General features: G+C 45.5%; 1 protein-coding gene across 1 annotated transcript; it reads left to right on the forward strand.

Moving 5' to 3' along the window:
• The first annotated feature begins 14859 nt into the window (after positions 1 to 14859).
• LOC104072784 (protein Wnt-3a) lies at positions 14860 to 54655 on the forward strand. Its single transcript, XM_009572355.1, has 3 exons — positions 14860 to 15326; positions 50257 to 50522; positions 53664 to 54655. The coding sequence occupies exons 1-3, from the start codon at positions 15200 to 15202 to the stop codon at positions 54141 to 54143; spliced, it is 873 nt and encodes a 290-aa protein (XP_009570650.1). The 5' UTR covers positions 14860 to 15199; the 3' UTR covers positions 54144 to 54655.
• The last annotated feature ends 17272 nt before the right edge of the window (positions 54656 to 71927 follow it).

Below are 71927 nucleotides of genomic sequence, written 5' to 3' on the forward strand. Positions count from 1 at the left end.
ATTGTGGAGGACTTACTGTCCTCCCCTTCTTGCTTCCTGTTCTAGACAGGATTCAGGTCTCACTGATTTCAGTGGAGTCAAAATTAGCACCTGCAAAGCCCACGTCTGGAAAGCCATATTCCTTTTGCACTGTGGTCTATGATTGCCACCGCTGCCACAAGTGATTGGCTTCAGCAGAGCTAGCAGCTCTTACCAGCGAAGGTGGTTAGCACATCCCCAGGGGAACTGGTAAATTCCCCACCTCTGGATATCTTTGGATCAAGACTGGGTACCTTTCTGAAGGAGGTGATTCAGCAATGGCCAATGGTATAGAGGAGATGAGCTAATGGGTGGCCTAGCTTGGAAAGTATATACGTTGATGAATCAGTAAGATTACAATGCTGTTGAAGAGAAACTAGGCAGAATTCCTAGACTTTTGTGATTGCCTCTCACCAGTTCCCCTGCCCCAGTTGAGGAAAGCTATCTCACAAGGAGGCAAGTGAAGGGAATGGTGCCGAATCTTCAGTTCAGAATTTTGTGTCCCAGTGAGAGTCCTCCTGTCCTGGCTTGGGCTACAGTGGAAATTCCTGGATTTGGGTCTCTGTTCCTGTATTTGTTATACTTCCCATGGAGGGGCTTCCTACCCAACTGCAACCCCCCCTTCTTCTCTCAGCAAGTCTCTCTGGAGCTCCTCCAGAACCAGGTCTTTGTTTGGCCAAAGGGTTTGGTACAGGTGAATACAAACCTCCTGTTTATCACCTGACCACACGATCCTGAGCTCAAGGTGGGATTCATCTCACTAAACACCTACAGTGTCAGTAATTCACATCTGAGGTATAACTCTTTTATACCCAGGAGACCAGCACATGACTTAACTTCATATTGAAACAGATATCTAAACTAGGTCAAATTACTTGTGTCCTAATTGTGCCCTTTTCTTTCCATTGGACACATGGGAAACGTAGGATGGCTAGCTCAGGTCTATGCTGTAGCCTTCTACAGGGTATTGAGCTGAATCCCCCCCAGCTGAGCGGGCTACATCAAGGCACCCAGTTCTACCGTAGATTCCTGGCGGTACCCAAGACACCCAGTGGGGCTGGCAGCTACCACACAGGTCCTACAGAAGAAGACCCGTGCCCTTTTGGTGCGGCAGCTGGGAGCCAGGTAGGATCCCCAAGTGTAGCTGGAAGGGTGTGAGGTGCTCATGTGCAGTCAACCAAACTGACCCTCCCATGTCTGGAAATACCTCCCCAGGTTTTGGAAATTTGACACAACTAGTTCTGAGCTTCTGGTTTCCAAATATTGTTAGTCAGTATTAGTAGGAAAAAAAAGATGTAAGAAAGAGTTCTTTGAGGGCACTCAATGTTTCTGGTCGATGCTTGGGTGCACTAGAGCAGAGAAATTTTAAATGGTGCCTCCACGGACAGGGATGTGTCAATAGGTGTGTCTCTGCGTGGGTACGTGCAGAAAGGGAAGGGAACAGAAGGCAGAAAACATCTGATGGTGGCATTAAGGGTAAACATGTTCTTGTGTTCATGGTTTTCCTTTCATTGCCCTTTTCAGCCTTGCAGTTAAGGAATAGACTCTTCCTTCCAAAGAAAGCTTTCTCTTTGCCCTCCTAGCTGGTCATAAATGGGCTAATGTTCTGTAGATGAAGTGCTCAGAAACCTTTAAAACCCTGGCATCTTCATGCTGTCAAATCCCCAGGCGTTCCTGCTTTGTGTAAAATAGCTGATCCCTTCTTATTCCTGCTAAGCTCTGAACCTCAATGATAATTTGTGAAACTGAGTTCCATTAATTAATTAGTTGAGCATTGTACACAAGAATTTATTGAAAATAGTAAAACCCAGAGCAGGGCCTTCTAAGGTAGTAGTTGTAACATCTGTATACCACTTAATATGTTGATCCTGTAAAAATCCTTGAAAACTGAACTTTCTCTTTTTCAGGCAATATGGACAGTTGGAAATTCCTTTATTTCTTAATCACAAAAACTTGTTAAAATTCTGACTGATTTCTTCAGTTAAATATTTCTGACCAGTCAAAATATCTCCTTTAGATTTCTACTTTTCAATGTTCTAATGCATGCAGGACTATAGTAAAAAATCACAATGCTATAAGTTGTTTCAATGTGGAAAATAAGCTACTTGTACTGCAACAAAACATTTCCTTTTTTAAAAGTAAAAAATAAACCTTAGCAGGTTAAACCCAACAATGGCACAGGTTTAATGTTCTGTATACCACTTGTGCATCACAGAAGAAAATTGCAAAAACACACAAAAAGCTTTGGGGGCTTAGGCTTTTGAGGATTTCAGCACAATCGCTTCCAGAGCTTAAGGTTTTGATTCGGTACTAATAGAAAAGAAATGCAAGGGAGTATTCCTGCAGACTTTCTGTCTCTGTCCCTGCTACGATAGGCACCACTAGATATTTAGGATCTAGGAGCATGGGAAAGCCATGCAATCTGCTTCATTGCTCCCGCCGCTCTTTGGTGAGATGGAGCTGCTTCTGTTGCATGAATGAGAGCAGCTTGCCGGCAAGCAGCGAGCTCCTGCTGCAGAGGGCTGCGAGGTCCCTGTGGCTAGTCAGGCTCCTTAGACCCCAGCAAAGTCCACAGGTTCCACAGGAGATCCATGGGTCGATTTGATTTTCTCCAGTGGATCTTCCTTCCCACAGCCTCACATTGTCACTGTTCAGATCTCCTGTGAAACCTAATTATTAACATTGCATAATCCCCCAGATACATCAGTGCATCAGTTCTGCAGGTAACGAAGAGAAATCCAAACTGGAAGGAATCCATCTGCTAGGCTGAGTGACCCTGCAGCTTTATTATTATTATTACGAAGAGGAGGGCTAGTCTCTGGTTTCTAAAGTAAACACAGGAGGTATCTTGGCAGAGGAACGTGCAGCAGAAAGCTGGGATTGCTTTCCCAAATTCTTGGCCGCGTCCCTCGCTGCATGTCAAAGCTGGTATCTTTGCCTAATAGTGATCACCCCTCCGCAAACTGATCACTATCTGGCAGCCTGTCTGCATTTCCCCAGCCACTTTCAGAAAGAAATCATTAAGGCTCCGATGCTGCGCAGAGAGGTCTGCAGGTGCGGCTCCTGGCTGCAGCCACCCTGTGAGGGTCCTTCTGCGGGAGGCTCCTTGCCCCGAGCGCTGAGGGGTCATTTACCCTCACCGACCAGGGAAAACGAGCCCATTTCTATGGTTATTTGCTCTTCACCCAGCATCTTTTTTCATCCTCCAAGTCAGAGATTTGGGTTAGTTTCTCCTGCTCCAAGGACAACTCCCTACCCACTTTCTTTCCTCCAAATCCTACCCCTCCTACACGCTTCCTCTCTCACCCGAGTTTCTTCCCCGTTCATCAGCCTGACCACCGCCAGCCCTCCTTCAGCCAAGCACTGAGTCACCAATGGCACTGAGAAGTTACTAGGCTGGAGAACAGTTATGTTTTTCTGAAAAACATCAAGGCACCGCATCTGCTGAGTCATTTGGAGAAGAAACACTTCAAGCCACGGCTCCTGGTGTGTGAACACCGAACTCCAGCAAGTTTAGGGAGAGGAGCCTGGAGAAGAAAGCTTGGTCCTTCTCTGCATTGTCTGGTGATGCAGACATGGTGCCGGGATTCTCCAGCTGTGTTGCAGGAAATCAGAGCGGGTCTGTTGCTCGATCACTCGAAAGACTGGAAGAGCAAGAGACTGGAATCACCTTTTTTCAACCAGACCCTTGGAGTGGGTGACCTGTTACTTAAGATTCCACAGAAGATGGCTAAGAAAAGCAAGCTGGTTGTGAATAGATTCCCATTACATATACATAGGGCTTCCTATCTCAAAAACACGTTATAAAACCTCGACTTAACGCCAGGTCATTGCCATAGATGTAGGAAGTTGAGGGGCTTTGCTTGGCAGTCCAAGAAAATTAAGCTGCCTTATGGCTGAAATATCCCTACCTGTTCCATTCACACCAGAATAAATTTTGCGCTGAAGAAGACCCAATACATCCATTTCAGTAGACAGGAGGTACCCGCAAACAATGGTAAAAGTCAGTGCTGTAAAGCAAATTAAATCTTTCTCTTCTTTCTCTGCATGAGATTTTATTGCTGCTGTTATTCTTTCTGTTGTGAGAGATGATCTTTGAGAGAGAATTTTTCCCTCTCTCAAAGTGTATACAAATGCCAGGACATACACTGGCATTTTTCCTGTACCTTTGAGCGACTCATCAGTCTGTACCTCCTTAATTTTACTGAGATCTAGCTGAAACATGTCAAGGAGCCATGAGGATTTTTTCCCATGCAAAGTAGTTTCTTTGCAAAAAAAAAAAAAAAAATCCAGTTGTTCTGTTGCAGCAGAAATTGCCATTTCATTTTAAAAAATAGTTTTATAAGCAGCAGAAATAGTCTGAGCTTTTGTCTCACGGCAGTCTTGCAAGAGTTCAGCTATAAATAAGAGTTGCCTTCCCTTTGGTTGTTCCTCATGGCCTTCCTCCATGTGGATTCTCTGTCATCTAATAACAGGTCATCTTTTGCTGCAGCCCTTCTAAAACAGAGGGAAGGAGAAGTTAAGGAGGTCTCTGCCCTCTGCTGCTTTCCATTTTTTTCTAAAAAGAAAAATATAGACCTGAAAAGCTTCAGTGTATTTTTGGAGGAAAGTTTTTCTTCCCTGACCGACTCTCATGTTCCTTTCCCATACCTGTTTGGATCAAGATCCAGATAAATATTCTCTTTAGTCCTAAGTCTGTCCTATGTACAGAAATGGTCCTCAAAGAGGGTGTAAGATGTATTCATATCTATGTGTGACTTTGGAACAGTTGATTCAGTATTGATCAGTCCTTGAGCCTTTCAGAAGGATTGAATGAGATGAGTCTTGTGACATTTCAGACCAAAGGAGGAGCAGATTCTGTGATGAATGGATGATATGAAAGGAAGCACAATCATAATTTATTGCAAAGTACTTAAATGGTATTTTGATGGATAGTGCAACTAGATGAAAAGCTCTTTCGGGTTTGGGATCATTTTCTTTTTTTTTCAGTTCAGTAGTTCAAAATGGAAACATCTTTTTCACGGTTGGAAAATCAAGCATTTGATCAGAATTATTTTTTCACAGAAATCAAAATATTTCACTTAAGTTTTGAGGTTCTGAGTATTTTAAGATAAACATAAAAGATTTTTACATAAAGCAAAATTGTATGCAAAACCACCCTCCATAAAACTGTATTTTTCCAATGGTCAGAAAAATTAAACTTACTGTGCTTGGCAAATGTGGCAAATTACATAGATATGTGAAAAATAGAAGATTTCAGGGTGGGGTTTTTTTAATATATGTGTTTTTATGGGAAATAGATTCATGTAGAAAAAAAAAAAGGTGCCCAGTCCTAACTGGTAGTTTCAGTAGACTAGATAAACTAGTGTAGGAGTTTGCTCTTCCTCAGATGATCAGGGTTTGGACACAGTGACAATGAGAAACGGCAAAATTCCTGATGCAACTGGAGCTGTGCTCTGGGTCTAAAAAGGAAACAGTCCCTGAGATTGCTCAATCAAAACCTCTAATTTGGTATCGATAATTAAAAAAAAAGCACACACAAGTGTAACAGAAAGTTCCTTACTGACTGTCTTGGTGCAATAAAAGCCCTTAAACACATGCTCAGTTTTAAATATGTGCTTAAGTCCCATTGATTACAGTGTTAACTTGAAGCACAGACTGAAGTGCTTTTCTAAATCAAGGCTTCCTGCATTTTCCTTAACAGTATTTTATGACCAGAACGAAAAGTAGCTGTAGGATTCATTAGAGGGAGAAGGGAAAAGAAAAAAGAGAGAGTGCAAAAGGAAGGAAAAACAAAGAGGAGGAAACTTTATGGCTCCGTAAACAGCTGTAAGCAATGTCTCTGGTCGGGTCAGACCGGTCTGAGTTGACAAGGCAGTGTCTCCAATTATATAGCATGCTGTAGCCTGTAAAAATGAAATCAATTTGTTATTTTTCTGGGAGAACATTATAGCGTGAGTTCACACATTTGGTGAGCCTGATGACTCAGTGAAAGCCAAAGAAGGAACTCGCAGACGTGTGTGTGTGTGCGCACAACTGAGTGAGGGTATGTGTGTGTGTTTAGCATGACCAAATGCATATTCAAAATACGTTCTCGGAGGAAAGGGTGAGAAATATAAGTAACTCACTGCATTAGAACAGTGGACAGTGAAAATCGTGTTGTTCTTATAGGGTTACCTAAACACCACAGTGACGGAGCTTTCCATCCATGGTTCTCGTTTCAAAATTGGCTTCATCATTAAGGAGTTTCAGGATAAAATTCCCCCAAGCACTTAAGCACTTAAGCAATTTAGAAGTCCAAATCCAATCTTCGCAAGGATCTGAGGTCTTTGAGCCCAGTCCTCCAAGGTATTTAGCACTGACATAGCCCAGAACAGACCTCAGTTCAGGGGGATGAGCATTAATGAGAGGTTTGAAACCACTATGTGTAATTTATATTGCTGATCATTTAAAAAAGGCTCAAGTTGGGATGCTTTGGGGGTGGGGGGGAACTAGGAGGGTTAAGACTAGCCACACTCCTAATTATTATTGAAATTCATAGTAGGAGTCTAAATATCTTTAAATACTGTAGGCATTTTTCATTGCCTAATATGTTGCCTTCTCTTTTCCTTCCATTCCCCTAATTTAGCACACCTGACCCAGGAAATGTGATCTATTTTCATCTAAAACTTGATTCCAATGCCCAAGGTATATAAGCATTATACTGGGTAGAAGGAGGCAGGTTCTCTCGCAGGCCAGCCAGTCATTGCATCGCAAACACACATACATACATACTTTCCATTTGTCATGAAACCCTGATAGGGGTTAGGCTGGGAGAAGTCAGAAGTAAGGCAGCAAAGGTGTTTACATGAAACTTTAAATTGCTCTTCTTTCATTTGCAAGTAACTGTTGTTCCTCGTCCCAGGTAAATTTATCCATCAGCAATATCATTAGATGAGTTCATTATAACCACGAGATTTACAGCTCTCATAAGCTGCAGTGTAGGTGGCAGATTAAAATGTTAAGGCTTATATATCTCTAATACCCTGCACTGTGATCCTGGCAAGTCTTATAAGATAAATGGAGCTGGATGGAGGCAGATCTCAGCAGGAGACCTCCAGGGAAAAGCCCCAGATGTAGGATCTGGTATGGAAAAAATATCAGGGTCACTGTGTCCTGGAGCCAGGCTTGAAAACATGGTTTGAGGGGCCATTATTCTGCTGGATGGGTTGTTTTTCAGATGACATGTATAACAGAGGAGTTAATTGCCTAGGGTAATTAAAGAGTTCCTGAGACTTTTTGCAAGGAACCAGGTTGTTAATACTCGTATTCTCTCCTCTTCTATTCTGTTCTGTAGATCCTAAGGGAAGACAAAGTCAAAGAAACATCTCTTGCACTTAGAGTGGAAGGTGCTGAGTGTTGTGGTGTGCCTTAGTTCCTGTGGGAATTCACTGTCCTGGCCAAACCTCAACTCAGATAATTATACTCTGCTTTCTTAGCATCCACTCGAAGTTGCCATTGAGTATGTTATTTTCCAAATCCAGACCCAAGCTACCATTGGGTGTTATAAATAAGCTGCCATGGTCAACATTAGAGATAGCTGCCGTCTATCTCTCAGCAAAGACTTTCCTTGGTGTCCTCTTACCAGCCCTCCAGGTTTCTGAAATTCAGCAAAAAAGGGTGAGATTCCTGGTTCCTACCTTTAACTTGCTAAAAACAAGGTGTCTAGTTTATGCTCATCACTTTTCCACAGCCAGTGCCGCCTCCTAGGCATCTCCAGTGATTCAGCCCACCTATCTGAGGCATCTATCTTAGGATGGGCTGAATTGCCCTCTGGAGATGCTGATCTTGCTCCATGGACTCTAGTAGACAGCTAACTTGGCCGAGATGCCTAACTTTTAAATGGTCAAAGTCAGGTGAGATGAGTCCCACGCTTAGAGATCCTCTGATGAAAGGTACTAGAGAAATACAATGCTGCATCAGCATCACCATCATTATTATTAATGCAGGGCAAGGGTGAGGGAATTATTCATGGGAGAAAAGTTACCTCCATGCCTGCGTGTTTGCAGGATCGGACCCAGCCGCAAAATTATGAACATACTTTCTGGGCTAGGAGAAAAAAAGAATTTAAATATAGCTCTTGTGCTCTACTTTAGGATGAAAGAAGAGATATCTAGCAAAAGAAGCGGAAAGAACAGTTAAACCAGTAGGTTTCAGTCTTTTTTTTTTTCCAGACTGGAAGAAAAAGATTCTGGAAGGACAGACACCTGCACAGTGAATTTGATCAGCCTAACAACAGGCTTAGATTTCTTAGTTCTTTTGTGAACCTCTTAGGAATAGTCTGTCGATAGCTCAGAGACCAAAAGTTGAAGACCCCACTACAATCAATGTTACAGACACTCATAATTTCTGAATTAAAATATGTCATTTCTGTAATTAGTGTTAGACTGCTTAGGCCTAGGTTTGATTATTACTGGGCAATACGCAACCAAAAAAAAACCCCTCAAACAATCACGAAAAAATATTTTTCATGATAATCAGTTACTTGATTCATGTCTTCTACAGCTAAACCTATTGCTTTGTTGATCTATGTTAAGGTGGTTTTCAAATTTTCAACTAAAACATTAATTAAAAATTTCATTATTGTCCTCATTTTATAATTGCTTGGGTTTGGTATAGTTCTAATGTCATAGAAGAAAATCACTTCCATCCAGGAGGGACATTAGTTAGCAGAATGATTTCCTTTTCCATTTAAAATGATGGGCTTTGGCAACTTCCATTTCCTTCCTTTCCATTCTAAAATTTCTCCAGGTTTTCTTTTCATTTTCTTAGGAAAACAGAAAAATAATCACAACGTATGCTAGATACTGGTGTTTTTCTGTGAAAAAGTATGCCATTAAGTGAATGTAGATTTATTAATTTTTCTGCCTGTCCACCCACCTGACCTCTGGGCTGGTGGTTCAAGTCTCTACAGAAGAGTTTCATGGAGACTGGGAACTGATGTATGCTATCAGAGTGTAAAAGACACAGTAGGCTCAACTACACCTCCTGTGTCTGGTCCCTAGCTCTGGGCTATCCTTCCCAGCTGCCAGTTGTCCATGTTAGGCGGGCACCTTAGTTCTTCTGTCATGTATGCCAGCCCTGTGTGGTGAGGGTTTGTGAGAGCTGAATCAAGGCTGATTTACAGATCCTATCCCATGAGCCTCTCGAACATTAAGGTGCCATTGGCCATTCATGGCAGCCTCCATTTTTTTAGAAACTTCACAGCCTCCTACTTGCTGACTTCTCCCCAGCCTCAGATACATGAAGTTCATGCTGGTTGACCTTAGCAGCCCATGGGGGATTATGGTTAGGGCACCACAGAGGGCCTAATTGGGATGCTGTAGGATGGAGTAAGGGCTGCCCACTCATCACTTGCTAGCAGCTTGCCTGTGAGCCCTTCTGGCCTAAGTACCAGGAGATGTGAGAGAGAGGGAGCCAAAATGAGTGAGAAAGGAAAAGAGAGCGAGGTGAACCTCTGGAAATGTGAACGGATTATGAGAAGGGATTTGGAGGAAGGGTGACATCCTGCTGTTAGGGATCTCATGCAAATGGAGCAGTGTGGAAGAAAACCTAGGGCATCTGCAAGCAAACATAAATTCCCCCTATTATAAGCAGATGGACATCCTTTGACTGGACTTCTTCAGCAGGGCTGGCTGCCACCTTACATCTGGGTAAGACAAAAGGAGCAAAGTCACTGCTATTGCTCAGTTCTCAATATTCAGTGGGGACTTAAGTGCTCTCGGGGTCTTATTCTGGTTCATTAGACAAGTTACACTCTTGCTGTACAACATTATTAAATGCAGTTATTTTACCTGTGGCGGGGACCCCAGAAGGACGTCCGCTGAGGAAGCTCTCAGCAGCACTTGGAGCCAGCAAAAGGCCTCTCCAAGATGAGTAGCAGAATAGAGGTTCTATAGAGTTCAAGAATAACAAATTTCAGGAAGAAGCAAGTAGGTGTACACGTCTCTATACGCTGCTACTGATGTGTCAAGGACTTTTGACAGCCATACTGAGAAGGTAGTGACCTTGAAAAGTCAGTAGAGTGGTGCTGTACAGCAAGGTCATCCAGAACTGAAGCCTTCTCTTCTTCTGAAAAAGCTATGAGCAGATATTTCCTGCATATTTCTTCCTCATAAACTGGCTGGGGTGTCCATTCCAAGAGGGAGGGTACATGTAATTTATTAAGAAGGTGGCCAGGTACTTATTTACAATGGCTCTGCTGAAGGAGCAGATAGATTGAGATAAGGGAAATGAAGAGCTCTCTAGGTGTGTTGGCAAAGAAAAATGCTCACTGAAGGTTGAATTAAACACTTCAGGGCATGCAAGGCTTAAAGATAAGCCAAGAACTTTGGCTGTGGACATACAGAGTAGTGTTTTCATGGCTCCTCCTGAGCTAATGGGAAGAAAAGGCTAATTGGTTTGAAAAGAACAGCTATTTGACCCTTTCCCTTGGTTCAAACTTGAGCAGTACCTGTTCTGGGGATGAGTGTGTGTGTAACCTTGAGTGCTTCATGAATTCTCCAGTGGAAAAGAAGAGGTTGGTGTCAATGCATCCAGGAAGTGTTGGTGCTTAAGAAATTTGATGATGCCTGGTTAGACCACAATAGATGACACTTGGCTCATTTCTCGACACCACATTTTCAGAATTACCCACATGCAGAAGACAGTTTAGAAGCAGATTGCAGGAGAGTGGAAAAATGCAAAAGACAGGTTTAATCAATGGAAACAGTGAGAAAAATGAATGATGGGAGCTACTAGAGAGTTGAGCAACACTGAAATAAGATTCTGATCTTTATAGACTTTCTCAATCTTTTCTAAAGGTTTTGTTTGTTGGGTTGTTGGTTTTTTGGGGGGAGGGTTGGAAGGTTCATAAGGTTCATACTTCATGATCAATAAAAATGACAGGAAGCTGAAAGAACTTGGTTCTCCTAAAGATAAATTGACTTTAGAGAGAGGGAGAAAGTGTTTACACCTGGAAGCTGGAAGCAGAGACCAAAAGAGGGTGCTCTGATAGATGTTACCACACTCCAGAGTCTGCAAGTGAGCTAGGAAGAGGACTGTGCCTAGCTATGTTTAACAGCAGAGGCACTGTTCATAGAGAGATGTTTTGAGATTCCACCCTGTATCTTCAGCTGAAAGTCAAGTGACTACAGACTCCTCCATGAAATGCCAAATTTGCATTACACTGTCTCAGTGCCTGATGACGCCTTGAGAACAAGACTCTTGCTGGAGATTGTCTTTTGCAGATTAAACTTTCCAGACTGTAACATAGATCAAAGCAAGGTGTGACTGTTTCCCTACTGTATTGAGAAGGGAGCAGTGTGAAAAGCAATTAAAAGTATTTCTACATGTTTTTATTTTTTTTATCTTAGATGATCTTCCCAGCAACGGAAACGAATAGTTGAGGGCACCAACCTATAAACTCCTCTTCCTATGACTGGTATTTTCACTCTACCACTCTACCACTCTACCACCAAACCACCAAAAACCATAGAGACAGGCATGAGTTTGGCTGTTCACATAATAAAAGGTTATGAGACTGGAATCCTAAAGCTTCATCCAGGTCCTATTGAAATAGCTCAAGAAAGTCCTCCTGGCTTCACAACATGATGGATGGAGCCTACAGCAGGTTGATTCTATCTCAGTGGATACTTTATCTTTGGTGGGAACTGGATGGGGCACTTTTGAAAGCTTTGGGAAGGATTCTGGTGACTTTAGTTATGTGGGAACAAACTCTACAGATGTTTCCACCAAAGTTAACTTTAGACACTGGAAAGCGTTCACATCCTGGACTCCTTGTATAGTCAGTGGCTGAACTATTCTCTAAGGATGAGTCAGAACAACTAAGTTAGTGCTCTTCTCTGGAGGCTTCGATGAAGGCATCTATCTCTCCCCATTGTTTACAGAGATAAGACCATCCAGCTCCTGAGCCTAAAGTTGGCATCTGTGAATACCTCCTAACTCTCAGTCCTCAGGGGATTGAATGGGTTGAGATTTGGAGATGTGGCACCCTAAGACTCCGCATTCCCAACAAGGCTACAGAGGCAACACACTCAACAAGTCCTCTGAAGCCTGAAACAGTGTTTTAGAAGGTGTCTTTAGTCCAGAAACTGTGATCTGGTGTTTTGTATATAACTTAACAATAAAACAAAAATGTACACAGTGCAGTCAAAGTGAAAACACCCTTTGGCTTGGCATGGGCTCCATTTCACAGGTGCTTTTCTGCCACTAGTTGTTCCCTGAATTAATCTAAAGCTCAAGAAAACCCACATCAAGCCACTTAGATAGGGAAAACAAGTTAACTGGGTCCTTTCCTTGGTCTTCTCCTGTGGGTTCCTGCAGGCTCGTGCAGAAACTTGCCTCCTTCCTACAGCTGAGCTCTTTGCATGGGCTTCAACACAGCACTTAGCTTTCCTGGGTGGGACTTTTTCAAGGAACTTAGCCATCCCAATTGTTAGGTATCATGGCATGATTCATCTGGAGACTTTTACAGTTCAGACATATCCCACTCAACCAGTCACCCAGGCTGTCTTGATAGTCTAGCCAATATAGTCAATGGAGGCAAGGCCATGATTCACCTCATCCCAAAGCAGACATCTAAAATGGGCAAATGAATCGTGCCCTACAAGTGCCTGTTTCTCTCCACTGACTGATTACAAAAGCAGGCTGGGGTGAGCAGATCAACTAGAGATGTCCATGTTGCAGACATCAGAAAGTAGGTGACATGAACACAGTTCCTGGTCAATGTGAGCTGCCTGCCTCCCTCTTTTAAAGCAATGGAAAGAGAGAGGCTCTTCTGGAGGGCAGTTCATGCTACTTATCCTCCCTCCCTGGGGTAGGATGAATTGCCCTTTAATACGAGGTGAGATTAATCTTCTCCCAAAGTGCAGCTGAAGTGGAAAGAGGCACTTAAGTTTAGGAAATCAGCTGAAAACTCTTTGCTTTCCCAGGCACCTTCTACCTTGCTCATCTAAATTTCATTTACTGGGCAATGTCTTGGAGGGCACATTCTTGGCTGAGCTGATTATCTTGGTTCTAGACTCCTACGAAGAGTCATTTGGAATCCAGAAATGGATGTCCCTATGTCTCACTTACCTGGAAAGGATTGATTTGTAAAGCCTAGTCTACGCACACTTAGTAAAGCCACTGAGTTCAGCCTAAAATCCCCTGGTACCTGACCATCTGAATGTCCATCTTCTTTTCACTTCTTCCCCTCTTGACCAGGTACCCACCAGGAAAGGAGCTAATTGACTGCAAGTACCCTTCTCCCATAAAAAGGACAGACATTTTAAAACAATTTTTGTCCTAGCCTAGGGAAGTGCTAAAGTCAAGCTAATTTTCTTCTGAACTCCAGCAATGATAGAATTCTTGTACTTTTTTTTCTAGTGAGAGCAAAAGAGAGTTAAGGCATAGTCCCTGACTGCCCTGTTGATAATTCAAACACACCAGGCTGTTCCCAAATGAAAACCACATAGCAAAAATGAACGTAAACAGAAATACACACTGCCCAGGCAGGTTTCTCTTTGTCATTAATTCTGAGCAGAAAAGTCAATCAAGAGATTTAATTAGAAGAAAAGGAAATTATACTCTAAAAATCCCTTCAGTTTTAGTAATCAAGGTTATTATTAGAAGCACCAGTAAAAACACTTTAAAAATCTATATAATTAGCTACATATCTGCTGATCTCTCTGCATAGCTGACTTGTTTGTCTCTAAGGCTTCCACCAACATAATGGTTCATGGACACTCCTTTCAACAGACTTCCATTTGACTGAGCACAGAATTTGCACTCAAGTTTTGTTGGTGGGGTTTTTTTTTAATTTCACTCTCCTCACTTTAACCAAAGCAATTTACAGATTGATGATCAAAGCAGGCTCTCCGTATCATTGTGACAGTATAGCAAAGCTGGCATTGTTTTGTCAAAATACAGCCCTACTTCTGAAAATTTCCGAATTGAAACTGGTGTGAAAGTCAAGTGAAAATGTGCTAAACTAATATCCAGAAGGACACTGGCAGACATTTTAATAATTTTTTTTTAAAACACTTCAACCTGATTAGAAAGCCCCAGTATAAAGCTTTGCAAAGCATATGCTGGGATTAAGCAGTTGTAGAAATACTTTGCTAAAGTGTCTTTTCTAGATGATACTTTCAGGGATGTTACCAATATGCCAACCTTGCATGCACCTATGCATGAATGTTTCTAGTACCATGAGTACCATTGATCACATGGGGCAATAACATTGACATTGGATGCATATTAAGCCATAGGAGAGTTTTTCCCCAGGTTGCTTCTATTCCAGCAGGGCTATATTTCCATCCCCTTTCCTCTACAGTACAGGAAATTTAACTGCTTACGAAAGCATCATGGAGTAGTGACTTTAAGTAGCTCTCCTGCAGCATTTAGCTCGGAGTTGAGTTTTCTAGGTTTTCTCAAGGTCCAAACTGCTTGAGTCTTTAGGCTCAGTTTCAGTGCACAGAAGTTACCTGCTAAGGTTCAAATATATAGGGGACACTGCTGAACTGTATGATGGTTGTCAATTTTTGGTGTTCCCCTTCCAAAGACTTGGAGCGTGGTTTCTTCTACTGTTGGTGTTATTACTTTATGTAGCTCTGAAAGTGCTTTTCACTCTCTAATCCCTGGGCTTCCTCAGCTGCCAAAATTTCCTATAAAACCTACCTGCTCTTTTACAGGTGTACTTGGCTTTCAAAGAAAGAAATACGGTTTTGACCCTCTGGTTGCAAAGGAAACTAATTGTATGAGCTGAGCATCTTTGGGAAGAAGCAGCACAATGATGGATTAAGGCTTTGAGATGATGAAGAAAAGGGAAAGAAGATATTAGAGTTGCTTGCCTAGTTGGGCCTGTAGGGAACTTCAGGAGAGAGATGATGTTGTTTTGGGGCGGGATGACAGTGGAAAGGACGTTTTCTGGAGAGGGGAATGCAGAGGAACTGAAGATGTTGATTTTCTGTCCCCATTCTTGTGAAACAAGTACAAAGGTGAAAGCCAGCCTGACAGCATCTCTTTTTCCTTGGGTTTTTTTTCCAGGTCCTTGGCAATTGGTCACCAGTATTCCTCCCTGGGGACTCAACCCATCCTCTGCGGGAGCATCCCAGGACTGGTACCCAAGCAGCTACGCTTCTGTCGGAACTATGTGGAGATCATGCCCAGCGTAGCAGAAGGGGTGAAGATTGGGATCCAGGAGTGCCAACACCAATTTCGAGGGAGAAGGTGGAACTGCACGACCGTCAATGACAGCTTAGCCATCTTTGGGCCCGTGCTAGATAAAGGTAAGTGCAGTGCTACGGGTTTGACAACAGGAACATCCATGATGGAGTAGCAGCAGAGATCTTGAGAAATCTACTGTGAACTCATTTGCTTGTGATAATGTGCCATGTAAAATGGGCTGCTGGAGACAGGACTTGAGCTTGATAAAGGAGACATTTGACACAGGCAGGGAAAATTTTGTTGGCCCAGGACCTCATCCAAGCAGTTCAAACTTGACCCAGAAGGTCTTTTGTAGAGACAAGAAGATAATTAAGCCTTGTCATAGGGATAGCAAGTAAATCTGTGCCTCCCCAGTGTAAGGAGGGTGGTTACTTACCACCGCCATTGTACAGTCAACATCCAGTCACAGGTAACCACTATTTCTACCTTAAATCTCTACTGGAATTGTATAAGTGACCCAGAGAACCGGGAAGTGCCCCATTCAGCAGTGCACAGAGAGTAGGGTCATCTCTGACCCTGCTCAGAGCAGGAGGTTGGACCAGAGACCTCCCAGGGTACCTTTCAACATGAATTATCCTATAATCCTGTGCCCCTTGGGAGGAACACAAAGGATTATTGTGTTTTCAGTGGTCAAGCTGGATGTCTGGCTCCTTTTCTGAGCCCATGGCATTTCATGCCACATTTTCAGCTCTCTCGATGATTGCAGAAGGGAAATGATGGGTTGTTGGGGATGGTTCCTAGGGGCTGGACTTATGAGATACCATCAGTTTTGATACCGTAATGGGATACAATGAAGATCAAAGGCATGAGGAAATCACCATCAATTAATGGTTCTGTTTTCACTAGTTACGAACGTGGCAAATTAAGACAGGGTGGTAATTCAAGCCACTAATTCTGACACAGCACCCATTGATATAAGTGGGAGCTCTTATTTGCCCTAAGTTGTTGAATGCAGTGGGATTTAAGCACTTGGCTAACTCTGAGTATCTGGTCTTTTCCCCTATAAGTTGGCAGGAGCCTATTTTAGCCCGTAAGAACTGTTTTATCCTTCTTTGCCTTTGCAGCATGCCTTTTAAAATCCAGCATGCTCCTGCTGGTCTCAGTAAGTCTGGGTCAAGTCTGCCTTTCCCTTTAGCACAGAGGGGTTCACCCAAGAGGCAGACTCACTTTACATTTGATTCCTGCCCAGATGGTAAGTCCGGGTGCCCTGTGCAGAGCTGTGCAGGAATATGGCTGCTTTCTCTTAGGAGAGTACCAGCAGAAGAGGCTTGGGAATTCTTTCTTTCTTCTTTCCTTCCTTCCTTCCTTTCTCTCTTTCTTCCTTCCTTCCTTCCATTCTTTCTTTTTTCGTTTTGCAAAAGAGAAACAGTTACAGGTTCCTGACAGTCTGAGAGTTGGAATTACTTTGTCTAGAATAGTGGAATAGCACCATTTGAGCTCATATGAGGAGAAGAGGGAGCATCTGAGATAGTTTCAGGGAATTTCTTGAGTTGGTGTACATAGCTGACCTACAGCCACGTTGGGGCCCGTTCTTCCAGTGCTTGCCATCTGGAGATAGGGGGTTGGTTTGTTTTTCCCCTGCTGCATTACTTAGAAGAGACCTGGGCATTTCCTCTTGCGTGAATTTTGAAAAATAGGGCAGCCAAGAGAGAGCAAAGCCTTGATTTGTATCATGGCAGGCCCTCCACCAGCCAGAACAGGGACTTTACATGCACCTAGCAGGAGAAGGGGTGGTTTCAGCTGGTGGGGTTATCCCGTTAGAGCTGGGGAGCTGAGGCACTGTATTAATGCTGGTGTCACTATTTGGGTTTAGCAGTGAGAGATCACCCCAAAATAATTACACCTGTAAGATCTGCAGTGTGGTGCACTTAAGCCCGTATCAAAGTATCATACCACAATATTTTGCATGCAATTAAAACACCAGTTCTGGGTACATCAGTCCTGGGTGACTATAGCAGTTGAATTAGGCCAGCACAGCCAAACTGAATATTTTTCCCATAGGCCCAATCCCAGCGTGATTTACCCAAGAGCATTCACTGGGCACAGGCAGTAAGTGAAGCAGATAACCCAATGCCCTTGCCTCGCCACAAGGCTGGATGTCCTTAAGGACACATGGAGCACCTTGCGCTCCCAGATGCTCTCGAACTAGACACTCCACATCTCCTCTAGCAATTATACCAGGTGCATGAGGAAAGTGATCCTCACCTCCTTGCCGACCAAAGAAGCCCCAATCCCACAAGCTGCCAAATGCTCTTATCTCACAACGGAGTCGACATGAAGGGTCTGTCCCTGCTTGAGACTGCAGGCTTTCGGTAGCCGGGCTCAGGGAGGGAAAGAAGGCTGGGACGATTTCATAACTGAAGAATGTTGTTCCTTGAGGGAGAATCAAACCACCCTTCAGTTTTGCTTCACCTACAGCAGGAGGGGGGAGAAAAAAAACAGCTCAGTCGCATTCTTGTGCGGCAGATCCCCCAGGGTAGGAACATATTTGAGCTCCTACCCAGAAAGAGAGAAGGAGAAAAGGAGAGAAAGAAAGCAAGCAAGCAAAACTCTACTTTGCAGCTTGAATTTTAAGTCACCCAAGATCTAACTGCAGCTTATCATCTGAGTCAATAGGGACCCCGTCCTCCTTCAGCACAAACCAGCACAGTCACTAAAGCAACTCCCTTTTGCCTTACACGACTATCTGCAACTCTTTCATTGAAAAGGACCGATTTTAATGCCTTCAGGAAATACTTTCTAGGCCCCGATCTCACTGAGGCTGCCTCACTGTCTGGGCTGCCCTTGCTGCTTTGGTATCTCATTGCTAATTCAGGGCTAGGCTTGAGCTGTGATTCAGCGGTGCCAAACTGTCACCAGACTCTGGTCCCATTAAGAGCCATATTCCGATATCTCGTCTAAAACTGGACTCTTTTTCCCCATCAGCTTGTTTATGAAAAGAAATCCCAATTGTTTTAGCTACAACTATATTTATGTAGGGTTTTTTTTTTACATTTCCATAGCCAGGCCTAATGAATCAAATATTAAACAGCAATGGTATTCATGAGCCCAGCTACAAGGGAATAGTGATGTTCAGTGGATCCAGACCTGCTGCTATTTGGAGGCAATACTTGACAGACTTGACCCTATGTCCCTCTAGCTCTTCATATGTCACTCAGGACATACGAAGAACAGAAGTCCCCCATCCCATCCAGCTATTCAATTACTCAGTTTTACCTGTCATTAACTATGGAATAAATGTTCCTTATTCAAAAGGAACAGAGTCACCTTCCTCACTGTGCTGTGTCACCTGCATGGGGAATGATTCAGGCATTAACAGGAGGTGAGATTGCGGGGCTGTTGGAAGAGGGTTTTCTCCTCCTTTGTGGTCTTGAGAGCATATGAGCAGCTGGGCAGCTCCATGGAGAAACATTCAGATAGGTGCCACTGTTGGATGTTTCTTCCAAAGGGCTAGGAAATAGGTGGCTCAGGTACCCTAAACTATTGGGAATGCAAAGAACAGGATGCCTATATAGGAAAAAAAGAAAGTGAGCCTGATCTCTTCCCCTCTACCTAAACCTGCCTATCTGTCTATCAGTCATATATAACAGGCTACAGTTAATGTAATTTCTAGTTTCCCAGAAGTTCAAATCTCAAGTTCAAACCTCTAGTAGGACAGTGGAAAGAACTCCTCACTTGAACTTTTCTAACAGAGTAATTTCTAGAGGAAAAAAATTGTTCTCATTTGTTTCTTTGGGACTGATACGGTTACTTCACCTGCATCGTGTGAAGAAGTGGGACAGAACATGGCCATAGCCACACGAGCTTAAGTGATCACCTTAGCCACAGCTCATGCCCAGCCACTTCCTGGAGAGGTCTGGCAGTTTGTAAGGCAGTTGCCATATCTTTTGGTTTCCCAAGGACAAGATTTTTGAGTTGCCTTTAAAAATATACTGGATAAAACTTTGGAGGATGTAGTAGAGGGACATGCCATCACTGGCAACAGAAAATGAACTGTGCAACCTAACAGGCATTTTCCATCTCAGACTTAAGTGGCATTTAGTAGGAATTGTGTCTTTCGCCCTGTTTTTAATATTTATGGACTGAAGATGCTGTTCATGTTTAAGTTGTGGTGCATTTTCTAGTCTCTCAACACCATGTGAACTCTCTTTGAAACTCCTCTGGGCAGAAATATGAACTGATCTCAAGAGAAGTAATACAATAAAAACTTATCATGGGCCTGTCACTTTAAAGGACCTCAGCACATAATTAAGTCAAAATAAAAGTTTCCTCCCTCTCCTCCCCCCATTCAATAAAAGTAAATTACCTCAAACTATTTAAGCCCCCGGTTCGTTTAAATTTAAAAAGGGAGCCCTTGTCTATCTATTTCTTTCACTCACTCCTACCTCCTTCTGCTAAAGACTGGCTGGGGCTTTAAACCTGCCAGCTGGACTGAGAAATGGTTAATAGTTATTGTGGAGGAGCAGCTTTTAATGAACTATTGAAGAATGATACATTGATGGAGTAATGGGAGTTTAAGTCGCTCTGTAATGAAACAGGTTCTCAGCGCGGACCCATTGTGGTGTAAATACGGCACGTCTCTCCCACTGTTTGGTCAGGACTAAATAGCAGAGGCCAGAGGGGGGTCAGCTTATGGGGTCTCCGCTTTAGTTAATCAATCTGATTGGATTAGGGTCACTGCGATCCCTAATAATGTCAAAGGTTACGCCAAACTGGATTAAATGCTTTGTTGGAGAGGGCTCAGATTCTTTCAGCTTTCGCCGACGGGGCTTGTTTATTAGAGTTTAACACTCGTGCAACCTTGGGAAGCCACGCCGTCCCTTTTTGTACGTCGGGGCGTTTGCTGGCGTGCGAGGGGGTTTGAACGAGCCGGGGCGGGTGCGCGCGCGTCCTGTTGCTTTGTCAAGTGTCTGCGCCCGTCGGATGTGCCCTCTGAGGACATATATCAAATTCCCCACTGGACAAATGAGAGCCTAATGGGTGATGCAGAGGCTCAGAGGCATAAATTCATTCCGGAAATAATTGTTGGCCGTCGACCCTGCTAGAAGGCAAATGACGAGAGCCACAAAAGCGGTGGAGTGACCCTCTGTTCGTGCCCCCCTGGGTTAACCCCGTTCCTGTCCAGCAAAGAGATGTTCTTTTTGATACAGCTCCTGTTTGTGCAGTTACCAGGATGAGCATGCAATGAAGTACAGAGTATTTGAGACCACTGGATTGCTTCATTATCAAACCGGGTAGAAGTCTTGCCTTCCAGCACTTCCAACTCAAATCAAGGTGGAATGGGATGGGATGGGATGGGGTGGTATCTACCTGTCATCTTATCCAGGGAGACCATGAAGCCTAAAGAATTACTATTGCCTTCGCTCATGATGTTCCTGTCAGATGACACTGTCCTATAGACATGGCAGAGTGTCCTTCAGAAAATGATACCAAACAATCTCTTTGAAGGCCACTTGGCAATGGAAAGGGACAGCAATAATAGTGTGTTATTGGTAGAGATATGAGATCTCTGGATCTCAGATGCCTGTTTCCTTCCCGCAGTAGAGCGCACACTGCATGTTTACAGCCTGCCAAGACTGTCAGATTACCCAAGCAGACTTCTTGCATGATGCAGACTGGAGAATTTCACCTCAAGACTTCTGGAATGAAACCAAAATCTGGATTTGACTATGATATCTGTTCCCAAAGGACACCTTGCCTTGACATACCAGCAAGAAATAGACAATCTATCTACCTCCCCTTTTACAGGTCTCCTCATTTCTAATGCGACATGGCTCCGGTGTTTACAATCAGCCACTATATCTTTCTTTGCTAGATTCAGAATCACTCTTCTAGAACAGAGCATTTTCTTTGCTAATTACACTTTATAAAAAGTTAAAATTGAGGCCTGCAGAAGAGCAGTGGGTCAGCAAAAGTTTGGGTCCGTGATGTCAGACGGCGAGACAGGTCGAGGGGGTTCCATTTGATGCTGGGGTCCTCTGGGGCATGATTCATCTGATGTATTCTAGACAGTTAGGATTAAATTATTCACACTCTGAAGTTTCTACATCTCTCCATCAATCACTGAGGGAATCCAGGGAGACCGGCTCTTGATGAGAAGACTCCTGCTCCCAGGGACCACATGAAGGGCAGAGCAAGCATTTGTCTAGCTCATGAGAGATGTGGGATTCAAGTCACATCCAGTTTCATATGGGATGCTGAGCACTGTTACCTTTGCAGCTAGTCTAATTTTGGACTCTAGACCTTTTGGGGATAAGCCCCATGTCTTGTCTCTCTCAAGAAAGCCAAAACAGCTGTGTTCATGGGTTGACTTTTTTGTCCCTATTACTATTGTGGGTGAGAAAGCTTACCTTTTCTCTAGCAAAATCCACATGAGTTTTTCCCCGGGTTTAGCAAGAACGGAACAAGACTTTTAAAATCAGTTATAGTACCTCGGAGACACAAGTCTCCTCTGTATTTTTTTCTTGCTGTGTCGTAACAATATCGCTCCACAGGCTCTCTGATAGGCCTGATCTCATCTACCAAAGTTAGATGTCAAAGTCTGAGCTAGTCACCCCAGGCTTCCTTTGTAGTCAGTGGAGAGCAATCGGCATCTCCAGAGAGCAATTCATCTGACCTATCTTAGACACCTATCTCAGGATAACATGAATCATACCAAGATGTTTATTTCTCTCCATTGACTATAGAGGGAGCCTAGGGCTACAGGCTCAGACTTCCATGTGTACTTCTTCGAGGCCCAGTTCGGGGGCAAATAGTTCCCACCCCCCATCTTTCTCCTGTTCGAAAGCAGTCCTGACATCCAGGCTCTGTTGGAGAGGCCATTTTACTAATGTAAGAACATAGCACTGAAAAGGATCTCCTGGACTGCCGAATACAGTCCTTGCTATTTCAGGCATAATACCATCTCATAATGTCTTGCATGATTTAAAATTAATGTGTTTAGCAGACCTCATCATATTTTCCTGATGGCATTCTGGCATCTCAGTTGTCTCTGTGCCAAATGCTTCCCCCCCTTTCCCTGCTCTAGATCAGACTTCTCCACTTCTGCAATAAAGTAAGGCATGAGCAGAAAGCCACAAGATACTGATCCATCCAGGAGGTTAGTTACATGTAGGAGGTACTCTCTGCTCTCTCATGAAACTCTTCCCAAGAGGATCTGATTTCCAACCACACCCCGTCTACCTCTCCGCTAATGGCAATTTGGGCAGCTGCCCTGGTATCAACAACGGAGATCTACAAACTCTACCCTGTAACTATGGGGAAGGAAACTGGAAGGATCAGGATTGAAAATGTGACTATGCAAGCTCCACTCAGCCGTCAAGATGCATAAATACTGTAGGCCAGACATTTGCCAATGCTGCTGAGAAAAAGACTGGCAGATCCTGGCTCAAGACAGAAGCATCAGTTGTGTTTAGTGTCAGTGTAAATTGAGCTCGGAGCTGGGGATTACCGCAGGGGATTAGACAGTCATAAGTGCCAATATATCGCTGCACTGCCTGAGTCCATGTTCCAGCCCACAGGTACAGAACAGCCCATATTCATGGTTGCAGCATTTCTGAACTGGCTTTTAAGTAGCTAGCTCGGTACAGGCAGCAGCACTGGAGAGGAAATGCAGTTTGGGGAGGTCTAGATGAGCTGTAGCCACATCTCTGGTTTGTTGCCCACATCAGTACTGGGAGATTAGCAGCTTCCACTGAGCCTTGGCAAGATCTGCAAGTTGCAATGGCAGCAAACAGAGATGCTGAGGAAACTTGCCAACGTGTTAGTCCCTCAGCCTTTAGGAGCAGGATACCAATAAGGTGGTAGAGGAGCTCCTTCTCTTACTGCTGGAGCTGTTGGTAGGGCCAGGTCACCATCAGAAGGGGTCACTTCAGCCTCTTGTGACTTCGGAGGTGTTCAAGGCCGAGCACTGGGCAGCCCTGTGGCTGTAGGGCCAGTAGGGTTGCACTCAGAAGACAAAGGCTAGCATCACATCTGGCTGCATCTGCTTCTCCATCCCCAATGCAACTGGAGGTTGCACGTGGCCTGGGTTTGGTGGGCTCAAGTGTAGCCTGGGTTTCTTAGCGAGAGGCCCTGACCTCATCACCTCTCCACCTGCAAAGGGATCCCGGGATAAAGATCTGGCTCTCGTGCATCTGTACAGTTCTTTGGAGATGAGACAGCCCATGTAAACAGCTGTAAACAGCCAACACCCAGACGCAGGCTGCAGACCTGCAGTGATGGTGAAAAGGAAATGGCAGCAACGCCAGGAGCCGATCCTCTTTGCTTTCTGTGCTCCCTCTACCTCCCACTGCACCAACCCTCATCTGTCAGCCCTGACATGGAGATTTTTCTGGCGACTAAAACATTAGACGGGGGATCAGGGAGGGGAGAAGGAACAAGACAGCCCGTGGCTACAAAACCGGTGGCGTCTCTCCCGGCGGCGGGAGGCACTGGAAACTTCTGCCTCGGGCAGCGTGCACAATGCGACGGGCTGGCAGGGAGCGGGCTGCGCGGAGTTATAGATTTATTTCCTTCCCCCTCCCCTCCCCTTCCTCCCCTTTCCCTGCTGGGTACATTGCATTCCCCAACTGGGCTCAGGCTGGTTGCAACAAGGAGCTCCCTCTGCCGCATCCCAGAGTGCCAAGTCCAAGCGTGGGAGCTAGTCCTAGACAAAAGGGAACAGTAGAGGGAGCTGATTAGCATCCCTTTGTCCCGGGAGAATCCCGGCCCCAAATGGGCCCTCGGCACACAACAGGCGGCACAAACACACACACACGCATGGACGGGAGCCAGGGAGGGAAACGGGGACGGCGGAGCCTTGGTCGCCTTTATCCAAGCCCTGGGGGGAAGGGGGACGCGGTGGGTTTCACCCCTAGGCATCGCTGTGGGATGGGTCCTGAACCGGGGTGCACCGTCCGCAAGGGTGGTTTTCGCTGGTTGAGGAGCTAGACATGCGTCTGCCCGCGCTCCTATGTACCAAACAACCAAAACAAGCAAAGTCTTCTGACAAAGAGGAATCCAAGCTCGTGAATGTGGCTTTTCTTCCCTGTGAGATGTGTTATGAGCTGGCAGTGCTGAATAGATGCACGGATTTTAAGGCCAGAAGGGGCTGTGGGATCATCTGGTTGGATTCCTGTATAAGAAACAGAGAATTTCTTCCTATTCCTCCCCAAGCAGATATGACAGGGCAGCAAGAGGAAAAACAGGGCGTATAAAGACGCCCTGCATGGTTCCTTCTGCACTGTGGGCTTGCACGGCAGGGGAACGGGGCTGTCTCCTGCAGGGCAGACAGGGCAGACAAACGAGGCACTTTTCACAAGAGAGAGATTAGCGTGCTCCCTGCTAAGGTCTGCTGCAGGAGGAAACGTGCACCTTGACGGATCGACTTCTCTCGTACCCTGCTCCCTCAGGCCCATCTTTCAGGGAGCACCTCCTTCAAAGGAAGGACTCATCATCCAGGAAGATCCATAGGATTAACAAAGAGGAAGGGGTCAACCACCAGGAGAGGGAATGGTTCAAAAGGATTGTTATGACTGTGTTTGGATTTCTGTTGTGCATGTGAACGATGTGCTCATAGGAATGATTAGGGAACAGTTGACTTAAGACTGAGTAGCGAGGACAAAGCAGGACTAAGAGGAAAGCAGACTTTTGGGGGCTCCAAAGTCTTGGGAGATGCAAAGTCACAGAATCAGAGAGCTTCATGGGAGGTGAAGTAAGTAGGGAATGCCACCACTCCAGGATAGACAGGGGTGCAGCACAGAATTGGCTTGTTTTTTTTAAAAAACAGCATGAGATGGGTGAAGCCAAGGTAGCTGAGGACTGTGTGAAGTAGACGCCAAGACATGAAGCAGGGAAGTGTATGGGGTACCATCTCCTGCTCACCTTCAATGTGCTCCCATGGGTCACTCAGATGCTTCTGGAGAGCGTTGCCTACAGCAGATTACTGTAAGATGGGTCCATAAAAGAGGGCTATAGAAATGATACAGTATGGATATGCTTTAGGGAAGGACTTGAAGGAAACTGTCAAGGCTTTGTTTTGGTTTGGGCAGGCTTTTTTAGGAAGTAAAAAGGTGGCATTATGAACCTCAGGGAGGCTCTGAAGCCTTGGCTGTAGGTGACCCTAAAACCTGATGGTTTTAGCACAGACAGAAAGCCAGAGAGCCCACCAGGTCCTGGGAAACACAGAGCTGACCACATGGCTTGAGGTGGAACTCAAGAGTGGGTGGAGCAATGAAGAGTGTCTTTCACTTTTTATTTCATCTTTACTCACCTTACCCTTCCTAGAGAAGAAAAACAGTTTACAAAGCATGTTATTCAGCTGGCCTCTCCAGACCCAGCCTGGACCAGTGACGGGGAGCAAGGCAGAAAAGAGAGGTTCTGGTCTGGCTCTGCTTTTGGCTGTGATGGAGACAGTGGAGCAGGTCCTCCTTTCTCTGCATCTCCACTTCCCACGGAGCGCACCACAGAAATGACTGGATACTTCAAAGAGAATGATACCAAAGTAGGTCATATGTAGGGCCCTGCAGCTCTTGCAACATAATTTAGGTAGTTTTATTGGCCTACTTATGACTGTTGCTCTCAAGTTTGATCGACGGGGCAGTAATGCTTCATGGAACGCTTCCTGGTAGGCTGCAGTTTGTTGACTAAGCATCTGGCACAATTTCCTCTCCATTATTTCCAGGTGCTAAATCACATTAAATGATAGCTAATAATTATGGTTTATCCTTTCCTAATCATGCTACTTTCCCAGGGAAGCTGTTGCCACAGGGATGTTGTGGGAGTGTGAATGGGTGGGGAGGGCACAAGGAGATATTTCTGTTCACCCGGAGCCATAAAAAAGTTGGAGACCCCTTAGGCTAGGCACGCAGGATCCAGCCTAGGAGATATTATATCTTGTCAAAAATGTATTTATTTATTTTCTGGGCCAGTTTTCCATCAGAAAAGGCAGCTGCATCAAAATGGAGATGTTTGCAGGACCCTCTCAATTTAAAGGCAAAAATGCAGAGCTTTGGCTTTCTTGGGTTTTTTTGCACATTTCAGATAGTTTCATTTGAGTTCTTAAAAAGAAGCCATTTTACTTCTTTTTATTTTGAACGTGATCTTATGTCAAAATAGAAAGTCATTAAACTATCAAAGAAGCACACTGCTGGACCTTTAATATTTTATAGAATATTGGAGTGTTTTGATATTATTGGAGCTGAATGATTTTATCTTGTCAAGCAAAAAAATTCTGACATTAACAAGATAAAATACTTCAACAGCCAAAAATATCTTTTTTTCCCAGTCTCTTATCACATGGAAAAATTCAGACTCTCATATTTTCCATCTGATTTTCAACTCTTAAAAATAAAACAAAACAGAATTTCCCATAATATCGTAATTTGATTTTTTGGCCCTCATTACTAGCCTTAGGCATGACATACTCTCCAAACTCCTCCATCCTGACAGGCTGCCTAAATCCAGATTAACTGAGAGCGAAGTTATTAGCAGTGCTCTCCTAAGGACCCCTCTAAATTCATAAAGCAGCCTTACAGCTCTATAAAATGAGGGCTGTAACAGATAGGCCCCAAATCCATGACTTATCCTCCCCTGTTATAAACACGGAGTTCTATCATGAAGATGCTCCAACAGGAAATTGCACAGATTCTTCTTAGAGAAGAAACAAAAGGTGGAAAAGTATTTTAGTGCTGTTGGTTTTGGGGGAGAAAGATGTTTCTGTTCATACAACATTTTCAGGCTGCTTTTCTAACTGCATTTTGGATATAGATTCCTTGACAGATTAATTTGAAGACATAGATGTATCCTGAGAGAGGTAGATGGGAGCTCTGTGGAGCATGGCCAGTCTATGTTAGATGTTCAGTCTGTGTCCAGCACAGCGGCACTCTGGTGAGATTTGTAATTGAAATATCATCTGTGCCCAGCATCTAAAATGAAGAATATTCTCTGTATTTAGCTCACCTGAGCACAGTGTCTTCTCAATCAAAAGTTAATGTGCATATCACTTGCACCTGAACACGTCAGAGATGACCTAGGGAGCTTCTGAAGGCAAGACCCTGGCAAATAATAGGTTTTGTAAAGTTCTGCTTTATTAATTGTAACCCTGGTCCAAACACATCCCCATATCATTGATCCCTGCGGACTAGGAAAGAGTTGAAGGGGATACAAATGTCTTATCATAAAATACTTTATACTTCCATTGAGCAAGACAATGGAGTCTTGCCTTCTTGTGTTGGTTCTCAAGAGGCCAGATGGACACTGAAGTTTTTGAACTTCTCAGCCAGCAGAAAAGCACCATCTTGGTTTTCAGTTCCATGTTTCCAATGTTAGTCTGAAGGCTTCAGGAACTATATCAAATAATCAATAATCAATATGTAAGAATAATCAAATATAAGAATTAAAAACTCTCCCTAAGACCTCCTCACTTCAACCAAAGCCAACCACTAACCTTCAGAATATTCCTGTCCCATCAGTCATTAATATACTTTTGTTCATTATTCATGTTAAGGTTACTGTGACTTCCCTGAAATCTTTAACTCAACTTGACATAAAGCCAGCGTTTTTTCAAAAAGAACAGAGAAAGAAAAGTGAAAAAGGTGTTTGTTTTGTGGATTTTTTTTTTAAAGGTATCCAAACATATCTCCATGTTTAACCTGTCTTTTCATGTAGATACTTTATAAATGGATGATACTCTGCTTGAATAGCTATGCTTACCATTCAAACTCTGGCACAGGCCTCATACACTAGTGCTGGCTACAAAATAATAGTCATTCAAAGTCTGCAGAGTAGGACAGATGCAATTTAAAAATATATGTATCAGCATTACAGCTCTACTGGAAAAGAGGCTGTAATCACCGGTGTTGCAACCCAGTGAGGTCACTGCGTCAAGCACTCTGAACTATTAACTACACATATTTGCCTATTTTATGGGGTTGACCACTAATGGGGTTGACCAAAAGCTGGAAGTATGTTGGGCTTTTCTTTCTAGGGCTGAGTCTTCTGATATTTAGGAGGCTGTGGAGCTGACTGCTAGTTTGTTAATCCAGGGCTGCACTTTCTCTTGTGCAGCTTACGCCTGCTGATGTTTTAGACTTTTCTTTGGTTCCATCAACCCTGCCAGAAAAAGGGTGTTCTTAATTCAGACCAGGCAACTGAGCCAGGTAGTCTGGCTTAAAATAACAGAAGAGCTAAACTTGGAACTGATTGGGATCAGACACCTTGGGATGAACCCCAGTGCGGGATGGTGGATCTTCTTCACTCTATGAGCTACACGTGGTGTACATCAGAAAGTCCAGGGTAGTGGTGTACCAGGACTACCTCAGAAGATGACGGTGGCTCCTCTGGAGCTGGCCTGGGCAAGCAAGCCACATCCCAGAGTAATACAGCCCAGCGATACTGGGCTTCTTGCCCCCACGCAACATAGCCCTACTGCTAACCACATGCCATAGCCAGGGTAAAGAACCATATGCAAAACATTGGAGAGCCACATGTGATTCAGGAGCTGCTGGGAAGCCACTCCTGCCCTAACAGCTTGAACTTAAGCTACTCACCCAAGCTAATACCCAAACCCGCCTTGAACTTAAGCTACTCATCTGAACTAATACATAAACTGCCTTGCCTTAAAAACTGTTTTAACCTGACTTAGCCAACTGAGGTTAACCAGCCCGGGTGAAGTATGTGTCTTCTTTGTGTAGGGCTTACTGGCTGGGAGTTCTTCATTTCTGTGCTTGATCTCTAAGCAGCTCTGTGAGACTGCGGGAATCTGCAGATCATGGACATTTAGATTCTTAAATTAAATGTATTTACTCAACGGGACTTTGAGCTTCAGAGACTGACATGTTGCACTTGGCATTAAAATAAGGGTAAACACAGGTCCTAAAATTCGAAGAATCCCTGCCAGTTCCTCACCAAAATCTCTCCTCTCTAAATGAGACCACATCTCCAGGCTGAAGTGGAAACCCATTCTCAGCTCTGTTTTGTTCAGTTCCTGAGCTCTCTGCAGGCTTCCACCAATCCCCAAAATTAGCACCAAAGTTAATGGTGATGCCCATAGTGCTTATGCTTATCCAGAATAGAAGACCAAACATGCAGGTTAGAAGAAAAGCATACCAAAATCTTCACCATAGCCAAGAAACATAGCAGAAAAATCACACATATTCAAGAAAGCCAAGAGGATGGCAAGGCCCAGGAGTGATTTATGGGCAGGACATAACATTTCTTACCAGCAATAGCATTGCTCCATTGCAGGATGGGATTGGGCAGTGTATGGGTGACCTAACTTCAGCAGCTCCAACTGGCTGACTGCCTTTCACACCAGGAGGTCCAGCACTGTCCATAACACCTGAGCCCAATCGCTGGTCACCGGTGACATACCCAGCGTGGGAGCCGTGGCTGAATTTCTGAAGAGTAATGCTCAGCTCAAGGGCAACAACGTGGTCTCCAGGAATAAGCCAGGAACCAAACCTGATTTCCTATAGCCCACTGACAGCTTTCCACCCTCCCCAGTTTATACCCATTGTCAGCACATGCAAAGTCTCCATATCCTATTGCCAGTTGCTTAATCCATTCCTTCCCGCCCCACCGTCAATACAATAATACCCCACTGAGGAGACCCACCCACCAGGAAATCCTCCCTTAACACCCTGTAAAGGAGCAGCCAGATTTATCTCTGCCGCTGTTCTGGAAAACTAAATGAGGACTCATCTGTTCTAATCCCCTCTTAGGTTTCAAGATGAGGCCTGCGTTCACATATTAGCATATCTAACAGCTCCTACGTGTGCATTGCAAGGCTACTGCTCCATGGAGGTAAATCACGTACCAGCACATACTTCAGGTACCCTACTATCTCCCTCTGAAGACGTAAATACTGAGCCTTTGCAACAACCTCGTAACAATGCCTGAAATGAAGACTAGGGTTAAATGGGCTTGGAGATCTCCATAAAGAGCAAATCTCATGACTCATCCACAGCCTCCTGCTAGAGAGTTTGGGGACCACTCCTTACATGTGTGCCCAGGCGGCCAAGAAGGCCAATGGCATCCCGGCCTGTATCAGAACTAGTGTGGCCAGCAGGAGGAGGGAGGTGATCGTGCCCCTGTACTCAGCCCTGCTGAGGCCGCACCTCGAATCCTGTGTTCAGTTTTGGGCCCCTCACTCCAAGAAGGACACTGAGGTGCTGGAGCGTGTCCAGAGAAGGGCAACGAAGCTGGGGAAGGGCCTGGAGCACAAGTCTGATGAGGAGCGGCTGAGGGAACTGGGGCTGTTTAGCCTGGAGAAGAGGAGGCTGAGGGGAGACCTCATCGCGCTCTACAACTCCCTGAAAGGAGGTTGTAGCGAGGTGGGGGTTGGTCTCTTCTCCCAAGTAACAAGCGATAGGATGAGAGGAAATGGCCTCAAGTTGCGCCAGGGGAGGTTTAGATTGGACATTAGGAAAAACTTCTTCACTGAAAGAGTGGTCAGGCCTTGGAACAGGCTGCCCAGGGAAGTGGTGGAGTCACCATCCCTGGAAGTATGTAAAAGACGTGTAGATGAGGTGCTTAGGGACATGGTTTAGTGGGCATGGTGGTGTTGGGTTGACGGTTGGACTGGATGATCTCAGAGGTCTTTTCCAACCTTAATGATTCTATGATTCTATGATTCTATGTGATGTACAGCATTTCCATCGGCCTCACTTTTGGCATGGCAGCTGTTTCTTCCTTGGTGTGGATAGGAAACAGGCACTCCAGTTTGAGGAAAATTCTGAGATTTCTACAGCTTCTTTGGGCTTGCACTGGAATGACAGTGAGGCCTTTCAAGACTTTCACAAGCCTGTAGGTAGATGTCAGCCGTGGAGCAGCTGAAGGTTTGGGGTGAAGGTGTCAGCTTGGGATGTGGGTGACTGAACATTTTGGTTGTTGCTGTTCTTGAGGCTTTGCTGCTTCATGCTGAAAGTCTTAAGTTTGTTAGCTCTGACAGTGCTAGGGAGCACAAGTTTTCATGGCTTGTGGCGGACAGCAGGAGGCTGGGAAGGGGTAGGGAGGCCAAGGACCACCATCAGCACTGACTGGTGTGGCATCCCGTTGTGAGTCACACAAGACTTTTGTGTCCTCACTGTTATACCACCCACTGTGCACTGCGCACAACACAGCCAGCCTTGTTGTGGGGAGTTGTCCTGGGGAGACTTTTGAACTGAACCACTATTACACAGTTACCTGAAATTGCTGGAGACTGGACTTTCTGACCAAGGTTGTGAATCAGGTCTGGATGATGCTAAACTGAAGACTGGGTGGTTTCATCTCAGCCTTTTCCCAAGACCCAAACCAAGTTGGTCCTCTTAGGATAAACAAATTCAAATGTTTGCTGTGGTTTTTTGGGCCATGGCTTCCATCTAACTCCTTCATTTTGGTAGTCCCTGCCTATCTGGAAGCGGGAAATACTAATATATCCACTAAGCTCCTGAATGACGTTGTCCACTGAGAGACTTGTTGGGCCATGTAATATGCAAGCCCAAGAGTTTTTACTCCCAGCTAACTTGGGAGAAGCATCTATTTGGAGGGATGCATTTTCAGGCCCATAACCGTCAGAAACTTCGTTGTGCCAGCGCAAATCCCAATTCCCCTTTCCATACTGAGTCCTGCAAGCCTTTTGCTGGCAAGTCTGGAACTGCACTGAAGACCTGAGCCATTTGCATGATTAAAGGTTGAAGGACCAAGCTGATTAGAAAGATTCAGCAAATTCTCCAATCAGAGCATTAGCACAGATCCACTAGGTGAGGAGCTGGCTCTGGGTACGTAGTTGGCTTCTGCTCAGAGTAACTTCCACTGGTTTCCACCGAGAGCTGGAAGTTCTCAGCTTCTCTCAGGATTGATCTCTGCACCTGCAGAGCAAATGCCTGTAAATATTGTTGTGGTTTTGGTGGCTTTTTCTTTATAATATCAAAACCTGCTGCTTTGATTAGAGATGGGGGGAAAAATCTGACAGTATTTTCTGGCATTTAGTCCCTAATTGGCATATTCCCTTTGGGTATTTAAAAAAAAAATATTAAATTGGCCCAGATATTTTTTTTATGAATAACACTTTAATTAAATTTTTACATATTAAATGTACATCAATCGAAATAGTTAGACAAATAGCATGAGTGTTAGTCATGTATAAGCAAAGGGATGAATCAGTCGAAGACTGAATATGTTACAACAGCCTCTCCCTCCGAGGGCACATGTGAGATGCTGAAAGGCAAGGGAAATTACCATGAGAGATGGAAGCGAGTGAGAAGAAGGAGCACAGAAAAAAAGGCCAGGAGAAAGGCGAGGTACCCAGTGGGATTAATAACGTAAGGGGCTCCCTCGCTTACGCGGGCGTGAGTCATGGAGTCAAGGGACCTGAGCTCCATTCCACTCATCTGCTACGCAACTTCACAGCGTTACTTTGTTTTCCTCTCTTCCTTGCACTTCCGTCTCCTCCTTTGGTTTGCCCAGGTTAATTTGACACTTTCTTCTCCACGTCCACCTCAGTGGCAGCCGGGAGACTGGGGCTAGACTGTAAGGTCTAACGGTAAGGGTAGTGAAGCACGAGGTTGGATTGCCTGGGGAAGGGGTGGGAGCTCCGACCTGGGAGGTTTTCGAGAACAGGTTAGACAAACATCTGTCAGGGATAGCTTAGGCAGAGTGGATCCTGCCTTTGGGCAGAAGGGTGCGAGGTCCAAGTTTGATATCTATGATTTTAAGGTTTTCTGGAGCAGGGGCTGAGCCTGCCAGTGCATCTAGAGATACGAGGTTGGATTGCCTGGGGAAGGGGTGGGAGCTCCGACCTGGGAGGTTTTCGAGAACAGGTTAGACAAACATCTGTCAGGGATAGCTTAGGCAGAGTGGATCCTGCCTTTGGGCAGAAGGGTGCGAGGTCCAAGTTTGATATCTATGATTTTAAGGTTTTCTGGAGCAGGGGCTGAGCCTGCCAGTGCATCTAGAGATCAGTTTCATGCAAACTAACAAGAAGTGAGATGTCTCATTAGAAAAAGTAAGCTTTTTGGAGGAAAAAATACTCCTATACCAAGATGCACCCCTAATTACGCTAGCTTCACTCTTCTGCCACTTCCACTGAATTAGATAACGGTTATTCTGATTTACACCAGGCCAAGAGGAGAATCAGGCCCCATGTTGTTCTGCTGATAGCCAAAATATATTTTTTTACTTTACCCAATTTATTCAGTAACTGATTTTCAAAGACATTTCCTAAGGGTTCTTGGTTGTTCTTTTTTTCTTTTCTGCACTTCACATATCATCTATCCCCACTCGTTACATAGGGCAGCAGCAGCGTTGGCACCGAGGGAGCTTACATTTAACAGAAAGAGAGGAATCTTCAGCAGCGCCCATCCCAAGAGACTGCAGGATGCGTAGCTTTGATTTTGTTGCTTTAAGATAGGCAGGGATGAAAGCGATGTGCACTGTCAGTAAACCCTAAAGGTACTGGGTTCCTCCAGCAGTTTGGCAAATGCCTTCCACTCCCACTAAAGTCACCGAAGACAGAGTAGGCAGAACAGGTCATCACCCTTCCTCCCCCCCAAATTAATATGCTGGATAAGGAGCCGTGAGTTGTTCCCACCAACTCTGGAGTGCACACACCCACAGCCGTGGGGTGTGGATGCTCTTTAAGAACCTGTAGCAGAACAGCAGATGCAAAATCAGGAATAACATCATGTCCAGTCGTCCAATATGAAGGCAGGGCTGACATAAGAGCAAACAGGCATTTGGTGAATTAAAAGCAGCAAGAAGGAGAAGTATAAGCTGGAATTGCAAGGTTTTTTTCCAATCAGGTTGGCAAAGCTCTGGAAAAGCCTCACAACGTGAAAGAGAAGAAGCAAAAATACTGTAATGACATAGAGCCTGAGGAAGGGAATGCTTCATCAAAGGAAATGTTATCATTCGGCTTAAAATGGGTGAACCCAAAGACAGAGATCGAAGCTGAATCAAAACCCACAGCACCTGCCTCTTCTTCCCACTCGCTCACAGCCCCTGTCTCTCTTCAGAGAGACTCTAGTCCCTACCTGGAGGTTATTCACATTCTGGGTGCCCATCGTTTTCCTTGCCTGGGAGGGTAAAACCCATGTGCAGCTCAGACTGGAAGAGATCATCTCCATAGGAGAGAGCATCTCTGCACACTTCCAGCTCCGCTCGCCACGAAGGCTGACGAGTGTATGGCACGGGGCTGGGCGAGAAACCTGCATCTCTGTAATTAGGTAGGTGGGCGTTATTCGAGCTTAAGAAACCTGGGCAAAATAAGGTAAGCATAAGATTAATGAAATTGGCTTGTCTTATGAATATAAATGATGACCGGTTGAGAAAGTTGTCTGGAGGTGTTTGGTATCCTTCGCTTCTACAGCAGTTTGGTTTTTTTTTTTTGAGGTCAAGGAGCTATCTTACGCTGCAACAACTGTGCTGCAGTTCTGATTATTGGAGGGATCATGTAGCAGCAGGAAAACTGAGTCTTGACAACATCTATCCACAATTTTGAAATTGTTTTGGGGTCACTGGTTCAAAAATCTGCGTGGCTCAGTGATTTCTCAGAAGAGAAATCATCATGTCTGAGAGCTTCTTGGTGGGCATCAGAAAACCCAGACCATTCTCCTAATGCAGGCTGGATGTTCCAGTTGAAGACAGCTCACTCCTTGAACTGGTTCCTCATCCCTGCAGTAAGAGCACGTGGCGCTTGCCCACACCGCAGGATGAGAACTGCATGTCAGCGCTTCACCAGTGTGGGCACAGGCATGTGGGTGGACAGTTGCCCATGACAAGTAGCCCATTCTCATTGGCGGGGGCAAGGTAGACACTGTTTGTGTGTGTGAGAGCTTCTCTGTTTTAAATCACAAGTAGATACAAGTTATGGCTATTTTATTGTTGATATTATTATTATTAAACCCCTATCTATGATTTGACGGTGAAGCTGATAGAAAACTTCATTTATCTCATTTCTGTGGTCTTATATTCACCAAGAACTCAACCTCTTTGCCTTATTCTGGGTGTGACAGATTGCCAGGTGGACTCCTAGCCAAGTATTCACCTTGCATGTTTTTGCTCAGCTTCTCAAATCAAACTGATAACATTTTCAGTTCAGCAGAATGACAGGTTAACTCTTTGTGGCAGCTAAAATGAATGGTTATTAGGACATACATGCAGCAGAAGGTGAGGTCTACTTTGAAAGCATTGTGGTGCAGATCCTTTTCTTCAATTTTTAAGTACTAGGACTCATTTCTCCATGTCTGGGACCAATAGAAGGCTGATCACCAGTTCACAGACTTGTCTTATCCATAGTGTCTTATCCATGGATGGGTTCTGACCTTATTTTCCACTTTTGCTGTTGTGACTATTCTGATTGTGTCTTCCTAGGATTGAAAGATTTAAAGGAATGCTTCTTAGAACATGACTGTTGGTCATAAGAGTTTCTGCAAAGGCTTGGCCATAAAAGGTCTATTCATGACAAAGTTCAGGGTCTGCACCCACTTGGCCAGCAGATGTGTTTATGGCTATTTCCTTCAGAAAAGGGTGGTGTAGTTCAGTTCATAGAATCATAGAATCATAGAATCATAGAATCATTAAGGTTGGAAAAGACCTCTGAGATCATCCAGTCCAACCGTCAACCCAACACCACCATGCCCACTAAACCATGTCCCTAAGCGCCTCATCTACATGTCTTTTAAATACTTCCAGGGATGGGGACTCCACCCCTTCCCTGGGCAGCCTGTTCCAAGGCCTGACCACTCTTTCAGTCAAGAAGTTTTTCCTAATGTCCAGTCTAAACCTCCCCTGGCGCAACTTGAGGCCTTTTCCTCTCGTCCTATCGCTGGTTACTTGGGAGAAGAGACCAACCCCCACCTCGCTACAACCTCCTTTCAGGTAGTTGTAGAGCGCGATGAGGTCTCCCCTCAGCCTCCTCTTCTCCAGGCTAAACAGCCCCAGTTCCCTCAGCCGCCCCTCATCAGACTTGTGCTCCAGGCCCTTCACCAGCTTCGTTGCCCTTCTCTGGACACGCTCCAGCACCTCAGTGTCCTTCTTGTAGTGTGGGGCCCAAAACTGAACACAGTTCCTGAGGTTACTGTTTTGGTTGGGTGAGCCAGTAGATTTCTTAGTTTGCCCACCCTTAGAAGATACACTCCTTGCTGTAGTGTCCTCACATGCACTCCCTCCGTGATGGACAAGTACAGAACTGAATACATCTTTAGACAAGTGTTCAATATATTTAGCTCCCTTTTCCGCTTGCAAATTATACAAGAGCTTCAACTATAATCAGAATATCTGTCATTCCAAAGCTTATCTGCTGACTTATAATTGCTTGTAAATCATCCATTCTGTGTCTGGGGCTTTGCTATTTTCTTATTCCTCTCTGTCTAAATAGATCTGCAATCCCCATTGCTTTAGCAGCTTGCTGCGTCCTCAAGTGCTTGGGATTAGAAAGCAGGAAGATAATGATTGCTCTCCATTTCACAGGTGGGCAGCTGGGGCAGAGGCAGGGCAGATGAGCTTCTCAAAAGTCATGCTGTTTAGGACTGAGCCCCTTGTCCCTCATTAACCACAGATCCAGCCTCCAAACCATGCTTCCTCTCATGAGCTATTTATAAAAAGTGGCTTTTGTGCTTTGGGAGCTGCATAAAACTTTTCTGCCTCCTCAACCGGGTGAAACTGAAACCCACAGGGAAAAAAAAAAAAAAAAAAGGTTGCCAAAGCCTGCTGCAGGGGGGTGAGCAGTTCCCTGCAGTTCCCCCAGCACCCAAAACCCCCTCCCTTCTCCAAATTGAGCCTGTAAAGCAAAAACTTCTGCAAGCCAAAAAAATTGCTTAATTGCCTCAAATTGATTCCATGGTTTTATTAAGATATTTGCCCAGCTCTATTATGGTTAATTATTTGTATTACAGTAGACTCTGAGGCCCCAAGCAGAGATCAGGGCCCCATTGTGCTAAATACTGTACAAGCACATAATAACAAAATCACTCCTTGCCCCAGATAGCTTACAATTACGTGGACAGCTGCAGTGGAAACATACCACAGCTCGTGTGAACACCTTTTAGGAGAGGCTAAGGTGGATTTCAAAAGCCAAAAGGGTCCCTCGTGAGACCCTGGGCTGCTTTCATGGTGGATGCTGCCTGCAGCCCCGCTCTTCTTGCTGAGCTCCGGTGGGAAAAAATCAAGGGAGAATATTGACATATAAGCAACAGAGGAACCCCGCACCCGGCGCAAGGCTTCATGATGGGAAGGGGGGGAAATAGAGAAGAGGAAAGAAAAGTGGGGAAAACAAAATAGGTTCCTGTGCTGCTTTCCCCTTCACCTCTCGTTTGTGCTTGGAAGCTCGGCTGCAGGAGGTTCATGAGGGAGCTCATTTCCCAGGGGATTTCCAGCCTCATTTTGCAGATGCAAAGTGTTCCTCTGTTTAGGTAAACGTTAAGATCAGCACCCGGCTTTCAGCTAGCCTTGCAGAGACCCCACACCTGCCGCCGCTGCCTTCCTCCACTTCCCAGCCCGGGCGAGGAAGAGGAGCAAAAATGCAAAAGGGGAACCGCTTCTCCTTCCCTCTCCTCCCACCCCACTCCACAGCCAAACCTCTGTGGCTGCATCTCGCCCGTGCGTGGGAGATCTTGCTTATCGAGAGGTCAGCACTGGGGGAGCTTTTCCACCCCTGCAAGCGAGTGGAAAGAGTTTTGAGACCTTGACGCCTTGCTGGAGGTGATGCTCGGGGCTGGGAGCGTGGCAGGTTTTGGATGAACGGTCAGCTGCTGATTCAACCGAAGGTCTTGCTTGTACCCCGGGCACTGTTGAGCTCTGGGTGACCCTTTGGGGATGCTCAGGAGGTGCCTTGCAGAGAGACCACGCATCTCTGCATTGCCCACCTCTGTCTTGTGCTTTGCAACCCAGGGTTGAGAGGACGTGAAAGGCAGCAAACTGTAGCCCAAAGCCAGGGGGAAAATCCAATTGTTTCCAAACACTAAACTCAGGACTCAAGCGGAGCAGGAACCTCTGGAGATAATGCAATGTCTGTGTGTGTGTGTCTGTGTGTCTGTGTGTAAAACGGCCTTGCAGAATCCCCCAGCTTTAGCAGGGCTTTGAAAAAGATCTGGGTGGTGATTCAAAATCCAGGTTATGACCTGTGACCTTTGGATGAGAAATTGTTGCCATTTAGGATGTGTTAGGAGGTCCATCCTTTTCATCAAATGCGTGTTTCTTCTTGCTGCGGGAGGCAATCACACCGGTATATCATTAACTCGCAGAAAAGGAGGCTGTAAAAGAAGTTGATGGGGGACCTTAGCCCACACCCTGCTGGGGTCTGCTCAGAGCACAATATCCCAGCGACCATGAGATTAAGCTAAAGAGAAAAGTGAAAATGCTTTTCACGATTCACACGCCCTTTAGATTGTTTTATTAAACCATTTGAATAGGGATTTCCCTTTCGGCCGACAACGGGGCCCGGCCAATGCATAGTTCTAGGTTGCTATGACTTAGTTGGTGCTGGCTAATCACAAGTGAGGGCAAATTTCATATAAAATATCTCGGGCTATTGTCAACCTAATGCAGCGTGACAGTGCCAGCACAAAGGGGGATTCATTCACCCCAGCAGGTAATAAGGACGATTTGCCATACCAACCAGGCAGTCTCGAGGGGGGCTGTCAAATACGATCAGAGCAGCGAAATGGAGCCTCACATTCCATTCTCAGGTGGGCGAAGGCGATCCTTTTGTTCGACCATGTTGCTTCTGATAACAGAATACAATTTTGTGGGGTTTTTTTTTTCTTCCCCGTATGCTATTGACCAGCGTGGCTGTTTTACATAGCGGTCTTTGGGGCTTGCTTTTTTTTTCAAGGCCAGAAGGGACCCCAATGATCCTTTAACCTGGAACGCGCCCCAGAGGATTTCACCCCAGTCCTTCCCCGCTCCTTTTCCGCCTTCCCCTTTCATTAAGGACTCGGTCCTGCCACAATGAGCGCGCTGTATCTCTGCTAATGACCCCCAATTGGCACACAGCTTCCTTTTGTCTAGAGCCTCCCAGGGACATTGGCCGTTGGGGAGTCGAGGGGTCGGGGTAATTTGGGGCGGTTCGAAGGACCGAGAGGACCGTGCCGTTTCAGGACTTGAGATGGCGAGCAAATATTCAGAAGAAGGCATTTACGGGATGGTGGGAGGGGGGGGATCAGACGCCGGGTGTTTCACACATGACCAAGCCAACAGAAAGACAGATAAAACGTGCTTGCATTAAGCCGGGTAGGTAGGGAGACATACATGGTAATGATTAGATAGACAGAGAGATAGGGCGATAGAGAGAGAGATAGAGGGATGTTTGCTTTGCAGGTATCAGACTTGGGTTACTGATACCAGACCATCCTGCTGATTTGCCTATCTTGGGGGTCTGGTTACCTGCGATCACCTGGGGTTATTTTGACAGTAGCTAATTAGCGAGAGCATTCCAGCCCTCGACCCACCCTCGGCTCACACGAGGGCTCGGAGGGCGGCAGGGAGCACCGGCCCCGCTCCCAGCACCGCACGAGGCTCCTGGGCTGCTCCGGCATCTGACAATCTGGCTCTACCTGTTTCAGGTAGAGCCTGAAAGGTTTGGAAGCACGAGCACCGCGCTGGAGGTTGCAGCTCTGTTGTGCTGGGTGCAACGATAACCATAAGCAACCAGCAGAAAAAAAGTAAAAAAAAAAAGAAAAAGAAAAAAAAAACACTGTTCAGATGTTTTAAAGGAACTTGGCCTTTAGGATTTTACAACTGTGTTAATCCAACCTCCTTCAATCCAACATTCCCTCTTATCTGTATCGCCTTCATGTTCCCTGGCAGGAATTGCCCATTTAATAATTTCCCTCCAATGATCTGAATCACAGCTAATCTGATCAAATGTCTTTTTAGGGCCTTTCATCTTCCCAGGGATGTGTTGACACTAGCATGCTGGTTCAGAGGAAACAAGAACTCAATCAGAACTTCGTTCAAAACACAGATGGGACCCAAACCTAACCTTTCCTTTAAGATATGCAAAAGTGTGGTTAGCTTCTTGTTATTATGCTTTGCATTTGCATAAGCCTTTGCATTTTGGGGCCTGATTTTTAAAAGGATAAAAAAGTCAAACAAACCCCGGAGCTGGATTTTGATGAGAAACAGTGCAGAATCAGCTGGGCATGGAGTTGGCATGGCTTTCTGTGAAGAAGGGCATAGGCTGTGGCATCACGCAGAGCCCGGCGTGGATCTGCGGGGCAGCTGCTGGCTGGCATCACTTGCTGCAGTGTGGGTGCTCCGAAGCTGCATTTCTCCCACCGCTGCACCTGCTCTTGGAGCCACCCTCACCCCATTTCAGGCTTAGACCTGAAAGCCTCGATTACCTGCAGCCCGCTGTTTTTGCAAAGCTGTTTTTGCAAAGCGGGCTTCCCCAGACTTGGAGATAAACCCACTTGGGAAATGCTGCTAAAGACTAAGGGACCTGAGACAAGCCCACACGCCGGACAACGGTGTCTGGGTTTCACTGGTATATGGCTTGAAATCATTCAGGTCAGTCTGTAAATCTACCCTGAGACTGTGGTCTTACAAACAGATCTTCGAGGAATGGGCTTAGTGAGCCTTCTGCATCATTTAGGCTCTGCTATTGTCCAAAGGATCCCATGCAATCATGCTCTTCTGGGCAAGATTGAAGGGGGTTTATATAGCTCTGGACGCATCTTCTCTGTGCAATGCAGAGCTGCTCTGGGAAGTCCTGGAGCTGCTGCCAAGACCTATAATGGCTATAAGCCCAGATGAGGTGCTGATAAGAAAGTAGCCATGTCCACACAGCTCTGCACAGAGGCTGCTCGAGGTACTGATGTTCTCACAGAAGGCCCTACGGAAAAAGAGTGATCCAAACATAAGCATCACTCCGAGGGTAATAAGGCATCACGCAGTACTGGGTGAGGAGAAAAGTCCTCCTTTTTGCCCCTCTCCTCTGTAATGTTGTAGGCTGAAAGGATGCACAAAGCTCAGGCTATAGAGTGTAAGTTGAGCTTTCTGCCTCTGTCCTGTATGGACAGTATGCCAGATGTGGTCTGTGGTGTCGGTCAATAGTGATCACCGTTTGAATGAATTTATGAGTGGTTTTTTATGTGCCCTGATATATGAATTTTTGTCAATTTTTGCAAACAGAGAAACTGAGGCAGCATTTTGGAGTCGCTCGTGTCCAGAGAGGGACTTTGTGCATCACTTGTGGCCTACTGGGTTAGACAGCCACCAGGCTGTGATATTCCTAAAGCCTCCAGAGTCTTCTCAGAGTAACAACAAGGACTTCCTGACTGATGCTGCTGTGATCGAGCAGAAAATCAGGGTCAGGGCACTTGGCTGCTTGGTGTTTAGACTTGGGAGTGACACCAAGTAAAGAAATGAAAGCTTTAAAGAAGCTCAGGATCTCTTCCTAAAGCTTTGACTTTGGAAAGCATTTTCCAATATAGCTGGTATGAACACAGCACGTGCTGTCGAATTTGGGAATATGCTCTGTGGAATGATTCACCTCTGACTTGTCCCCTCCTTTTATAGTCCTTCTGTTGAGCACATCCATGGCCACAACTTGCTCCTCTCCACCTTTCCTAATGGGTGGAAGGTGCATCTTTGAAAGCAAACAGCAAGCATGGTACAAGGATCCCCTTTTAAGGGGTAAGGGGGTAATTGAGGAGCCTTCGGTGCCAGGAGATGCTGGAGATGTTGCAGGGACCAACATGTTGAGGTTGGTGAGGATGGGTCAGGGGAAATACGAACACAGGGGCCTCTCTGGAGAGGAGCTGAAGGAAGCTTGAGGCTGAGCCAGACAGCTTATGTAAAACCCTTTCAGTTGGTTTATCTGAGATGGGATCCTCTATTGCTACAATAGAGAGGAATGTGGTGAAACTGAAGCTCATCTGCCTCCAAGGCCATGAGAGCCAATATTTTCCTTCCAACGTTCCCAGTATTTTCCCCACAAGCAATGTCAAGCTCACAGCAGCGGTGACACTTCTGTGATCCTCCTCCTCCTCCTCCTCTATGATGGGAACAACGCTTGTTCCCCTCCAGCGCTTGGGCACTGTCTCTGCAGCATGGATGGATCTGTCAGCTGGCATGTGCCAAGGGGTTCCCTGTTCCCCGTCTTCACCTGGTGCCATGCCAATACTTAATAGTTCTGATTGGCAAACAATTTGCTTCTTTGTGATCACAAAAAAAAAAAAGCCTTTTAACAGTTTTTTCCCACCTTCCCTCCTCCTTTCCCTGGGGAGAAATACGTCCTGTGCCCTGAGATGTGACGCTTCATTCCTTAGGACCATAGAATCATAGAACAGTTTGGGTTGGAAGAGACCTTTAAAGGTCATCTAGTCCAACCCCCCTGCAATGACCAGGGACATCTTCAACTAGATCAGGTTGCTCAGAGCCCTGTCCAACCTGACCTTGAATGTTCCCAGGGATGGGGCATCTACCACCTCTCTGGGCAACCTGTGCCAGGGTTTCACCACCCTCACTGTAAAAAATTTCTTCCTTATACCTAGTCTGAATCTCACCTCTTCTAGTTTAAAACCATTCCCTCTTGTCCTGTCGCAACAGGCCCTGCTAAAAAGTCTGTCCCCATCTTTCTTATAAGCCCCTTTTAGTGCAAATTGCATCGTAAGGTGGGGGACATCATCCCCATGTCTTGAACCCACGGTTCTTGGCTCTGAGGGATCTGCTGTTTGGCAAGTTTAACACAGAGGCCAACTGGGCTGAGGGACTGGAGTATCTTCTGGTATCCGGGACAAGCAAGGCTGCATTGCTGCAGGTGGTCCTTGCTTATCCTGCACACAGATTTCAGGGCCAGCAGGCAATGTCGTTCATGTTAGTATAAGCCAATAGTAATGTCTGTGTATGTTTTTGCAGCTCCTGTGAGCTCTGACTCACCAGTCCCATTGGATTTCACTTCTGCTATTCAGAAAGTAGCTGCGCCTGTGTCGTGGTTTAACCCCAGCCAGCCACTGAGCCCCACCCAGCCGCTCGCTCACTCCCCCCACAATGGGATGGGGGAGAGAATCAGAAGGGTAAAAGTGAGAGAACTCGTGGTTTGAGATAAAGACTGTTTAACGAGTAAAGCAAAAGCCGCGCGCGCAAGCAAAGCAAAACAAGGAATTCATTCACTGCTTCCCATCGGCAGGCAGGGGTTCAGCCATCTCCAGGAAAGCAGGGCTCCATCACGCGTAATGGTGACTTGGGAAGACAAACGCCATCACTCCAAACGTCCCCCCCTCCTTCTTCTTCGCCCAGCTTTATATGCTGAGCATGACGTCATATGGTATGGAATAGCCCATTGGCCAGCTGGGCCAGCCGTCCTGGCCACACTCCCTCCCAGCCCCCCGCGCACCCGGCAGGGCACGGGAAGCTGAAAAGTCCTTGACTAGCATAAACATTACTTAGCAACAACTAAAACATCAGTGTGTTATCAACCCTCTTCTCATACTATATCCAAAACACAGCACTATACCAGTTAATAGGAAGAAAATCAACTCCATCCCAGCCGAAACCAGGACAGCCTGCAAGGCTGTCAGTGTCAGCCTAAAGAAACCCACTTCTCCTGGGGGTTACCATCTACTTAACAGCTGATAAGGCTTTGGCTCAAGGTAGCTCTGAGAGGTATCCTTCAGAGCTGAGGCCTTCCTCCAGCCCTGACTTCAGTGTAGTTGCAAATAAGTAGCAGGCATTGACTTTTACACCATCAGTGCTTCAGCTCCTGCATCCATGGTGAGGAACATTTGGTATTAATCTTTTCTGGCATCCTTCTTTTTCATCCAAAGTGGTGCAACATGGCCTTTCATTCAAACCTTTCTGGTTTAGCTTTCACCATGGAGGTGTTTATGGGTGACCCTCCCCACAAGGGAACTGCACAGCTTTCCTCCCACATCTAGGTAAGGTGGCTTTCTTAATGGATTCAAGGAGGAAACCACAGTATGCTGATAGCAGCGGGGTAGTCCTCTTTATACTACAGTCGAAAACAAAATTCACCTCACCTGAGTGAGGCTTCCAAAATTCTCAAAGCTCACTTCACAAACTCCTCACCGTCTTCCTCCATTGGACAATGCCTTCCCCCCCTGCAATCCCCATGATGTCTAACCTGCAAGAACCCCAACCACAGTAATCAGGGGGAAATGGAGCTGTTAGGACAGGCGCCCCGTGTAAGAGGCAGGGCTGTGCTGGCTCCAAATACCAGAAGCACTAGTCTGCCCCCAGTTTTATTTCCAGTTTCTTGGTTCTTGGGGTTTATTTAGATTTTACTCTTTTTTTTAAATCCAGAGTCAATGTAGTGTCAACTGTTGTGCAAATCCTAACATGACAGCCGTGGGTTTGTATCCCCTCGAGCCAAGGAGGGAATTGAAACCCTTTCTCACACTCCCTGGGTACGTGCCCTACCAGACAAACGTTGGAAAGACTTTACACCTTCAGCCCCTCAGAGATGGGTGTCTGGGTGTCTGAAATAGCTGACACAACAGGTAGCTTTCTCTTGTCTTTTAGCTTTGAAAAACGAAGCTCAGAGAAAACAGCACGTCTCCTCCCCGCAGTCCTGCTAAGCAGATATGATATTTTCTCCATTTTATCCCGCTCGCTAAGTGACTCTCCCAAGAGCACTCAAGAAGTCTGTGGTGTCAGAAATTCAAGGCTTACAGCCACACCATTGCAGTGTCTTTCCTAATGTGGAACGGGGAATAGGATCCTCTATTCAAGAGTAGACATGCTAATGATGGCTGGAAGGAGTGGCGAAGATGTGGGAACACTTTCCTTCGCTGTCATACATCTCCAGGGGCAATCTGGGACAATTCTATTCTTTTCCATGTTGTTTATATATTATCCAGCCCAAGAACGCATTAAGTCAGTGTTTCACTCCAAGCTTCACTCCATGTTTCAAAAAGGACAGTGACAAGGTCCTGGGCAGTAAAGGGTTGTTGGCATGGGAGGTTTGTCTCCACAGAGCAGAGTCAGTAGCTGTCCTGGAGACATCAAGGTTCCCTTTGCAAAGGAGCTTCCATACCTTCAGGAGGACCATCTAGAAAAGTGGCATGCTGAGTGGAAAACCCTTAGAGCAGGGTGCATCTCTACTGCTTGGCTGTTCTCCAGCTGTACATCTTCCTTCCTCGCAACATGTACAACCCAGAACCAGCTCAAGCAAGACATCTTCCTTCCTTCCTTGCTCCCTTCCTTCTTCTCTTTCTTTCTTTGTTCCTTTCTTTCTTTTTTTTCTTTCTAAGACGGCACAGATCTCTCTGCTTTCTTTTAAAGAGCAGCCAGTGGAAACTGCGGTGCCCCCTTTCTAAAATACCACCTAATTCTTCCAGTTGTGGTCCAGGACACAGGACTTGCAACTTCAGATCCCAACACACCTGAAGGTGGGTTGCATTGCCGTGTCCCTGCTGTTACCACCAGGCCACTGTGCAGGGAGGGAGGAAAGATTTAGGGTGTCAAGAGGGGACAACAGGGCTCAGTACTATGGTACAAAGATGGTAAAAAGGGACTGTAGCTTTTTAAGATCAAAATAAACCATTATGTTCATCCTTCTATATCACCGTAGTCCTTCCTCCCACATATCTGGGTTATCTACCTGACCTGGGGTTAATCATTTAGTCATTCAGAGAAAGATTCAGGGAAAATAAGTCACTGTCTGGGCAGAAGAACACATGAGAGGAGGTTTCATGTATTAGACAGTTGAGATATTTATGCGATTATTCATTTGCCTTCTTCATCCCACAACTTGATGACTCTCTGATCGGCTCCAACACCTTCTGCCCACGATTCTGAAGACATCACTGAATTTAGCATTGCAGGCTCCTGAGGAGATAAGCAGGATTGTCCTCAGGTGTATGGATAAGGAAGTGGAAGCACAGACTGACTAAAAGATTTGCCCAAAGTCACATAAAAAAGCCCCGTGAAAGCAGGAAACCAATTCTTAGGTCACTTCATCCTCAGGCTTCTGAATTCTCATATTGATACTGTTTGGCCACGTGTTTTTGCATCCAAGATGTTTCTGCTGCTGAGACAGGGTGGTCAGAGGTGTTCTGCACAGGACATTCAGGCTCTCAGCTTCACAGGCTGGGGTCCTTAGGAAACAATTTCCAGAAGTGACCAGTGACTTGGAGACCTCTGCCTTAGGAGGCAGCTACAAAGCATCCCCAAAGGCCCTTTGTAAGTCTCAGCACCTTTTTCACTGATAGCCAACCCCCCAGAAAGGGTCCAGAACAGGGTACCTTGAAGCACCAGCCATCCAAGTCTCTAAGCCCTGCAGGGAAACTCGGAAGCAGGCAGGAATTAAACAAGCTGAAGCCAGAGCTTTGGTGACCTTGCGTTGCACTGAAAACAAAGTGGTTAAAATGCTCTTAAGTCAACATCCCCATGAGGTATTAGTCCCTATTAACCTTCTCTTGCCAGATGACTTTCCAGAAGCTCTCTTCAAGTCAGAACGAGCTGCTTGTCTCCTGCTACCAGAACCACCCAGAGAGGAATGAGGCGACCTGACAAATATACTGCACTTTCCTGTTATCTTCGCTAAGTCTCTTGCATTTTTATATGGCACCTTAATAACCCCTCATTTCCATTACAAGTGCATGCTTTCCTTCTGCTTATCTGTATCTCTATACACTCCTTCTCCATTCCTGCAGCCACCCCGCCTCCGGCTACAACCTGGGGAGCTCTTCAATGCTCAGCAGGGTCAGGTCTGCTTAGTAACCGGAGGACAGTCCTATAACTTAGGAGGTGGCAGGACGTGATTCACGCGATGGCACTCTTCCATCTGCGTCAATATTGAACTCGGTGCCTTAAGTTAGGGGTAGGAGATGTAAACCCAGTGCCCTAATTTTGTGGAGTCATTAAGAGATCGGCTGCAACTTTCTCAAGAGACAAACTCCTAACCTCAGTGCCCGGGGCCAGATCTCAGCTTCTTTGCTCTGCCTGCCTACATTCCCCAGGTAGTTACGATCAGATACAATGCTATTTGCTTCCTGTTGTGTGCTGTTAAGTGGTGGCTGCACTCCACCCCAGGGGTGGCTGCATTTCAAAAGCAGGGGAGTGATTACGGCATATACAGGCTGTAAAAAGCATTGGGCTCTTTCTGGGAAGAGGAGAGCTGAGTATAATCGGCGCTTCTTAAGGCAAATCCTATCAATACCCTCCCGGAGCTGTAGGCTTTCAGTAAGGGCTAGCAACAGTGGAGAGTGTAGGTAACGCACCTGGGATTTAGGACTGGGTATCTACAACCAAAGCTGTCCTCCTGTAATTCCTTGTTCAGCTGCGACCAAGTCTTGGCAAATTCAGACCCTCTGGCTGTGTTGCCTGAAGCTCCCTGGGTTTTGGTGAGCTCTGCACCTGTATGCACAAACACCTCTGTTCTGAGCTAATGGCTCCCGCTGAAGCCCAGGTGGGATCCATGACCTGTGGACGCCTAAGCCACGGCCACTCTTCTCATATTCACGCAGGAGAAGGGTTTCTGCACGAACACCGTGGTTGTAGATGCTTTCTTTTCAGTCCCAGCATGGCAAGGCACAGGGGCTCTCCATTGCGTTTGCAATCAGTTCAGCACTTACAGCACCTTTCTAAATAGCCAAAGGCCTGGATCAGGTCTCTCCTGAGCAGAGAGGCGCTCTGCATTGCGTTTGCAAACATCAGTTCAGCACTTACAGCACCTTTCTAAATAGCCAAAGGCCTGGATCAGGTCTCTCCTGAGCAGAGGAAGGGGTGATTCCCAGGAGATAAGAGCTAACCTACCCAAGCAATGTGCTTTAGCCACTACAGCTGTCAGATAGAAGGGGGAAGAAGAAGAGGAGTAACTAACATCTTCCTCTCCTGTCCATGTCATAGCAGCATATCAAAAGGATTCAAGGTTATTTAGGGCACAATGGGAGGAGGTGGAAGGTGTGTCAGCTATTCTCTGGTCAGGCACTATACCCTCTACCTTCTTACCAGAGAGTAATGGCATTCATCCCACCAGTTTATCTGACTGGCTTCTACGAGAAGACTTTGCCTTTCACAGATCCCAGGGCTGGTCATCAATGTCCTTGGAGACATCATACGAAGCTCTCCACCCCCAAGATTTGGTTTCTGGATCCCACTTGGGCTTAGGCAAGTGCAAGACGCCAAGTCCCCAGTCCTCGTAGAACTGGACTCATCTGTTCATGCTCAAAAGCTGAGCTTTCACAGAGCTCAGGAACTGCATGGTCACCATTTGCAGGAAGTTGGGATCCTCCAGGCTGGACAGATGCTGAACAAGGGTTTTTCAAAATCACATTGTGGAACTGAGGGTTCCTGCATTTTCCTTTTTTGGTTCTAGCCCTTGGTGACTTACTAACCTCAAGATGCGTATTGACAACATGTTCCAGGACATTGCTCATACCTTCGGCTTGTAAGTTCATGCACATTATTTGATTTGCATATTGTTGTATTTGGTAGGCTTCCCAAAGCGAAGCAGTGCTGCACAAGTTCTTGCTTAAGCCTTCAATCCAGCCGGGACTGCTCTGCAAGCACGCAGTTTTGATTTCTCCCTGAGAACATGTTGGCTTTTTGGCTTGGCATATTAAAATCTCTTCGTGTTAGTAAAGCCTGGAAGCATCTAGAAGGTAAAGATTAAGCCAAAATGCCCAGAGAAAGCTCGGATCAGCAAAATATGGTGCAGAGAAGGTTTGAGTGGTTTTGAGTAGGCCACTTGTCAGCTGATGCAAAGCTCAGTAGAAGCTGGTGAAGCTGCATCAACTGAAAACCTGACCTTCTGCCTTTATGGATCCATTCATATTTCAACACTGTCCTAGCCTAATCATCTGAAAGGTGTCAGAGACAACACGCTTTCTCAGCTAACAGGTCTATAGGCGCGAGGTGAGCTCCTGTGGGGAATGGTATAGGAAGTTAAGGGAGGCCAGTTATCAGAATCGTTGTGTCTTCTTAGAATTGCCTCAAGGGTTTGAGAATAGCCCTGTTCATGATAAAAATGCCATTTTGCTGAAGCCAAAAAGCATTGCAGTAGTATTTTCTGAGGTGTGGTGTTGAAATCCAGGGTCATTTCTAGTGAGTGAAGAAACATATGGGACCAAAACAGTGGGGCAGGAATGAAAACTGATATTTTGGTATATTCCCCATTTGCAAAGCAGTTTGAAATGTTTGGTTTTCATTTTGGCACAGTGTAGCAAAAATACTGGCATCCAGGAAAGCCAGGCTAATGCTGAGCTGCTCTTCCCCACCCAGCTCCAGCTAGGATGAAAGGCTATGAAGGAAGGTCTCCACAGAGACTAAGGCTCCTTGGACCTTAACCATGACATCTTTTGGCTGATCCCACCCACCATTCTAAGGCAATGGGCAGAGAAGGAAAGCTCATTTCCCGTCCCCTTGGCAGGGACCCTAATTAGGCAAGTGAGCAAAACTTTGGATGGATGTGAGCCGATGTGAGCTAGGCAGCCTAGGAAAAAGAAGGTGGCTTCAGGACGGAGGGTGGGGACAATGATTAGTTTACATAGTGAGGATTGGGGAATATCTGGCCATCCTGGCATTTTCCTATCTTCCAGCCATCACTAGTTCTCCCAGTCAAGGAGCAGGAGGTGCTTTACCTGGTGCTGGTCCCACCACTAAGGGTGGAGGCTAAGTGTAGTAGCCTCCTTAAATGTAGTAGACCCGCATTTTCCATGTATTGGGAACATAGACCAAATTCTGTGCATCTGAAGCCAAGACTGCAGCTCAGGGTATGGCTATGTGGTGTATTGCCTGCAAAGTACCATATAGTACATTCTATACGGCCCCTGAAACTCAGGTTTGCACTGCTTTTTATTTTGCTGTAGCCCTATCCGAAGACCTTAGGATGACCTTAGTCAAAACTTCTTGACTGACCTCAGTGGCCTTGAATCAAGCCTGGTCCTGTCTACACAGGATCTTATTTCCTAGTATAAGAAAATGTCTTTGGAGTAGGTCCAAGCCGGACCACAGGGAGGAGGAGAGTTTCCTGGTCTTCTGCCATGCCCTAGAGAGAAGGTGTTCACAGGGCTGATCAAAGCCATGGGTGGTCCCTTCCCATTCATTGATTTCTCTCTTTCACAGCTACCAGGGAATCAGCCTTTGTCCATGCCATTGCCTCTGCTGGAGTGGCTTTCGCGGTGACCAGATCCTGCGCCGAGGGCTCGGCCACCATCTGCGGCTGTGACACCCGCCACAAGGGCTCTCCTGGGGAAGGCTGGAAATGGGGGGGCTGCAGCGAGGACGTGGAGTTTGGGAGCATGGTGTCTCGGGAATTTGCGGATGCCCGAGAGAACAGACCAGACGCTCGGTCAGCCATGAACAGGCACAACAACGAAGCTGGAAGGACCGTAAGGACATTTAGTTTCACCTTTCTCGATCTCCCTTTAATCTTTTCTTACCTGCCATAATGAACAGTGGGAAGGAACTGAGGGGAATAACCACACATAAATCTGGGCAGTTTTACATCATGAAACGATGATACCTGCCTTATGATAGTTCTTGTCAGGGAGGTGATCAATGTACCTGATCTATGAAAACTATAAGTAAATTCACCCACCCAGAGTAAATGTCTACCTTGGAGTCAGTTGTCCAGATCTCTTTTATAGAGAATGGATCAAGACAGACAGGTCTAGGATGGGATTTCATCCCAGCTTGAAACAGACATTTGAAATAGCTCAGTTAATGATGCCCTAACTGTGCCTGTTCCCCTCCATTGGCTGTAGGAAGGTGAGCTGTACAGCCGGAGAAGTCTGTACCGGAGACACCTGAAGTTAAGAGAGATGGACCAGGGTTTATGGGGAGGATTCAGCTGCTTAAGCAAATGCATTTTAGTATAAACTGAGATATCCTGAAGTATTCAGCCTGTCCTTGGGCTGGGAAAGACAGTGTGTCTCCTGCAGGTCCTCTGCCATCTTTGCACTGATGCCTTGAGCTCACAAATGGCGTTAGATGCATGTGTTTTGGCAACTGAATCCTAGTTCGAGTGCAACTGTCCATTCCCCTGGGATCACCGCTCTGCTCTGTAGGCTTGAGGGTGGGGAAGAGAAACCACCCCTCTTCTCAACTCTGTTCTATTTCCCAGGGAATATTTAAAGAAAATAAGAGGGAATGTACCTCCTGATTAAACTTGGACCATGCCCCAAAGCCAGCTTATGTGTTTTCACTTCAAACAGTCATGGAGCAAAATGTGTAAGGGAACAGAAAGCACGGAATCTTGCCCTCATCACAGTGACTGCCTCGTACACAGTAAATCTTTCTTCTCAACTCTGTTCTATTTCCCAGGGAATATTTAAAGAAAATAAGAGGGAATGTACCTCCTGATTAAACTTGGACCATGCCCCAAAGCCAGCTTATGTGTTTTCACTTCAAACAGTCATGGAGCAAAATGTGTAAGGGAACAGAAAGCACGGAATCTTGCCCTCATCACAGTGACTGCCTCGTACACAGTAAATCTTTTCCATAAGGTGGAACAAACCTAGTAAGAGGACATTCTCTTTTTCATCTCAGGAATGAGATGAGCCCATAAATGCCAGAAGAATGTAATCTATGGGAAACAATTTGTGAAACTGAACCACAAAGCTCTTTCTAATGGAGACCATGCCACAGCTTCTCTGATACAGCAGCATTTTTTCTCATGTAGTAAACTTGAGAGATCTTATCCCTCAGTGGAAGATACCTCACTGTATTCAGAAGAGATTAATATGGTCTTGTTCCCTCAGCAGAAGGCCTTACACATGTCTAGAGGACATAGGACTGTGCAGTGAGCTATAGCAAAGCCACCACAGTTGCACTGTGCTAGGAAACAGCTGTCCTCAGGCAGGCTAGGACTTCGGTGTGAGCTCCTCAGGTGGACACCATCCAATCCAGTGGAGTTATCCCACCGTGGAGTTATCCCACCTCACACCACAGGAGAGCTGCTCGGAAGTAGGGGATACAACCTTTCAAAATGAAATACCACCAGAAACAAAAATTGTCTGCAATGTAGATGACTACAAGCAATCATGTGGTTTCCTCCAGCATTGGCCCAAATTATCCCAGGTATCCCAAGATATCGTGCATTGCTGGTGGCAGTTGCTGGGATAGATAATGAGACAAATAGGAAGAAGAGAGAATGAGACAAATGTGGAGAAGCTGGGTAGAGTGGAAAAGAGGGATTTGCCTTAAAGTGAAAATCCTTGGAAAAATTGAGCTTTGAGCGAACATCCCTGTGATCACAGGCCTGCAGAGGTCTTTTTACTGTAAGTCTTGTTACTTGACGCTGAGTTATTTTTGGGCATTTTACAGATGTCAAAGATCAGAGAGCAGATGTCACACCATTATCTGAAATCCTAGCAGTAGTGTTTTCCATTCTCACCGTGCCAACACTCATGGGGTAGCTCTTCCAGGTCTCCATACTCAAGTGTTTCCAGCTAAACCTGAGCCATAGGCAATGTTTCATATTAGTTCCCATATGAACTCAAACCCTACCACTACGCCAGAAGCTTTGATTAAGTTCAGCATGATTATATGAACCAAACGTTTTGTGGTTCTCTCTCATCGCTAATTACAACCTCCTTTGCGGTGGGTGATACTCCGTAAATAACACAGGAAAGCACCTGGTGAACACCAAGGTGCTGATTCATGGCAAATCTTTTGGACTCAGGCTGGCACTAGTCTGTTCACGTACCTGGAAATTTGCTGATCAGTCTGTTGCATAAGGCTGTCTCCCACCTCAGAATACTGGAGGGCAACACCTCTAGAAACCTTTAGTCTAATTTCATAAGAGGTAAAAGCAAATAGCAAATTTCTGGGATCAATAATCACCTTTGCATTTATTCCAGAACAGTGTTTTATGTTGAAGTTTAAGCCTTTCAAAATCAAAAGTTGGACTCCTAATTTTTTCTTTGAAATGGTTTTAGAAAAATCGTAAGTCTGGCTTAAAAATAAAAATACATTACTTTTCAGGTTTCTGAACATAGCCACAAGCAAGGCTAGAATCTTATTTGCTTAATGAAAACACACATAGAAGATGGAATTCTGGACTACGTCTTTAGGACGTTTCATAATTCTTTAATTTCCAATGGAATAGCTGTATATTTCATTTACAAAAACATTGTTTTAGAAGATTTCTGTGTTCTTCGCTTCTCTGCCTAGATGTGTCTGAATTGTGTTCCTGGGTGACAGGACTGCAATATTCACCCATGAACATTGATAAGATAGAAGTTGGTATGCACAGAAATCACTTCAGCCCTTAGTGAAAGCACTTGGTAGATGCTTAAAGTTGGGGTAGGAATCAGAGCTAGTCACTGAAAACAATACAATTGCACAGGTTTTATCTGCCTCAGATGCAGCATCTGTGCAGGCATTGACTGGAGGATAAGTGTGTAAATATATCTGTGAAAACACTGCAATGCTTTAGGAAATCCTGGCTAAGTAGCAGAATGCAATATGTGTTTTGATTACAGGCTAATGTCTTCCTTCTTCTTTGCCTTTCCTCTCCTCTTTTTCAGTCTATTATTGAACTCATGCATCTTAAGTGCAAATGTCACGGCCTCTCGGGCAGCTGCGAAGTGAAGACCTGCTGGTGGTCTCAGCCAGACTTCAGGGTCATCGGTGACTACCTCAAGGACAAGTACGATAGCGCTTCTGAAATGGTGGTGGAAAAACATCGAGAATCCCGTGGCTGGGTCGAGACCCTCAGGCCCAAATACAACTTCTTCAAGGCTCCAACTGAGAAGGACCTGGTTTACTACGAGAATTCACCAAACTTTTGTGAACCCAACCCTGAGACAGGTTCCTTTGGGACCCGTGACAGGATCTGTAATGTCACTTCCCATGGGATTGATGGTTGCGACCTTTTGTGCTGCGGCCGCGGGCACAACACAAGGACTGAGAAACGGAAAGAGAAGTGTCATTGTATCTTCCACTGGTGCTGCTACGTCCGCTGCCAGGAGTGCATACGAGTCTACGATGTCCACACGTGCAAATAAAGCAGGCAAAACCCTTCGCCGGGCTCCAAGTGGAGAAATGGATTCGAGCCTACTTCCTCTGAGGTTGCAGACATGAGAGAAGTCTACTTTTTTGATATTAAAAGAATAAAAACTTTAAAAAAGGCTAAAACTGGTTGGATAGAATAGGTCTAATGACTTCTGGGCTATCCTGAGGTACATCTGGCAGTCACACAAGTTACGCCCCAATGATGCCTCCAGTAGGAGACAGCGGTTTTTCAACCAGCCGACAACACAGAGCTGGAAAGAAGGGCATCAGCAAAAGCATGGATTTGCTGTGCTCTCACCCACCTGAAGTGACTCGTGTGATTAAGTGTCCTTTGAAAGACTTGCATCTTCCTAAGTATCTCCTTTTCCCTCAGCCAGGCAGAGGCTGTGTTGGACAGCAGCAATAAGCTTTCTGAGATCTATCTACATACCCAAATGGCCAAACTGTGTATAAAATGAGCAACGACAACAGCAGCAAAAGAAATAAAAGCAGATAAATTAATGATTTTTTTAAAAAAATAATGCAAATACTCCTTTGCTTTTGCCCTGGAACCAGAGAAGTCTACAAATATATAATAGAGCTGTAGAGTGGGCAGGCTCTTCACATGAACTTTTTAGCGTAGTAGCTTCTGCCAGTTTTGACATAGGATTCAGTGACACCTGTAGAGAGGGAGGGAGGGAGAAGGAGAGGGAGAGAAAGAGAGAGAACTGCTGATGGTTTCCTGCAAATGCCCTGCTGGCACACAGGTGATGTGCACAGTACGGAAAAGTTCAGTGCCTGATATGTGAAGAGGACTCGGTGTGTGCATTGAGAAGGAGACAATCCCACGAAGGGAGATGTTGCTCCAGCCGTGGTCCGGCATGTGGCTCAGCCAACGAGCCTTCCTCGGAAACATGAGGTGCAGAGCGAGTCTCCTGGGGCTGGACACTCGCTGCTGGGTGTAGGACATCCAGCTCCTCAGCATCCCAGCTTGTTCCCGTAGAGGAGGAAAGGGAAAGTGTTTACCCCTCCCACCTCATCAGGGAACACCGTCACCAACAGTGGAAAGTGCACTTACTCCATCCGCTCTCTGCACTTCATGCAGGCTTTCCCCTGGGCACTTAGCAAAACCCTTAGACCACAAGTCTGTCAGGAACATGACTCTGAAGGACTGCTTGTCACCCATTGATTTACATGACGGTGAACCAACCCACCACCACCACCCCGCCCCCTCCAAGCTGGAACAGTTTCAGACTCGAGCCAAATTTTGTTCCACACCTAATTTCTACAGTCATTCCCATCTCTGAAAGTGGCACAGATTAAAATGCACAAAACCCAGACTCTGAACCAGCCCAGAGTTTTGGGCAATTTTGGACACGGAGCCCAACCCCAACTTTGCAGCGCTGCCCTATCTCTGCTGTTCACCTCTGACTCCCCGTCTTTGCATGCTGCTCTACTTCTGACTTCAGATCAGGATTGCCAGTTTACAGAAAAAACTCTCACCTCCTCCGTGGGCATCAGGGCTTCCTTCAGCCACGTGGGTATCAGGCATGAATCTCAGCCCATCACCTTGATATTTACAGCACTGTGACTCTGTTTGAGTTATTCCTGGTTGATACTGGCATAAATGAGTGGTAATCAAGCATGGAGTCGTAGACTATTTAGCCTCCGATGCACTTGTCCTGTGTCCTCTTTGCCTTCCCCATACCTTTAGGTTCCTATCTTGGGAAAAGGACAATGGATTGGCATTTTTTCTTTCTCTTCAGTACAGGAAGGGAAATGGGGCATGATCTAACTCCCAGTGACCCACAAGAGTCTTTTCATGGCAATGTTATAATGGCTGTTGGCTAGTTCACACCTGGACGTCTGTGTAGAGAAATCAGAGTGCTCTTCTGTCTCTGCACGTCAGCTTATTCCCGGGAACCAAAGAAGGGAGTATGCAGAAGACGCAGGGAAGAGAGCTTAATCCCATCAGAGAGAAAGGAGGAGGAAAGGATGCCTCCAAGGGTTGACTCTGAGTCATGGCGTCTCCTGGGACTATTCCTACGCTGGTGCAGTTTATGCATCACCCATTTGTCTCAGGGCTGTGCCCAAGGGCACAAGCAAGCTTTGCCTATTGATGGAGGCACTTCTATCAATGCTCTGCAAAAAAAAAGCTGCGATGAAATGAAAGCAGAGACACAGAAAGGAGGGAAGGAGAGAGGAAGAGATCAAGAGAGACAAGGAAAAAAATGGGGAGAAAACCAATCAATCATATCTGTACATGTAAACATTGCACCCAATGGATGGCCACACACCAACTGGTAGAAAGCAATGGATCACTAAGAACTGAGAGAAAGATGGACCAATTAATGGATGCATGACTGATTTTTGTAATACAGCCTGGGAGAAAAGGAAAACCTGATCATTACGGCAAATAGAGAGGGAAGCCGCTGCAGGGGGAAATTGCCACAATAACCGATATTCAAACACAAGCTGTCAAGAAAGCAGACGCTGAAGAAAACCACATATGCGGTGGAAGACATTGATGAATTGGAAAAAATGGGACAAAGGAAGATACGTCTGATTTACTTAATATGATGCAGTGCTAGCAGTCACAGCAAGAGATGTTAGACACGTCTCACCAGGTACTTCTGTCAGTGAATGTGAACAGCAAAGATGCAAATCATTGCAGGTCACGGTGCCTGCCAATCCGTTGACTTCAGCAGGGTCACACCCACAACTAATTTTACCCTAATATTTTTAAGCAAAGTGGTTTCAAACTCCTTCTTTTATACCATACCAGTGAAGAAATGGGTTGAAGGATTTGGCTTCCATGCATGGGAGCTGGACTCCGACCCCAGCCCATCCACAGCATGCTAACATCCACCGTTTCTGCTTTTGCACCAGAACCAAACCCAACATCACTAGGAGGTGAAGCTCTTTGGGAAGCATGGGGGAAAAAAACCCCAAACTAGGCATTTGCTGAGCAATTGCCTCTTAAGGTGAACAAACAGATTTTGACTGCAACAGTGGAATTTATTTCATCTGGCCATGTCATCTAGTCTAAGCTATTTATCTAGTTTTCTGCTAGGATCAATGGCAAAAAACAAACAAGACCAGAAGGTGATTCATTATAGCCTAGGACGGTATCTAAGCTATGTTTGGTAAATTGCCCTCTGGGTGTACCTCTGTCTTTCCTCTGACTTTAGCTGATGAGCTCATGCTAGATGATGAGCTCTTAGATGGCTACAGTCTGATGATGTAAAGTCCACCATTAGTCAAGGAGGTGAAGCTGCAATCTGATCATCAGCTGAGATGGGCTGGAAGTTGTACTCCTTCATTCAAAGCTGGGGTCAGGCTTGAAACAGCTCAGTGGTTGGGGACTTCCACCCCATTCAAGGGATTTTTAACGAAACCTATGCATACTTGTTCGGTTTTATTATGTCATTAGTCATCCACCATGATGATATAATGTAAGGGGTTGAGCAGCTGTTACTAAAGCCAATGAAAAATGCCTGCGTGAATTCTGTTAATCACCCCAAGTGCATCTGAGGGTCCTAGTCCTGGGTCTGACTCTGCCCACCCATGAGGAGGGAAAAGAGCGAGCCTGCTCGGGGTCTGGGAGCATGCTGAGTGCACATGCTAGGCCTACATCTCACCCCATGGCTTTGGAGAAGGGACTTGGGCCATCACTCCCTAATACACATGAGTTCAGGAAGTGTCTTTGGAAAACTAAGATCCCACCCCACTGCCTACACTACATGTCTCAAGTCAGGGTTGCCACTGTACTGGTATGAAAGATTGAGTCAATGATGAGTGAGGTGCCATCCCTCCTAGACATCATCATGCCTACATCGGGCCTCATTTAGGATATGGTCTAAATACAACCCAGAGCCTTCTTCTGCCTCAGGTTCTCCCATTCTGTGAAAATGGTAGGGCCTTCCTTACTGAGTGGACTTAGGGTTTCACTCAATAATTCATTCAATAATATAAGCATCTGGTGACATTTTAGGTGCCCTATAATATCCTATTGGGATCCAGCTCTTGCTGCAATGACATAGGACTCCCACAAGTCTTAAACCTGGGCAGATATGTCAGAGACTGTAGGGTGTCAAAATGACACGAGATGCCTATGTGTAGACGGTTGAATTGTGCACTTCTCTGGAAATGGTTTTCTGCCAAAACTTCCCCTCCACCTCAGTTGAGCTGGGTAATGCACCAGTCTATAGTCAAAAGGAAAAGATCATTCATTTCCCACAAATGGGAGCTAGCCAACTCAACCTCCATCATCCATGGTGCCCTTCCCTTCAGTCTTCACTTCTGATGAGGTTTGTCCTCAGGCTGATGGTTTGACGTGTCTAGCAGTACCAGGGGAAAGGGAGAAGACATCCAACCAAGTAACACAGGTGTAAAAAATAAAAAAGGAACATAATTCCATCCTCTTACATGCTGCTATCCAACCCTTCCTTTAGCTGAACAGATGGGTTTGACGGGCCCCATCAGTTCCACACCCAACCTCACTAAAGACAGTGGAGTTACCTGTGAGGGGTGAATTTGGCCTCATCTCTTTTCTTTCTATGAAAGAAATGGAAAGTTTAGGAGTTTTTTTCTTGTTGTGGTTTAGTTTTAGAATTTGGGGGCTTCTCTTTCTCAGAGAAAAGAAAAACATGGGGAGGGAAATGCATGACATTCTCTATTACTTGATCCCTGATGTATCTCTTTTGCCTAAGTGTCACGTTCAGCATTGACAGTCTTCTCCAAAGCATTTTGAAGTGTCCAGAATTGTTTCCACTCTTTACAAGGGGCTTCATGTGCAGAACTAAAGCAGTCAGGATTTAATCTTGGGAGGGGATTGCAGGGACAACCACACCACAAAATGCAACATGGAATAGAAATCTTTGAGTCAGCACCAGCCACATCAGCCCTGCAGACGAAAGCGCTGTAGTCTTAGCTGAGCATTGCAGGATTTCTGTATTAGCAAACCTCAGAGAGCAATTTCATCTGCCACTCAATCTAAAATATTTTTGGTGTTTTCAGTGCATTCAGATATATTGCCACAGAGATGTCCATGGATTAGAATACATTCATCATGTGTGTTCACATGCTTGTCGTGCCCCCATCCCTAAATTCAAATTCGGGAGAAACCCTATGAGCTTTGGGTCACTTTTTTAGCTTCAAAGAGAGGTTTCAGTGCTGAAAATCTGGGGTTTGATGTTCCTGGGGATATTTAGGGTTACAGCACGAGCACTCTGCAGGAGCTAGGAGTTGTGAATCCAGTCCTGGGTTCTGCACTATGGAAATTACTCCAGGCTTCCCTTGATGCCTTAACGATATGCTTTGGGAAGCTAAAACAGAGCCATGAAAAGGCATCAAATCAATCTGCCCTGCAGACACCAGCCATTGCACCTGGTTAAATAGGCTGCCCATAGGAAAATGACTGCCGGCTCTTCCAGAGACCTGCTCCAGAGCTGAGGCTGCCGAGAAGGAAACGCTCTGCCATCAGTGGCGTAGCGAGTGAGTGGGACGTTCGCTCAGGTCTGTCAGTCGTGTGCCCAAGCAGCTGTTTGGATGAGAAGCTGTAGAGAGAGCATTAGACGATGGGAGAGAAGGTGGGCTGGGTGGGAGGAGGTCCTATCCCTTCCTTATAGCTATATGTCTCCTATTTTCTACCTCCCTCCAAGCTAAATCTTGCCTGTTGTAACAGGGACTTCTTAGTACAGGAGAATCTCTTTTCTAGATTTCCCCTCCCTCACTGGGCAGCAGCAGTGGGATCTGGCTTTTTTTTTTTGCTGAATTGTTTTCTTCATGGCTTAGCCCCCCCACGCTCATGTTTCCTGCTCTCTCTTGTGTGCTCCAACAAAAGCTACTGATCTGCAGTTCATCACTACTCAGAAGGGGGCAGGACCTCCTGCCTCCAGCCTCTGTTAACCGCTGCGGGGTGCAGATGTTTCCGTTTGGTAGGAAACGGAGGCTTCTGTGGCCTCCATTTCGAGAAAGAGGTGTTTAGTCCTCATTCCTGACACTGCCAGTGTCTTCAAGGACTTGGGCAAGTCATTCTGCTCCCACTTTGCTGCAGTTTCCAGAGGTGTCTGTGGTGCATCTCCACCTTGGAGGGGGAGATTTTCTCAAGCACAAGCGAGAGGCCAGTAGTTAACTCCCAGGCAGTGGTACCTGGGGTGGGATTCAGAATATGAAGTGAGATGCTTAAATGCAGGTATCTACATGTGAACTAGGTGCTTGAACTCCCATACAAGCCCAATGATGGGCTCCATTTGCCTAAACATAGCATCTAGGGCTGAACTGAATTATTGAAGATAGGTGTCTAGAGCCATTTGGGATGCTCCAGGGTACCCCAATGGCTTCTAGCAGCTGCTCTGGAAGAGTGTGGGCTTCCCTTAAGTCACATGGTGTATCTGCCAGCTCCATGCAGATGCTTCAGAAACTCCATCTCAGATGGCAATAGATGCCTGCGCATGAGCAATTCATTTGAGCTCCTAGTCAATAGGCAGTGGAGGCTGGAGAACAATTCAGCTGGCCAAATGTAAGTGTCCACTGTAGGGCGAGCTGAACCACTCTCTGGGCCCCACTGACTGTGCTGACTAGATCTCCTTCAGCTATGGGTGTTTAGATGTCTAACAAGTGTGTGTCTTAATCTATGAGCTGGACCCCACTCCAGGTGCCTAAATCTCATGTCTTTAAGATCGAAAACTCTGTATGAGCTCAGTTCTGCTCTCACTTAAATTGATATAAATCAGGAAGCATCATTTCCATAATGCCAGACTTACAAGTGTATCAAAGAAAGCAGAGGGTGGACCTATTCTGTAAGTATAATTATTTGAATCCACTTTACTGGTATGTAATGGGTTTGACTCCAAGGGAGCATCTCTGCTCTTCCTGTTGGTGAGCACATAACGAAAATGGACAAGTCCCACCAAGTCATCTAGAGGCAAAATCCTGCTGTTATGTGAATACCATCCAGATAAAGTTCCTGAAGCACAACAGTCACAGGGGTCTTTTCCACATGACTTGGTCTCTTCCTCTGTCTCTGTAGACCTTGCTTTTCTTACACATGTTCTGTGGACCAAGGGAGGTCTTGGACAGCCCTGTGTGGAAGTGGAGAGTGGGGAAGGTGTGAGGAGATGCTTTCCTCATTTTCTTTTCTTTTCCAAGTTTCTTATTATTATTTATTAGTATTTATTTATTTCTTACCACTCATTCCACTCCACCAAAATCCTGAATGCACGTCTGTACAGACATTGGCCAGCAAGCAGATGAGTATCACCCATGTTTTTGAGGGAAGGCACCATCCCCTCAGGGCTCCTTCCCAACATGCACTTGCCACCCGCTGCTACCACTTGGAAAGCACAAGAGGCCTGAGTCTTTCCAAGGCAGGCTCCCAAAACCTCCAAAATCCTCCTGTATGTGATGAAATCCTCCCCACTGAGAACCCTGGTTTCCACTGGTGCGTGTTCCTCCAGACCTGGTTGCCCCACTGCCCGCCTGTCCCCAGCTGACTGCGGCTCAGCCTTACACCTCTTAACCTCGGTGGAGACCCACTCGATCTATCTCTTATGACATCGCTTTCTGTCACTCCCAGGCCAAAACCTGCCCAAACAAGACCTGTCGTAGCTTTGGACTATCTGACGAGCCCACCAGCACTGTGGAAGACATAAAACACAGCCCTGTAGCACCCCAGGGGATTCCCCCACGGTAAAAAACATGCTTGTCCGGCAGTCAAGGACAAGTATCTTCTTGTGGGTGGGTTTTTTCACTATTGTTTTCCCTTCCCACAGACTGTCTGCCTGATTACATCGCCTTCTTCAAAGCTACATCACTGTCTGTAACCCTTCCCCAGCCTGCCCCTGCCCTCACCCCACCCGAGCACCCCTTTGTACAGATTGCATGTATGATACAACCTGAAATTCCAAAGCTATTGTACAAAGTAGGATTGTCACCTTTTTTTCTCAGTATTTTGTTAAGTCTGATGATTTTTTTATGATTATTTATTTTATGAATAAATGTATATATTAGTAAGAGTATATATTTGCGGAAATAACTCATCGGGACAGTGTTGTTGCTCTGCTGTTGTGCTTGTGACCTCATTGGCTTTTACCCTATTTTCTACTGACAGCACACTAGCGATGTCTTGTAACTGTTTTTTGTTACCAGTTAAGTTTGATAGATGTGTTAACTTTATAATGAAAATTAAAAAAAAAAAAAAGCATTAATTTTAACCTGTGTTTGGGTATTTTTCCCACTGTTCCACAGTTTTGATGGGATGGTATTTCATATCACGGGCTGAAATACAGCTGGGGAGAAGTAGGGAAAACATATGTCTTCTTCTTGTAGGACAGAAGCTGTGTGCTTTGGAAGAAGAGATGCCACCCGAGCTGGTGCCATTTAACCCGTGCCCAGCTGCTGTGGTAGGCAACAACCCAATTATGAGTAAAACATGTACACTTAAACTGCCATAAGCCCATTTCTCAGCCGAGCATCACTAGGACAGAGACCCAGTTAGAGTCCAGCTGCAATGTGAAGAAAGGTGGCCGAAAGACATGCATCTTGCTTCAAACATAGGGCGGACAAAGACCAACCACACAGCTACTCGTGGCTGAGAGCTGGTACATGGTGAGCCACTACCACCTTGACCTTTGACTGCTATAAATATTCTTTCTCCGGAGCAAGAAAAGCCCGACATGGGCAAGATATCACTTTATGCAATGCCCCTGGAAGGCCCTAAAAAAATTTTGTGTTAGTTCTCCCATTTCCTGCCATTTTCTTAATCTATTAGGTTGGGAGCCTGCTGGGCATAGTCATGCAACCACCAGGGCTGTAATCATGCCAGAAAAGTGCATAGATAGCAGGGACTGAGCATCAGGATACAATTAGGGGGACACACTGCTGACAGGCAAGATGAGGGAACCCATGTTGTTCCTTTCATTGGAATCTACCATGGCTGGTCTTCCATTGCACCTACCATAGCTAGCATGGACTGTGTACAGAGAAATCTGCTCCCAAAATAAACCCTGCAACAGCCTTTCCCATTCCTCCGTCCTTAGTGAGGAAAGGCATCCCCATGAAATGGGCTCACTTGACACAGCGAGCAGCACAGCTTCTCTTCGAGGCTTTCAATTTGGCTGCGTTGGCTGCAGAGGTGATGGGTTGGTTGCAGAGGTGATGGGTTGGTTGCAGAGGTGATGGGTTGGTTGCAGAGGTGATGGGTTCACTGCAGAGGTGATGGGTTGGTTGCAGAGGTGATGGGTTCACTGCAGAGGTGATGGGTTGGTTGCAGAGGTGATGGGTTCACTGCAGAGGTGATGGGATCACTGCAGAAGTGATGAGTTTGCTGCAGAGGAGATGGCTGCAGGCAGACAGGGCAGGGGCTCTGTGCCTGTTCACCTCCCACCCCATTCATGCAAACAGAAACAGATCAGATCCCACTGGTCTTCTTGTGGCCTTCGCCATTCACTTAGGAGAGATTCAAGCCACCTAGCTTTATCCCTCATAGACCAGTTATCTCCTCTAAGTTCATCCTTGATGACTCCTTTATCGCCAATGGAGAGATTTGAGCACATCCAGAGATTTATCCCACTTATTTAAAACATAGACCTTAGTTGGTATAAATCACCTTCCAGAGACATCTGCTTTTCTACTAAGAGAGACTAAAGAGAGACTAAGAGATTCTGAATGAGCACATCTATAAACAAAAAAAGCACCTTTCCTATGAGAAGGGACTGGGAGGCAAGGAGCATACCGTGATGCCCCAGACAAAATATCCCCCCCACAAACACACACCCACACCTTGCTTTGAATGACACAGGTCAAACACCATGGAGAGCTTTCAGCATTCCAGACTCAGCATATTTTCCAGAAATAAATGATGAACATTCTTATTAAAGAGCACTTGAGATAAGCTTATTTGTCAAGCTGTGTTACCCTTAAATGGGAAAAACTAAGAAATGAGCGGACATCTTCTTACCTTATACATGCTATTAACCCCTACAGACTCTTTTATGAACTAAATAAGAAAATCTGGTATGGATAACTCATTGCTGCCCCATGACCTGGACTTTTCTCCATTAGGGAAACTGTAGAAGGCCTCTCTTTTGCAGAACAGTCTTTTTTCTCTCTACAAGTAGGCAGCACAGCCTACGGTCACATTTAGCCATGGCAATGGGCTTTGCTCGTGACAACCTAGGTCACAGAAATCACCTAAAACTGTTCCACTACCAAGTAGCAGCTATTTATACACAGAGCCAAGGGTCTAACCTCATTCCCAAGCATAATTTAAGGATTGATGTGCACGCAGGTCTTGATGCAGAGAGCTAATTAGGCACCTAGCTTCCTTGTAATCATCAGAGTTGAGAGCTTAACATTTCTTTGAGAAACAGTGCACCGAACTTGAACGAAGGTTTGGTTCCCAGCAAAGAATCAGTGCTGACTAGACTACTCCTAAGCAAAACCGTGGCCAAGTTCACATGCCACATTGCTGGTAGTACTACACCGTTTCTCCAGACTGCTTTCCATGCACAGGCATCCCAGTCACATACAAACAGTAACTCAAACCAGTCTGAGATGTGCCAGATCTATAGCTCATGTGCAAATTGGTCTGTACATGCAGAGTGAGCCCAAGGCTTCTGAGAGCCCCCAGAGTCCTTGTGCACCAGTCTGGTGGAAATAAACCACCCATAGTCAGACAAATCTGCATGTGAACAAGGCATCCAAAGTCTCCACAAACTTGCAGATTTGCCACACAGGCTTCACTGATTACAAGGAGTGGGATTCAACTCACAGATTCAAACACACAGATGTAGGTGCCCACAGAACCACAAAAAGGCATATCAATGCCCTCTAGGCATTTCGATCTGGAGTATCCTGCCTGTCCTCCAGGTGCTGTTCCAGAACCGCCACGGGTCTCCTGCAGGTCTGTGTCATGTCTGGCAGCTCCAGGAAGATGTCTCAGATACCCCAAAACATGTCAAAAGGCACTAGGCGCTTTAGTCAAGTGAATTGAGCCCAATTTGCTTGAATTTAAGGTCTGACTTTAAAGTTCCCGTTATTGTTAGTAAAGTCTGGAGAGGGATTCATTTCACCATAAGGTCTGAGTGCTGCCTTAGATCCCTTAGGGCATCTGCAATATCATATGGGCTTGGCACCTATATTGCTACAGACCCTTTAGGAGATTCATGTCCTTCTGGATTGGCAGGGGGATACCCAGAGGAATTACACTAAGATACCGTAGATGGTAGCGGACACCCGTGTACAGGCAAGCACGTTGAAAATTTGATCTCCACTGGTTGTAATGGGAGCTTAGACTCTCCGAGCACATGTAGGCAGCACACTACATATTGCTGCCTAAATTTAAATGTCTTAATCTGCAAGTTGAATCCCGCTTGAGCAATCAGTCCAATACAGCATCCTTTGAAGCTGTGAAAACCAGCCGAAAGCAATTCCTGACTAGCAGCTAGCCAGGCCATAAAGAAATAAGCTGTGACCCAATATAATTTGAAAGCTTTGCCATCTCATTGCTACCCAGCCTGGCTTTGGAATTTGCTTACCGATCTCTTTTATTTGCAGGTGTGGATTTTTTTTCCCCATCGTACAGTCATTTGGAGGCACATAGCCAGATTTGCATTCCACAGGGCTACAATCCGGTCTGGGATTTGCCTGCGAGTGTCAACAGGTGAAGTGTTAACTAATGAACTTGGTGGTAGTGTTAAGGTGAGGTCAGCTCAGTTTCTCTGCAAGTTGGTTTCATGCAAGGACAGCAAGGTTAAATAGACTTTAAAAGTGATCTAAAAGAGATCTGTGCTCTGGACCTGACCCTTTGAAACCTTTTCCATTCTCCCTGGTCCATGCACATCCCAACACCCTATATTTCATCTGCTCTTTTGTCGAAGAGGAGGTACAGCAAGGCTGTGTTGAGTTTGTCTCACCGAGCACCTGAGCTCTGAGAAAGTGGCTCTATGATATTTTTTCCTGGGATATGTGAGGCTATGGTCATTCTCAATTCTGCAGCACCGCTGTGTGTGGGAAACAGTGGTGGTAGTGGTGGGGTGCCAACTTGTTATAGTGAGAATTTCTTTCATGCAGGCATCCAAGGAGAGTCTTGAACCTGTTTTTTCTGTCCTAATCAATGCTGTTGGGTTATGCAGGCAGTGTCTTTCATCCTGGGAATATCAAGCTCTCTATGCAAAATGGGATAGCTTCAGTGAGAAAAGTATCCCAGAACAGCCACACAGCAAGGACAACTGGCAGCATATGGAAATCCAAGCACAAGCCTCCCCTCCCTATCAGACAGAGACTGGAACATACAGCCAATACCCTGGCTGAGTCACCAGCCGTTTCTGAGTAACTGATAGCTCCAGTCTAGTCTTGAGCAACCCCACTGGAATTCTGGTTTCAACAAACTGCTGCTTTCCAGAGAAAAAATGCTTCCTCTGAAATTGCTGCTCCCTCTCTGTCCCTGACGCTGCTCCCTCACAAGCAGTGCACCTGAATTCCAAGTGCTCTCAAAAATAAAGAAGTAACTTGGGTCCCACCCACTCTTTAGACCCAAGTTCACAGTAGAGACTACACAGTAGCCTTTCGCTAGTCAATGTGAATGAAGTCTTTTGACAAAGACTTGTCCCTTTGCACATGGACTGTGATGAGATACAGCCCCTTCAAACACCCAACAGATGGTTTTATCTTCCACATTGCTAACCCAGGCCAGAACAGCAGAATGGACTTGGCAGGAGACTTCTCTCAGGCATGCTTTCCGCAGTGTCAGTTGGGACAGTAGGGTGTCTCAATGAAGTGGAAAGGGCAGGACAAGTAAATAGCCCTGAAGTGGGTAAGGGAAGGACTTTGGCTGATATTAACAGCTAAATCAATAAGCACACTTGTTACTGGTTCAACCGTGGAGTGGGAACACCATCCCCCAAGCATCGCAGTCAGGGAGAAGGAGTTTGGCACATGGAGGGCTGGCAAGGAGCTAACCTTTGGACTTGTTAATGAATGATAATTGAGTGGTCCTCAAGAGCTCTGAATAAGTTCCTCGGCTGCCCAGCTGCTGTTACAGGCTGGCAGGGACTGCTCGACACACCTTGCCTTAGCAGCAGATGTTGTTCCTGTGGGGAAGAGGAAGGTTACACATTAAAAGGCAGCAGACACTCCAAATTCATATGGAATAAAACACAACCGAAAGGCTGGCTGTGCAACTTTGTTGAATTATTTTTTCCTCCCCTTTAATTAGGATGTTTTGATATCTGAGAAACACAATGAGATCCAGGTGTCGTTGTTATTATGATAGTCTCAATCATAATCATATTCCTTGTCTTGTGATGATGTCTCTGGTGCTCATCACAGCTGAAGACCACCTCTAGTGCTCAAATACAGAACAAGGTGGTGGACCCTGTTCTAAAGAACTTCCAGTCCAAGTGATCTGTTTCTACCTAACCCTGTTTACATCCATCAGTGATGCTGATAAATAAAAATAGCTCCTAGCCATTGCTGCAGGCTGCCCGAGCCAGTTTGCCTATAGACACAACAACCATACCCAAGGAGGCCACAAAGCTGTACGTATCAAGCAGATGTCTTGCAAGTCATCTGAATGGAAAAATAACATCAAGTTAGTAACAGTAAAAACGTCTGGCTTAACTAGAGAAAAGTGAGGTCCACCTTTTAGCATCATTTATCAAACATGTCATGTCAAGGAAATTACTTTTTTCACTTGTGGCTTGCAATTAGTACAAGCCAATAAAAAAGTTACAGTTCTGCTAGCTCACCAAGCATGTGGTTATACCTTGTTGGCATAAAGAAGGTGGGAACTGCTCTGTAAGCAGAGGCCATAGGGTGCAAGCTGGCATGATCTGCAAAAGAAATCCTTGGAGCAGCCAGGCCTGGGGAGACAATAGGGCTGAGAGGTGAATATAGAACAAATATCCACCATTTCTCATAATATTAAAACTAGGAGACATCCACTGTAATTAGCAGGTTGAAAACAACAGAAAAGAGTGTTCCTTCTCATAGTTTGACAGTAGAAATCTCTGTCATGGGGAGCTGTGGATACTTAAATTTACCTGAGTTTAAAAAGCAACTAGACAAAATTCATCAAAGAAAAATGCATGAGGAGTTTTTACACTCAAAGATACAACTCCTCAAGCAGAAATCCCAGCTGGGGGTTGCTGGGAGTTGGGCATACGCCAGTGGAAATATCACCCTGTGTTTGTCCTGTTCTTCTGCTCTTCCCCAGGCACCTACTCTTGGCCTCTGTCACAGACAGGAGACAGGGCCAACACAACCTGCTGTCTGATCCAGCACAGCTGATCGTATATTCATTGACATGTAAATGTCCATGAAACAAACTTGGGAGAGACTAATATTCTTTCTACACTTCAGGGGGGAATGACTTTCAGCAAAAAGGTGATTTATTCTTTCAGTCTGGCTAAAAAAACCTGAAGACAGTAGTCATTTCCCTTAACTTTAAAAAGACCAAAAGTCTGACAAATCTTTACAGCCAAGGGAGAGAACAGGACATGTCCAGCAAGTGATTTGCATGACCAACCTTGGGTGGCTGTTTTAAGAGATGAATCTCCCCCTAGGGTGACTCTCCTCTCCCTCGACTACAAAGCAAGACTGGGCTGCTTAACTTGGACCTGGGCATCTAACTTTTAGAGGCGTAAATTAGCGCTGATGAAACTGCAAGCCTCACCTCAAATTTGCAGGAATCTCAACTGTGAGGTAGACCATTAGAAAAAAGGTACAAAACACTAAAGAAAATGCACATATATTTAAAAATTGTTTTGTATGGGCTAACTGAATTTTTGCACCAAAATTTCCTGCGAACCCCTCAGGTTTATGTGTCAGGTCCTGGCCCAACAATAGTTCTCACTAAGAATTTTAGAAGTCTACAGTGTTTTCCATAAGAAGGAAAAGCTCTTGATAATCACAGGAGCTGAACAGCGAAAGCCACTTCTAACTAGGGAGAAGCCTGTAGCTGAAGACACCAAAGCAAATTTCATTTCTGACCAAAAAATGGCCTTAATGTCTGTCCAGACCATGAAACAATATATCCTTAATGGGAGTAATCTGAACTGACTCTACTTAGCTGCTGAAGAAGCACAAAAGGGTTGAGTTGAGTCAGCTGGATTTTGACTCTGTGGTTTGAAGGAATCTAGGTAGTTCAAACCTAGCAGTCATCTTGCTAAGCCTTCCTTAGCAAGGAGTCTTTCAGAGTATGCCAACGGTGGTGAGTGGACTCCTCTTTCAGATCCAAAGTCATAGGAGCTGTTGTCTTTTCACTTCCACAAGTGAAGGGCTTCCTGTCAGATTCAGGACCTGGTTGTAAATCTGAATTGGGGGTGACTTTGAAGAGTAAATTTAAGGGGCTGTAACTCCGCAAGTGCCACGAACTCAACTCATACTGCAGTTTTTAAAGAAAAACAGGAATGTACTGTGAAAAAAGAATGCTTTGGGACATTTCATTCCTCACCTGCTGTAGACTGACTACTAAGCAGAATAAAATTATCTATCCCATTGGGAACCAAAGTCAGTCACAATTTGTGAGGACAGAGGAAGTTGCACTTGCTTATTCCAGGTCCATGATCTCTTACTGTCAGAAATGTGCCATTTTCCCTTTTTGTTTGGAATATTCTAAAATGTCAGGCTGACATGATGGTCTAACCCTAAAATTCTCAAAATAAATAGGAGGCAAAAGTTGCTTCAGACTCCAGATCATTTGAATATAGGGTACCTGAAGGATGAAAAGCTTGAGAATCAGCAGTTTGGAGAAGCAACGCATGTTGGAAATAAGACCTCGTAGGCTTGTTCTCCATGCTCTAAATTCATGGTTGGATGTTCTTCTTTGACTACACCACTCCATCTTAGACACTCTCCATTTTGAAACATCTTCATTAAAGGCCATCTCTTCCATAAAGCTCTTCTGACCTCTCAAGTGACCTTCTTAGTACTAATCTTTCAACAGTGCTGTCATGTATAGCCATGGGCAGACAAAAACCTTTAATTTACAAAGCTCCAGAGAATATTTATTCCAGTCTCCTCAACCCAAGGAGATGCATCAAAATCCACCCCTGAAGCAGAGTATCTCTTGAGATGGTGTAAAGCCAACTCCAGGCAGAAGATGTTTAATAAAGAAACAAGAGTTACAAACTGTAAATGAGCATTTTTCCATATGACTTGAGTTCCAGTTTTGCCCTCCTTGTACACCAGGGGAGCATGGAGAGACATCTGGTGGCTAAATAATTTTCTGCAAGCAAACACATCCTCTCGGGACGTGTCTTTGCTAGGGGGGTGTCTCAAGAAGAATGTGTGTCTTCAGAGACACCATGCCATTCAGTTCACTTGAAGCACCATCACGCACCGCCACATCTCCCACTTCAATAACAAATCTGCCATCTGTTCATCAGTGCCAAAAATGTGTCCGACAAGACAACAGATCTCTTCTTGATGCCTCAAATACTGGATTTCACTGGAAGCTGCTGATAGAACTGAACTGAGCCGGACATAGTTCTCACCTCTTACTCCACCAAGACAATGATAGAATGACAGTAGGTTTGAGCCGGGGCAAGTCTAGGTCTGTAATGTTTGTATAAGCAGCCTCTTGTAACCAGCACATGCAATTCCTTGTGCTCTAAAAATCTCATTGCCTACCTTGTCAGCCTAACAGTCAATACCCTGGGGAACGCACATGAGCAGTTGCATGAGCATTGCCCTGGTAGAGAACAATAGCCAGCAGATGCATATTGTCCCCTACACTGCAATGCCACAGTCACAGTGTTCGGTTATTATGTTTAAATAGAACCTGAATGCCACAATTATATTGTCTCCATTGTGCTAGGGGCTATACAAATACAAAAGGGCTCAAAACTCACAGGTGTGTTGCACAGCGTAGTGCAGCAAAGGTGTTCAATGTAGTTGGTGCTAAGGAGTCTTCCTGCCAGAATGGTCTCACGAAAATTCTTTTTTTATTTCTATTATGGCACAACCAAAAGTTGGCTGCTGTGCATGCACTTAATGATAGGTGTTCTGTGGCCCATAAATGTTAAAAACAGATAGGAAAGATAAATCATGGCAAAACAATTTACAGAAGAATAAAATTATCTCAGAGAGGGGTTGAAGATGAACAGGGAATACAAACAAAATCTTACGGATTCCAGTCCTGGCTTCAAGCCCATATCTCTCATTCCAGCCCTCTCTCTGCCCTCTCTTATTTCACCTCAGAGGACATCCAAAGGGTGGTGATCAATCAGGTCTCGATTTCTCTTTTTTCTCAACAAAACATTGGCAAAAAAAACATTTTTTTCCCACCAGGCTTCATAAGAAGCTCTTCTTCTGCACTTCTTAGCAGAGGTTCAGGTGAGGCAGAGGGTTAGTTAATCCCTGCAGTCCTCCAAACCAAAAGCTCACTAAAGAGAAGAGTTACAGCATTCATACCAGCAGCTGGAAAGTAATCCACAGAGGCACTATCAATAATTCCTCCTAATCCTCCACTGCATGACTAGTGTGGAAATCTTCTGGAGAGGATACACCTTCACTGGTTGTTAATTCCTCCAGACTCTAAAACTGAAGAGTCACCAGCGTAGGAATTTGTTCTGGAATTGTCTACTCATGGGATGAAATAAAAGGCAAGAAAAAAATGACCAAAATGAGCTTCATTCTGCACTGTTGCCCCACATTACATTGTTTTCCCATGGTTCTTGGCACCCCAAGAACTGAAGTACAGCACAGAGCTGGTTGACTATTACTGTCCCTATTTTGCTAGGGAATTCGCTAAGGTACACGGATCTGTAATAGCTGTTGCAGGCTGTAAAGTA

Source organism: Fulmarus glacialis, unplaced genomic scaffold (genome assembly GCF_000690835.1).
Source record: "Fulmarus glacialis isolate BGI_N327 unplaced genomic scaffold, ASM69083v1 scaffold752, whole genome shotgun sequence".
Taxonomy (NCBI): Eukaryota; Metazoa; Chordata; class Aves; order Procellariiformes; family Procellariidae; genus Fulmarus; species Fulmarus glacialis.

Excerpts from the sequence above, each read along its gene's own strand:
- LOC104072784 (XM_009572355.1), top strand. The coding sequence starts at position 15,200 with ATGCCCAGCGTAGCAGAAGGGGTGAAGATTGGGATCCAGGAGTGCCAA. Across the intron at positions 15,327-50,256 it reads TGGGCCCGTGCTAGATAAAG|CTACCAGGGAATCAGCCTTT; the intron begins GTAAGTGCAGTG and ends TCTCTTTCACAG. Across the intron at positions 50,523-53,663 it reads ACAACGAAGCTGGAAGGACC|TCTATTATTGAACTCATGCA; the intron begins GTAAGGACATTT and ends CCTCTTTTTCAG.